This window comes from Strix aluco, chromosome 13, assembly GCF_031877795.1.
Source record: "Strix aluco isolate bStrAlu1 chromosome 13, bStrAlu1.hap1, whole genome shotgun sequence".
NCBI lineage: Eukaryota > Metazoa > Chordata > Aves > Strigiformes > Strigidae > Strix > Strix aluco.
This window is the reverse complement of record NC_133943.1, coordinates 15,392,060-15,464,148: the sequence shown is the minus strand read 5'-3', so window position 1 is coordinate 15,464,148 and position 72,089 is coordinate 15,392,060.

The window sequence follows — 72,089 nt, the reverse complement described above, 5'->3', positions numbered from 1 at the left end:
TAAAAAATTGTGCACAAGGTACTCCTGTGTGTTGAAGTGAATATTTCCTACACAGCAAGTCCCAATGGTCAGAAAACAAAGTGATTGCATGATTTATTAGCATTCAAACAAACTGTATGGATTCTCACATTCCTCATATTGTTCTTAACATTCTATACAGAATACCGCATGGTTTTCTGTCTGCATACAGATAGATTCATGCACAAATCTTGCAAACTGTACAGTTTTTTGAAATCTATATCTGGGCTTTACATGCCCAACTCTTAAATTTATTAACTACAAAGCATAAAAGAGTAGCCAAATAAATGCAGAAATATGAGAGAAAGCAAAGTCTTACAGAAATCTAGTTCTAGAAATGACTTTTTACATGTCACTTGAGCATATACCTCTGAAAAGGAAAAATCTTTCACATGGAAGAGTAAAACATGGATTAATTTAATTATTAATATTTTTCTAATTTAATATTTGTATAGCAGCAATATTTGAAAGCTTGAATTGGGCTAAGGTGTCAGATTCTATGAACACATAAAACTGACAGATTTTTTTCTGAACAATCATTAACAATTAATCCATCGCATTCCTGCTTTCAGATGGAGAAATTGGTCCCGAGTTTTAGTCAGGACTTCTAGCTTACTTTCCAGTGCCATGTTCTGCTTTTAAACGTAACACGCATAAGTTTTAGAACTTAGCTCTCTGACTACATTTTCAGCAAGCTCTCTCAACTCCAGATTAAATCAAAACTCTCAATTATTCTGACAGTGAAATTCCTACAATGAATTTGCTTCTGAATAGTCCCTTTCAAGCAATGAAACCACATAATTATTAGAGCTTTGTCTACTAATCTTCACAATTTTTCACTCTTTTTCTCTTAATGTCTGCACGGAAAAGAATCCCAGTACGGAGTGGCCTTCTAAGTCATCTGTGGGTTTCCAGTGATTAACTGGCTAATCACAGTTTGAACAATCCAAGTGTTTTAATTTGTGACTAATTAATATCTACTGTTATAAAGAATGTGGATAAAAAAGCAGTAAGGCAGGCTAGATGACTTTCTGAAAGCACACTGAATTGTCTTGAGAAATACTTTTCATTGCTGTATCTTACCTGTTTGACTAACAGTATCTGGCAGTGATGCATAAAGTTCACTCATTTTTGGAAGTTTGTGTGTTTTGGTGAGGAATACTTTGGATAACTGTATTGCAAAAACAATGCCAGGGCAGTGGGGAGGTAAGTAAAATCATGTTTAAAAAATTATCTGAGACAACAAAACAGAATTCTGATAATTTCTTCTACCACTACTATGGGAAACTGGTCACAGAGTACATTGTACCATGTCTTTCATCCACCTAGGCCTTTGTGTATGGACAGAGTAAAGGGAACTTGTTTTTGCTTTCTCAGAGATACCAGGACTTCCTGAAATTTAAAACAATTTGAAGTGAGAATTACTTAATTTAGATTTTGACAAAATGGAAAGTACCTATTTAAGACCTTCTTGGGCTAGTAATGGAAGTTTGTGTGCTGGAGACCTCCTTTGAAATAAACCTGAAGCAAGATAGCTGGCAGGTAGGTTTGTGCTGCAAGGGATTCTGACAGCCTGTCAAAGTTCCACTTTTCTCACATTCAATCAACCTCTCTCTTCTAAAGAAAGCATAAAATATGTCAAAATGACAGCTGCCGAAGCATAGCGGGAGCAGCAGCCAGCTAGCTGCTAGGCCTATTACCTTAGGAAAGAAATCATGGAAAACTTGTGTAAATGGCACACACTGAATAGGGATATAATTTGCCTGGTCAAGTAGTGACTCAATTAAAGTCTTATTAACCCTTCAGGTACTGTTACTAATGTCTCCACAATTTATTTTTTTATTTTGAGGTTTTGGCTAGTATAGCAGGAACAAACTGATTTAAAATGGAAGTATCTTGATGCTTCTAATGACTTTCCAAAATTAATTCGCCACAACACTGAGTAGAGTTAATTTGAAAGCAAATCCAGCAGAGGCAATACTATAATTATATGGGATTTTAAACTTCTTAGTTGGGTCGATATTATCTTGATGATCTTAAAAACTGGAAGAAGAAATAACTATGCTCATTTGTCTGAGGTCTCAGTTACTGTTACTGCTTCTGTTCTGCAGAATTTTGTATATGTGGAGGGCATCACGCTCTCACCTAACTTGCTAAGATTGTAGTGGGAGATCCAGTTCAGATCTCTGTCCCATTTCCTTCAGTTTAGTCCTGGTTATGCCAGTAGTATGTTCCTTTGGCAATGACAGGAACCTGGTCTTAGACTGGAAGGAAGGCTTAAATGCATTTTCTGCAAACCTTTGATAACGCTGTCTTTATATCTCAGCTAAACCTGGATGGAATCTCAGGACAAAGAAAGGCAATGCTCTGACTCCATGGCTCAATTTCAGAAGTCTTCTGCAAACAACAGAGCTCCTAGTGCTTCTCACAAAAAGGTCATAAAATCCTTTGTCTAGGAAAGTCTTAAGCAACATAAATATACAAGTGGCTACTGACTGTGAAGGTGTGTGTGCACACAAAAGTGTAAGACAGAGACCTAACGTATGAACTGATAGTTCCCAAAGATATAGTTGCAGGGTAGATTTGTCCTAATGTCTTTTAACTACGGGCTTTACCCTTTGTATCTTGTACCTATAAGTTTAAAAATTAAATGGTATTAGGCTCTTGCTATGGGTGCCGGAAGCTTCAGATGGACTAGATATAAATGTTGTATAATAACACATCTGAAAAGCAGCAAAATGGTAATGAGAATTATTTTTCAAGCTGGACACAATAGTGCCATCTTTCTATGGTGCGAAAATATGAATATTTCATCCAAAGAGCTGGTGCTATATGCAGGGAGGCCTACCTTAGCTGCTTTGAAAAACTTCTGTAAAAACTGAGTCTCAGACCAGTGTCATTTTCAGCTCTCTCTTTACTAGCTTTTAGTGCTTCTAATTGCATATCTTGTAATGCAAAGTAAAGTGGGCTAAGTCAAACCATGGGAATCATCTCACACAAAATCCAACCACTTCAATTTACATGGATTAATCTTTACTCAGCAGATCCTGGCTTAAGTTTCCAAGTTTAAAGTGAAGCAAATCTCCTTTTAAAGGCTGTAATCATTCACTTGCTCACTATGGTTGGGAAATAGTAAGAGCCTTCAACGTGGGATGGGGAATCTCTCCTCTGTTGCACTGAACTATTCAATAAGGCTCTGGAAAGCAAATTCCCTCCAAGTAATTTCTAAAGGAGAGTCTTCAAGCTGTGAGGCAAGTTTGCTTGTGTTATACAAGCACCCTAATTACTCCGCAAAGAACATTATGTTCTCATATCCAATCTTTGAGAAAAATTACAACAATGCTGTGGTGATAAAAATGGGAGTGAGTAACAAAACCAAGAAAATCAACTACAACAAGCTACTCTTGCTGTAGCTAACTATGCAGTCTTAGTCATATTATTCATTTTCACATAGAGAACAAAAGCTGGTCTCCCTGTATATTCTTGTAAACAGTCCCCACACAACCCTTAAACCTGCTTTCTTTACAACTTCCATCTGTCTTCTGATTTGCCTTCGCTTGGGGAAGCAGCAAAAACTTTGAACTGGTATGACACCTCCTTCATTCTGCCTCATTTGTTTCATTAAGGATGACTGATAAGCTTAAATTCCAACATCAAAATAATAACAAAGGAATGTCAAACTAAAGCACAACACTTTGGGTTTAGGAAGCTTCTTTTTCAAAGAACTTGAAGTTGTTTGGTGGCATTATGAAAAAAAAACAACCCAAAACAAAACTCCAAACCAAAAAAACCTCGTACTTGTGGCCTCTGCAGAGTAGTCATAGCAGACCTGGAAGATTTATCTGCAAGGGTTCGGCACTGCTCATTAATTCCACTTCTCAGGCTATTAAATACAGCTAAGCTCAGTGCAGGATTGCAAATTTAGGCAGGAAGAGAAAACCAAGTCCCTGTTCTTTACAAGTACTCATACTTTTATTTATTTTTAACACACTTCACTGTATAGACAGTAACTCCTGAGCTATTTCAATCTCTATGACTCAATCACTGTGTCAATCACTAGCCAAGCATTTCACACACAAAAGTCTTCACCTGACACTAATTCCTGATGTGGTGAAAACACACTGAGGGGATTTTGCAAATACATATTTACCAGACTCTGCAATTAATACATCTCTTATTAAAACATGATAATTCTCATTCTTTTCAAAATTAAAGTTCTAATCAGAGCTTCACTGACCTGCCTGGAGACTGAAGACATCTTTACACAGAGAAGATATAGGAGGACAGTGACCAAACAGTGTTTACGCCTTCATGAAGCCCCTATCCAGAACGATATACTTCAATAACCTGCCCTAAAGCCATATACTTGGGGAGAGGAGGATGGGGAAAAAAGGAGAGAATTTTTAAGTAATTGAAAAGTATCAAAATATATGAAAGTACTTGTTTGGAATGTATGAGCTAGGTGAATGCACCAGAAATACAATCTGAACTTGCATGTGACAAGATCAGCCTCTAATTACATTATATGAAATTATTTCCTCATAGTCTACAAGGAACTTGGAAAAAATGCTTCTGATGTAGGTTCTTGAAGAGAGTTGGTACCCTCAGGTGACAAAAGCAAAATCAGAGATATAATTCTGTCATTTATATTAAGAAAATTTCAATATATGGTTCTTAAAGTCCCTAAACATGTCATCTACCTGGACTTATGAAAAGCTTTTGACACTCCCACAAGACATCCCTGTCTTTAAATTGGAGAGACATGGATTTGATGGATGGACCACTCAGTGGATAAGGAATTGGCTGGATGGTCACACTCAAGGAGTTGCAGTCAACAGCTCAATGTCCAAGCGGAGAGCAGTGATGAGTGGCGTTCTCAGGGGTCAGGGTTGAGACCGGTGCTGTTTAACATCTTTGTTGGTGACATGGACAGTGGGATCGAATGCACCCTCAGCAAGTTTGCTAACAACAGCAAACTGTGTCGTGCAGTCAACACCCTGGAAGGAAGGGATGTGCCATCCAGAGGGACCTGGACAGGCTGGAGAGGTGGGACCGTGTGAACCTCATGAAGTTCAACAAGGCCAAGTGCAAGGTCCTGCCCATGGGTCGGGGCAATCCCAAGAACAAATCCAGGCTGGGCGAGGAGTGGATTGAGAGCAGCCCTGAGGAGAAGGATTTGGGGGCATTAGAGGATGGAAAACTGACTATGAGCCAGCGATGTGCGCTCACAGCCCAGAAAGCCAACCGTGTCCTGGGCTGCATCAAGAGAAGTGTGGCCAGCAGGTCGAGGGAGGGGATTCTTCCCCTCTGCTCTGCTCTTGTGAGACCCCCCCTGCAGTGCTGTGTCCAGCTCTGGGGGCACCAACATCAGAAGAACACAGACCTGCTCGAGCATGTCTGGAGGAGGCCATGAGGATGATCAGGGGCTGGAGCACCTCCTTATGGGGACAGGCTGAGAGAGTTGGGGTTGTTCAGCCTGGAGAAGCGAAGGCTGCGGGGAGACCTTATAGCAGGCTCCCAGTACTTAAAGGGGCTACAGGAAAGCTGGGGAGGGACCTTTATCAGGGGGTGTAGGGACAGGATGAGGGGTAACAGCTTTAAACTGATAGAGGGTAGATTCAGATTAGATAGAAGGAAGAAATTCTTTCCCGTGAGGGTGGTGAGGCCCTGGCACAGGTTGCCCAGAGAAGCTGCAGCTGCTCCCTCCCTGGAAGGGTTCAAGGCCAGGTTGGACAGGTCTGTGAGCAACCTGGTCTAGTGGAAGGTGTCCCTGCCCATGGCAGGGGGCTGGAATTAGATGATCTTTAAGGTCCCTTCCAATCAAAACTATTCTATGATTCTAAAACATACCCATGCTCTGTCACCCTCATTTTAATTCAGAGTCTAAGGCTGTAGAGCTCTAGCTTAACGGGCATAGGCTTGATTTTAAAGCAGTCTGTCTAACTAGATGCTAGAAGTGACATGCTTTCCACCTAAAGAATTAACCAAAAGGGATAGGATAGCTGATCTGAATATTCTGGGGTAGTGGAGTTCTATTGACTCCACGAATCTCAGAATTGCTCATGCAGTAGAACAGTAATTTTATCCAGCAGGAAAATGAGAACAGGATCTGTCAAGAGAACATGGAAACTCCTGCCCCTCATTTGGGCAGAAATAACATGATAATCACCATATCTTCCTATAATTGCCTGTACCATGACTGAAATCCAAAAAAGTAAAAAATACGTAAGTATACCTATATAGATCTACAGCTACAATAGATGGGCATTAATCAGATCCATAATTCTAATACTTTCAAATGAGATGTTCTGATCCAGAACCAATTAAAATTAAAAAAAGCCTATTTTGGTTGCCAGTCTTAAAAATAGTGGCTGAAACTTACACATTTTTTCTTCCATGGTTCTGTTTTAGAACTTACCAGCAAAAAATTACATCAATCTTAAGCAAGAAAGAGAGACATAATTTTAAAATTTCATTGGGAAATTCTGAATAGAAATGTTGTCAATAAATACACTATATATAATATATACACTTAAAGACATTCTTTCTCTCTGACAAAATCTGATTCTAAGTAATCCATACATTTCTCAATATCTAAAACATTTAATCAGTTCAATCTAAACATGCAAAATATTTACAATATTTATATTTAAGGACTTCCATATAATATACTTGAATATTTCAACATCTTTGAATTGAATTGGGATTTAATTTAGTGGTTTTCTAAAAATGCCAATATATTTTTCAGAAAGGATGATGCAAAGATAACACAGGGAATTGTTATTTTAATTGTTCCACTTTTTCTTCTGTGTTTCACATATACTTCTGTGTTTCCTGATGGAAAGGAAGTTTTCCATAACTAAAATAAAATAAATTTAATTAACTTATTTCCATTATGTGTTTTCAACAATGATTACAAGTTTTATATATTGTGCACTGTAATTACAGACCTGCTGTCAGTGTGAAACTCAGAAACCTCACACCAAGAAACTGTCAGTCTTCACCCACCATAGAATTTACTTTATACCTCAATTAAGGGACAAAAATCTATTCATATAAATATTTGTTTATATATATAAAAACTACTATGTACTGTAAGGAGGAGCAGATTAAATGACCCTTATGTTTTTTTTAAGGAAAAATAAAGTCTGGTCTTGCCTCTCTCTCTGATACACATCTGAGATTTGATGGGGTGGTGCCAAGATTTCCTCCTGTGTGTGACTGTCAGTTTACTAGCTACTGTGTTTTGGTACATAAGATGATTGGATCTGGGCTTTAATTTGAAAACCCCTCATTTTCATACACTGCTTTATTTCCTTTCCTTTCTGTGAATTAGTTCAACTTTAATTTTATCAGTATGATAGCTGGTGATCCACGAGGAAAGTCTTCCTATACCAACAGAAAAAAAATCCCATTTGAGAAAGAAAAAAAAAAAAAAATCTATTAACAGATGTCTAGTGCTTTCACAGGATTTATTCTTTTATGGAGAGCTGGCACTTTTGGATGACCTGGCAGCAGCAAAATCAAGGTGGTCAGTGGTATTTGACAGTTAGACAATTAATTATTCACACCACCCTGGTAAACACTTTTTGAGGTCCTGCAGAAAGGGGAACTTCAATTAAGTGTGAAGTTCAGTTGTCCCTGATGATATTAAAGTCAGAATAAAAGCAGCCTGCCCATCTCTCCTGTGATCTCCTCATGTTTTAAAAATATGACTCACAGCCCTCTTTCTACTGTTCTACCAAGAGCCACCCATCATGCATTCCCCCCAGACTCTGTTGCCTTTTTCCACCCTTCTGAACAACTGGATTCAAACCCTTCCAGTTGAGTGCTTAAGCCACCCCTGCAAGCACGTGTCACTGCAATAAAAAGAAGGGGAAAAAAAAGTGCCTTTGTTTTTCATAATGAAATGTGTTCAATGAAAGGGAGAAAAAACCTTCAGACTACTTTCCTTAAAGAGTTATGGACTGTAGGAGTCATACATCTTATGTCCCTTCTCTCCACCCCTTCCTTCCGTCTCTGTGCAATGAAACAGTCACCCTGATGAAGAGGACATAAATTGTGAATCCTCACCAGTGCAGATGGGTGACATTTGAAAACCTTGTTCTTGGTACCTTATTTCATTTTTTTTAATCATTATAATTATTGCAAAGAGTTTATTTAGAATGAATGCTCTGCAATGACTTCAGCTATATGCTAAACACTTGCTATTCAAGTAGGTCATGTGACACTATTACTGCTGCAATATTAGCACGTGAAAATGGCTTTTTGGCAAACAAGTAAATCAGAGACAAAGCACGCTATGCACAGACTGTAATTATGGCTGTATACTTTTTCATCATGGAGTGAAAAAATTTAGAACAGTATTTACTGTCGTAATTAAACTGATTCCCTCAAGAACTACAATGAACTTTGGAGGTGATAAATAAAAGCAGCAGCAAGCTGTTCCTTTGAGATTTACACTCTGATGATAAGATCTCCTGAGTTCTTGGAGAGAGAAGATGATGGTAAATTCATAATTTATCTTTTTCAGGCCTGATCCAAAACCTATTAGAGTCATTAGAAGTCTTTAAATTGATTTTGTCCAAAGTTCATTCTAAATTCATTTTATTCTTGAAGTACAAGTTTTAATTTTCTAACGCTAAAATTAAAACAGAAATTGCTTATCATTTGCCTCTGAAGGAAAGGGGTTTAATAGTTATTTTAGATAAAAATGATTTTTATATTTTTCAACCACATTTTCAACAGAGAAGCAAAAAGATTTTCTGACTAATAGCAAAGATATTTTTTACAGATCTGCACAACTATCTTCAAAGAATATTTAAGAGAATTTGAAGTGTATGTAACTAGACACAAATAACACTTGCCTTTTGTTAAACTTCACATTTCAGCAAGAGGGCAACAGATCTTTCTGCATACTTATTTAAAGGTCTATCTCTTTCTTTATGCACGTAGATGTTATGGTTTCATCTAAGTAATAGAGTAATAAAACATGCATCAGTGCCTTATCAGCCTGCCAGTACTGCATAAGGCCCTTGGGTTCTTGAAAAGGAGAGGACAGGAGTGCTGGGCTGGCACATGGGTGTCAGCTCACCCTTTGACTCCTGTGCCTGTAATGACAATGTTTACTCCACTTTCTGCCCATTTGGGAAACATTCTAGAAGAGGAAAAATGTCAGCTATATAACTGAAGTGGATCCAAATACACTGTAAGCATCAGCCTGGCTGCCTACAAGAGGATGGGAAATAATTTATATCATATTATTAATTTAATTTGATTGCTGGGGTTGGGTTTCCTCCTCCTTTATGCAACTTCTGTACTCAGTGTGGTGTGTTGGCTTTTTTTTAATGAATTTTCTTTATAGCTTTCTTCAGCATACATAATCAAACAGGGTCATATTTCCAATTAACTGGAGTAGGAAGTAGCTATCTCCTCCTTGAGAAGACTGAGAATGTGATAGGAGACTCCAGTTTTGGGAACTGCTTCTTCTCATTTGCCCAGCATCTCTGCTAAAACCATGTTTATAGCATGGCAGTGGGATGGATAGTCACAACACAGATCTTAATCGAATGAAATAGGTGAAGGGGTTGCACAGTATGGCTTATGGCATGATATTTCCTCGGTGTGTTACATACAGCTGTAGTCTATTTAAACTACTTTCCCAATGACTTGTCATTTTTCTGGTAGTACTTGTGGTTACTTGCATCTGTTTATAGAGAGACAGCAAAAAATTCGTTATAGATAAGCAATGATATTTGTACAACTCTCTACAGAACACTGTCATTATGGGAAAAAGGTGACTTGTGGGTGGGGGAAACAGTAGATGAGAGTGATTGCATGAAAGCTGGCATTTCATCCATTCTTGCTTAAGTTTCTTCCATAGCATTGTATATTGAAAGAAAGCACTCTCAGAAATAGGCTTTGCTGCTATATATTCCCTAAATGGACATACCAAAAAGGAAGTTGTTCTTTACTTCAGGTAACTTCTGAATTCAGATGCTTATGTTTTAGTCTCTACCTTTTTTGTCAGCAAAGGTATGTCAGTTATCTGATTGATATTATAGGTGAATCAGTGATATAATTTCTTAAGCTGTGTCATTCTTACACTGTATTATAAAGCTAAAGCCCTTAAGAAACTAAATATTTGATGGAGTACAACACTTAAAAAACTAGCTAATTAGTCTTTTAATACTAGACAATTACCTTTACTACAGTGGCAAGCAGTTTGAATCTGTAACAAACAGACTTGCAGTTTTGACAATAACAATAATAATAGAGAGGGTTAATAAATCAGCTTTTTCAGTCCTACCTGAATCATTATTTTCTTTCTAATCACAATGCAGCAATTTTAATAGAGTAGAAATAAGAATTTACATGATTTGGTCTTAAGTATATTAGTTTTGTTCATTCTGAAACAACTCACACTTCCCCTAGGGACATATCCCTACCATTTTATTTAGTTATCCTACCTATTTTTACTTTAAAAGAAAAAGAGTGTCTTTGACAAAGACCTCTGGTAACAAACCCAAGGCATCTCACTGCATTCTGATCACAAAGTACCCTTCTATCTTGGTGGTGAATAAAATAAATAAGATATCCCCCTTGTTGTGTAAATTAAAGCTACTGGAACAAAACCAGAAAACAGAGATGACAAAAAACATGTTGAAAACTGCTTTCTGCTGTATATGACATAAAATCTTAAAATGAGGAAAAATACCCAAAATCAGTGTGGACATTGCTTGCTGTGTCTTGCAAAGATTCTTGCTATTGATTTGAGTTGCTTTTACGTAGAAAGGATTTATTGTAGAAACTCAAAAATCTGAGGAGCAGCGTAATGAAAAATGTTCAATAATTTTCACTTCCCTTCTTCTGACTAGCCCTTCATCTTTTGATCAGAGTATGTGGTTCTAATTCTGAGAACATGAGATAAATAACTTAGGATCTCTTCTAAACAGTAGAGGCATTCTAAAGATAATCTTATGGTTACCTCCAGAACAGAGTTTGGACTCCATCTGACATTAAACCATGGAAAAAATTTAGAATCCTCTCTCAGATTGTTTTATGCTGTTTTGTAAGCTATGATAGTCAAATGGATGGATCACATCAGAGTGGCTGATTATGTGGAGGTGTGAGGCCACAGTAAAGAAAAATTTTTCCTCCTTGAATCCATTCATCTGTTGTTAATACCAAGAAATAGAGAGAATAAAATTTAAGGAAGGATTAGTATGCAAGTGGGAAGTATGGTAGCTTACCATAGTTATCATTTAAGCACATGCCAGAAGAAGAAAATATTGATCAACACAGGTCAAAAGAACCTGAAGAGTTTGCAAATCACCTGCAAGTCAGTTCCATGGACAACTTGACAGCTTGATATAGTCTTCTATTAAAACTGCAGGAAAGAGTGAGACCTGGGAGAAACAAAACCTGAGGGTTGGAATAATCTACAGAAGTGTCTGAGGGGACCAACCCTGGAAGCAATCACTAAACAAATGTATTATATTCAACAAGTGTTCAGAGTATAGCTTTGTTCACAGAAGTTTGTGTCTAACACCAACAGAATAATTTATCCTTCCATTTAGAATGGTATAACGTATTCTAGTAGTTATTTTATATTCAATGACCACTGAAGATGAAACCCCTCTAAAATAAATAAGCAATGTTTAAAAAAACACAGCATGCTTTGGGGCTTTAGGAAGGTAGATGAATGGTTTTGACTGGTTTTAAAATGGAGCATGGAGAGATAATTAATAGAGACACTGAACTTGTAATAGTTAAGAATAGAAAATAGGTCTCCTGACCACATAAGAACTATTACTACTTTCCAGCAAAGCTAAACCGTTACAGTCCTCCTCCTATTTTCTGTTTACTCTCTTTCTCAAAACAGAGCCTTATTCTCAAGACACATTTCTGCAATTGCTTTCAGCATACTTATTTTCTGTACACAGGAGGCAACACCTCTGTCTCTTTTTGTCCTGTACAATGAATAAAGGATCTTCAGCCTTTCTCACCACAGTCCCTTTGGCTCAAGGTGGTTATGTGTTGTGTAACGGAAAAGAGAGAAAGTTTGTAAAAGGGTATGTCTGATGGATGAGGTTTATTTTCTTTTTGTTTTTATCCTGTCAGTCTTACATTCTTTTCACAGCTCTTTACAGATAATGCAGTTCATGTTACATTCATCAATATGCCATATACACTATTACAAAGTACTTATGCTGTCATTAATAATGTACATACCTATAATGCTTTCCATTCCAAAGTGTCCTAAAACACTTACTCTAAGTACAGTTCCAATCTGTAAGTGAACCTAGCTCCCATATGCAGCCCTCTTCATGCAAATGGTGACAACACTGAGAGATTTGCAAGGTCAGTTAACATACATATAAAGTATATAAAAAATGCAAATACCTGTGGGATGCATCACAATACCTAAGCAGCATGTAGCACTTCTAATTTCAGAGGCTAAAGGCTGCAAGCTGCCATGATAGTCTGACTTGAGTGCACTGCAGGGAGAAAGATCTGGCCCATCACAGAAGGCCAGATGCATTCTGCCTCAGGGGAGCACTGCTTTTAAAAAGAAACTGGAACAGAGGTTGAAGAACTAACCATTTGTAAAGAGATAAAGTAAGCAGTTATACACATATCACTGAATTGTTAAAATTCCCATTTTTTTGGCTGATCGCTTTGTAACCTACTGAATTGGTCTGCTTACCAATCATGCTTGTACTGAGCAGAAAACCCATCAAGAATAAATATTATCAGGTGGACTTTCAAACAAGGCACCATGGTTGTTAAGACTGGTGACTACATCACAGTACTACAGCTATATATGTGCATGAGTTCTCAGTCATGTACATATTCATACATCATGCAGCTGTGAAACAAGAGCTTGACCTTAATGTATGAAATCCTAGTATATTCAAATGACAATATGCACACTGCAGTACATCAGAGCATCTGTTACTTCTATGGGATGCTCTTATTTTCTAATTAAGGCTTGGAATTTTATGGCTATAACGTCTATGAAAATCTTTGCAGGTATACATTGATTTTCTTTTTTATCTGCACTTGTACATATGCCATGGTAGGAGTAAGGTTAAGTCAATCAGGCCAAAGTAAGAATGATTGAAAACTGCAGAAAGTTGGCATTTTTTATTTTTTCATTTCAATACACATTTTTTCATTTCAATACATATTTTTTTCATTTCTATAAACTTTTTACTTTTATATGCTCTGGCCAGAAATACTATCACCACAAAAAGAGCTAGAGCTTGTATCTAAAACGACCAATGTCTCATGGATCTTACAAAGTCACTTCTCTTGTGAGTTTTCCCTCTTAATATCTAAAATGTAATTGCACAAAGATTTCACATAAAACTGAACTGTAAGTATATGTAGCATTCTATAAAGAATGGCTGTCCTTACAGTAAGACCCAATAAAATACATAGTTTTAAAATAGTATTGTCAATTGTTATTTAGTCATTTAATTGACTTAATTTAAAAGTATGAAGAGATGACTGAGATAAATCCCCACTGTGAGAGTGGGAAAATGAGTCAATGGAAGTGGCAAAACTGACAGGCTGTATACAAAGGTTAATGACAATGGAGAAGTTTCTGTCACATTAAAATATGGGACACAAACTTTGCAGACTAGAATAATGAGGGAAGTCTGATTCAGACTTTTCTCTATTCCAAAGCAAGAAGTGCGTTACGGAAGTAACTTCATATTTCCATAGACTGGTCATTCAAGTGGACAGAATAGGCACAAATCAATTATTTATGGTAGAAGCTTTATGCTCCAAAGGGAGGATTGTGTCATTGTATCTTTGTTTTGTTTAAACAGGACAGTGGAAAAGATTCACCATATTTTTTGAGAGTTTGTTGTAAGACAGAAAAATGACAGACTATGAAAAGGGCATATTTTTTCATTAATAATGAAGCCGGAGTCCATAATCCAGAGTTTTGAGCCTTTAATTTACAATTTAACTGGCAGCTCAAACATCCGGATAAGACAGCAACTGAAATAACATTTTATCTAAAGGCTTATCTCTTCCATCAGAAAGGGTATGAGGAATTAATTCTAAGTTTATCCTGTGAGATCACAGAGGGCAAAGCTAGAGAGATACGCTGGATTAATCCTCCAAAATCTTAAAAGCAAAACTCATTGGAGAGGCCAGTAGAAAAGGGGAAAAAAACCCAGCAAATACTAAATCTGACAAAGGTTGCTTGCATTTTGAATATGTTTTGAACTTATTTTTATTCTACCGAACTTTTAGCTCTTGATTGCAAGTAGATGCATAAAGTAATAAATGGCTCAAATAAAATATTTTTTTTTTCTGATTTACAGTTAAAAATTTAACATGTGTTCTTAACCTCTGTCAACTCTCATGCAAGAATGAAAGGTGTAAACCAACTCCCCTGTCCCATCAACACCCAAGCAAAGCCCTGTGCAACCTCACCTAGGTCAGCTAGGCCTCCTTTGAGTGAGGGTTGGACAAGATGAACTCCTGAGGCCATTTCCAACCCAAATTATTCTGTGATTCTAATTGCTTACCCTATTTCTCAGCCTAAGCAATAATGTATTTATTGCTGTTTCATTTCTTATTAAAATTAAATGAAGTCTACATTTCCTTCACTCTGAAATGGGCTAAAGCTCACACAAAATGGGTAAAGACTTCCTGTTTACTGCTATATCCACTCTGTAGACAAGAGAACAAATCAAAACTGAGGTGACATTTAACACTCAGTTAGAACAAATTCCAAAATCATCTAAGATGGAATTCATTATGGAGTCAAGACTAATACGCTTGTTTGAGTTTAGACAACTCCTTCCATATACATGCCTTATTTGAAAGACATTCATGCACTACCCATATTTATGTCAACAATAATTAGTTATTATTGTGAAATTTACTCTTCGGTCCCTCCTAAAAAAACTCCTAAAACCTATTAATATCTACTCCCCTTCAGACCTTTAATGGTGCAAAAAAGATAGTCAAGGTCTAAGTACCACCAGTCCTCCTCTACTAAATCCCAGTAATTCTCACAGCTATGAGACCCAGACCAGTGGTCCCACATGTTATTTTGACGGGCTTTATTTAAAAGTTGATAAAAGCAAACAAAGCCTATTTTGTAAACAGACCAGCTAATGTTTACTGGGAAAAGAAATACTGTAAAACTCTCAACATTCCTGGTTGTAGAAATTATTTGATCACTGACATAAAGATAGCTTTGAATGAGCCATTTCAGACTCTAGAAGCAGCTGAGCCATGCTAACTCTGAATGCATGAAAAATCCACAAAGATTAATTCAGTTTATTTCTTAGTCAAGTAAATTAGCCTGAACTTAAGTCATTGGTAATCCAGCGAAGCAAGTTTTTGCACACAGCTACAATACTTATTTTGCAGTTAGCAGAATAGACAGTCCTATAAACGTATCTGTTTAAGATGCAGCATCTTGAGATTTTTTGAGAGATCAGGTAAAGTTGGTCACACACTTTCAAGTCATTTGATTAGTTTTCTTGGCTCATGTATTAAAGGCTTAGCATCACAAAGTCTTACACTATCTTTCATAAGTAGAAAAAAGATACTGTTGAAAACCTCGTGTTCTTACTCAAATAGGCAACACTGCTTTTTGAAAAGTTAGTACATTTTACTTTTCAAAATCTGTCAATACTTTGACATTTTGTCATTAACAAAAATTTAATTAACAGACTAGACCTTCAAAAGATGTTTTGGCTTTTTTTCCCCCCATAAACAGTTTTTCTGTATTAAATCATATGAAATTGAACAACTGAGCAGTTCAGCCATTTTCACACTAGATCCATTCAACACTGATTAATGCAGGTGTCTTGGAAACTGATACACTGAGAAGATTCACAGCATTCACTGACTCTCACACTTCTCCTTTTACCCCTGGCAGTGTGTGTGAGCACATACCTAGTCTGTGAAATACAAGATATAAGAAAACTGGCTACTGAAAACAACCCAAAGGTTAATTCTGACAATTTATGGGAATATTGCTCTACTTATTAAAAATCATTTTACAAGAAATACTTACATACCTATTCACAACTTCTGGGCAGATTATTATGGACCACACATGTATGTTTATAACACCTCAGAGTTACTCAGACTCAAAATGAGCATTCAGGCAGCCTAGAATATGTTAATTTATCTGTACTACAATTTGCCCCAGCCTGTTGTCCCTGTTGCTTTGACGCAAATAACAAGGAACATCTTTTTTGGGTGGACTAAATATGGGGATTTTGGGTACATCTGTTGCCCTGGAATGCAGGCAATTACAAGAACTTATTTTAGATTTATGACAACTTTTTGCTTATGTAATGCCTTGATTTTCTGATAAAGCAGTGTGATCTGTTAAGTGCTCAGTGTGTCTGTAAAGCAGTCCAGAAGTACGTACAGTGCATTTACTTAGTCCAGACTATGTAACAATTTAGAATGTAGAAGGATTATAGGATGTAGAAAAATATCAGAAGATTGGCAAGGAGGATTGTAAACATGCTCAATTAACTTGCAGCTGGGGTGCTGAAAAATACATATATCATATTAGTTGTTGTTTGGCCTTGTATGTTGGACAAGTAGAGCATCTGTGTTTAGGTAACATAGGCCTCTGATAGACTTAGAGGCACCCTATCAAACATGCTAGAGATTCCTGGCCTGCTGTGGGATAGATCAAAGCTCAGTAGTAAATTATGCCTGTGCGAATCCCTGAAATACAAGCAAAACCAGCAGGTTTGGTGATCCTCCAGCATGGACTGAGCTCTGTGGTGCCTGCGTCCCCGCCTGTGTGCCTCTGCCCAGGTGCTGCTTTGGGGATCCCTTGGTTGGCAAGGTAAGGAAAATAAATTTACTATTTGCATTTCATCTGTGGTTTTGTGGTTGTTCCTGTGTCCTGCCTGTGCCAGCTCACACGCAGGATTATTTCAAATACCCACAAAGATTGAAACACTGCACTGTGGCAGAATTAATGCTTACATACAAATAGGAGAGCTTAAAGGCACCCCAGAAGAGAGGCACAACCAAAACATTGCAAGGGACTGAAAACTCCAGCTAAGCCTGACAACAGATGCACCCCCACAACAGACTGCAACATCCACCCTGTTACCAGTCCTACCTCAGCAGCTAGGATGGAAAGAAAAAAATATGTCATAGCATTGACCTTATGTGATTTAGGAAGCCTGTTGACAACATACACATATCTGTATAGTCACCAACTACAGTCAGGTGACTATAGCCACTTTATAGTCTATAAAGAGTATGTTGTCAGGTGACTATAGTGGGCATAGTGATCTGAATATAGATGACTATAGAGGCTGTATCTCCACACTAGAAGACCTTCACACCAAGAGACTTGATCCTGACACTATATGTACTTCTTCCCCACAACTACCACTAGCAGAAAAAAAAAATCCTCAAATAACATAAAGGTGTAACCAGTAACAACTTCTACCAACAATGAAAATTTATCCTGTCCCAAGACAAGAGCTTTACACATGACTGCTAACTGACTTCCTCCATCTACCTCATTTTTACATTTCTTGGCTTATTTTCCTTAGTGTGATGATGTAGCTTTTGTTTGGCCCTTTTTAAAAATTAACATAAACTACCATTACTTTTCTTCCTTCAAAAAACAGCAGAGCCCCACTAAGAGAAAGGGTAATGCCTGAGAACAACACACTTCTGCTGGTTGGACAATCTGCACCCACGTAGTTTGCAACCAGCCACAGCCCTTGCTGCTTCCCACCCTCCTGTAGGCTATGGACATGCAAAAGACATTCTGTGTTTCAAGGAGAGAGCAGATAATGTTGGATGATTAAACTGTTATAATGGAAATATTGCAACTCTACATGTGCATAACATAATGCATGTTTAGAAGACAAGCAATATGAAAATGTTGAGGATGAAGATACTGTGTTACTGCAGTACCTATGGTACTAACCTTATGCCTTGCAATCTTCTGTCCTTCCTTGCCTGGTGTAGCACTCTGCTAAGCCTCTGCTCTGTCCCTTCCTACACTTACCAGAGCTCAGCTCTGCTGTCTGAGCAGGATCCCTACCACAGCAGGTGGAAAAGGAGGGGGATTTTGACTGCACTCTTCATTTCCTCCCCTCAGCTGGTGCTCTCTTCCTTTTTCCCCACAAAACATGGCAGAAGAGCAGAGTCACTCTAGATCTGTAGTGAGCAGAAATCTGTGGTTCCTAGGAAGGGAACAGAGGAAAGACTTTTTCCTCCAGTAGCAGAGGAGATGAAAAAGCTTTCTATTGCCACTTGAACTGCAGCTTCTGCTGTTAGGCCCATTACTCTTGTTTTACAGTAAGATGGAAGTGAGAGGACACTTCAGAAGTGTCCCCTGGTCTTCAAACGTACTAACCCCTTGTCTAGGAAGTTCTACAGTTTCACACTACTTGGTGGGTAACAGCATTTTTCACTCAGTATCAGACTGTGGAGTTAAATGATGCAGCTCATTACTGATAATACAGAAGGGCAAATCCTGAGAGATAGGAAAAGGGCTGAATAAGAACACAACCCAAATGCAAAAAAAAAAAAAAAAAAAAAAAAGTAGTTCATTAATTCTGCTGGCCAAGGGACAATTTCTTTTCTTCTTCTTTTTAAAAAGAAGTGTTGGAGTGTTGGCACAAACTCCAAAGATGTCTGTGCTGAGATGTGACTACCATCAACAAATGAGCCTAACCTTGCCTCTGGGGAGGTTGACAGCAAAATTCTTGTTTGTCTTCACTGAACCAAATTCATTACTGATATCAGTCCATTAATATGCTGACTATAGCCAGCTGAACAAAAGAAGGGCCATGTGGATTGAAAGGAGAAAGTAAGATGGATCAGACAGCTGGATCGAAACACAGATGTAAAATACCGTAACTTTAAAGTGTCAGATTAGGTGCATACCTACCCTCATAGGATTACACCCTCATTACTGAAAACAATATTTAAATCCACATAAGAGTAGAAAAGGCAGGATTACTCTGTGTGACATGGAACTAATATTATCTTTTGAGCTTTTCCCTTTAAAAAAATTAAGTTGACAGCTCCAGTGTCCCTTTTGCCAAAATTTATGATACAATTTGCTGAATTATATAAAGCCCTAGCAAGAAATGACACATACGGGATTACTTTTTATTTGAAATTGTGTTTCTTATACCAAGGTTCATCAAGCTGTTTCATATTTATTCCTCTGATTAATGATATGTCAGAATTCTAATTCTAGCACCAATTTATTGCTTGTTGGCAACTGGAGAATGAAATAGCTATGTAGGCAACATGCAATATTGATTTTTATCCATCTTCTTTGAGCTCCAGTAAATGATTCCCAAATGTGCTTTGTTGTTGCAACCTAACTAAATATCACAGTCTTATTCCTATCATCTAATAATGATGTTACTGATGTAGCATATTTCTTTAAGAGCAACAGTCCAGTATGATTTGATGTCAGTCAGGCTGAATTATAGGTTTCATATTTAAAAAATCTTACTATTCAGTTATCTCACTCACAGAGACAGATCACGTCTTCTAAAGGCTATTGGATGTTAGTACATTTTTGTAAGTGTGCAGACTAAAATAATAATACTTAAGAAGAATAAGGGTGCTTTCAACTGTTATAATAGGAAATTCAGTGTATTTAAAGGTACTCCACACAGAAGAGGTTAGAGATAATGCAAAATTTGCAAACTCACTTCATGTATTTTGGAGCTGTATCCATCATAACACACATCTGACAAGTGATATCTAATCAGGGCAGCGCTATAGAAATAAAACAGTCTTCAAAGGCAGCCTCAGCACCAGATTTAGGCTCTTGTGTTGTCAGCGTTCTTTTATATAAATTCAGAGCATGAACTTTTTTGTGAGACAAAAAGATAGGGTTATCTGCATTTGAGATAAACTGATTGGAAAGAAGGCTTTAACATCCCTTTTAATATGACGAAAGGAAGTTGATCATAATCTTAATGGGGGAAGTGATGAAAATTTTAATTGGGAAAGGTACAGACATACTTGCAGAAGGGAAAGCAAGACCAGCTCTTGGTGCACGCATGCTGAACAATGGGAAGGTGTTGCTTCAGCAGGACTTGCTAGACAATGTGTGCATGTACAAAAAAGGAGAATATTGCTTTAAATGAGAAGAAATTTAACTCTATTCCCTGTCAGCATTAAAATTCGACAGATAAACTAATGTGTTCAGCATTATGTTTAAGATTGTGGTAGCCACACACTTTTTGTAATTCTAGAGCTACTCAGATATGGAAAAGTAATTGGAAATAAAAAGAGAAAGAATATATCCAGGCCCATATGTTCTAAAGCTTGACTTTCAGTGCTCTTTAAGAAGGTAAATAATACCTAGGGGGATTTTTTTTTAAAGCCTCTGTTACTGAATTTATGTGCCTGTAAGATGTTCAAAATCCTGCTGCCTACCTATCTTTGAAAATATAGTTCTTAGTTTCAAGATAATGCCAGATGTACCAACCTTCAAAATCTTCCTCATCTGGATGCTCTGATGCTTATGTGATGCAACTTCTGTACATTTTTTCTTTCAAAAAACCATTTCAGTTTTAATTAAAATACAGAGAATGTAGAGACATATTTCTGACTACAGGAGGCTAGGTACACACTGTGGAATTGTACATATAACACAGACTCAACTTTTGAGGAAAATAAACTTGCCTACTTCCTGGCTGAGAGCATAATGATTAAGTTTGAATTTCAACATGAAGGAAAATTCAGAAAATCGATAATCAAAAGTGATTACATTTCAAGTCTGTGATGGTCAAAGACAAATTTTAGATACAGAGGATATGATAATCTCTTTGGTCTCCAGGCACCTCTCAGCCCTATTCTCTATGAAAATTAAATGTTAGGAAAGGAGATTAGAAAAGCTAATGTGTTAGAAAAGATGTCCACGTTATAAAAAGTACTATTACATACTGGTCTTTAAAGCAGGCTTGTTAGACATTCCAGTGTCTCAGGGTTGCATCCAAGGTCCACTGAACTGAATGAGAAATCTCACATTGATTTCAAAAGTCTGTGTTTGACTGTGATTCATTTCAATAAGAAATGATCTGTTTTAATTAAAGGAAAGATGTCTCATCTGTGTAGGAATTTTGAAATATTCCTGTGACAGTATGTTCATGTAGGGAATGTGTATTTCTGCTGTGTTCATTCTATGGACAAACTATGCTGATATATCTTCCTTAGCTGACACCTTATTTGTGTTTTACATATCAAAATTACATGTAAATGTGCCTGGGACCAAAGAGATTACATGTAAAAGCCTAGGTAATCAGTTGGAGGAACTTAAAACTTAAATGTTTTACACATCCCACTCCTTACTACAAGGAAAAAAGCTTGATGAAGTACGTTTGAGAATTAGAAAATATTGTTTAATGTTTAAACAGCTTGTTCCTCTGTTTTTTGCCTAACATGGTTCTGTTTGCTCCTCTACCTCCCTCTGGTCACCTTTCCACTCCCTCATTCCTTTTCCCTGGTCCTCCAGTTGAACCTCTCTTTGGTCCTATGACTTCTGGAACAACAGTAACGTGCCATGTAAAAAGCAAAGCAAAGAAAACCAGCAGTTTTCCTGTCTTATTGCTATGTTGCACATATGTCATGCCACAAAAGAATGAAAATGAGACAGACAAGAAAATGACAATACAGGTGGCAGAATTATTTTTCTCTTTACTTTTGAGAAGAAAACACAGGAGAAAGTCTTATTATTATAGGAAGGATGAGTGATTTATTAAAAAGCTTGTTATCAACAGAAGACAGCCTGTTTCTGGTACTGGTGCTACATATTCTGCACAGTTGAAGTGTGAACAAAATTGGTAAGGCCAATTATAGCAAAAGTCTGATACATACAGACAGTAGAAACATCTCTTGATCAAAGCTGAGTTGGCGGCAAGTTTTCATGCCTGAGACCTTCGCTTATCAGAAGTGGCATCAGAGATCATAAATGAAAGGTTGTAACACTGTATTAAGATTTTTCATGTTGCTAATGCAACATATTGGGTAGTGCCCTGTTCTTCTACCAAGACAGGCAATTACCCTGGCTTCAGTCTAACTAAATGCCCTTCCTGACTGTATTACAACAGTGCCTCTTTTGAGTTAGTAGTGATTGTACTTCTTTTGCTGGCTGAGATATGTACTGAGATAAAATCTAACTCATATTGCTGACATTTTTGTGTGTGTGTGAATTTTTTAGTTCTGTATGTTGTTTATTTCAGGGTTGTTTTTTCCTAGCATAAGAAGTAAAAACTTGTTTGGCTTATCAGTCTATCAACAAACACAGATGTTCTCTACAGCTTACTGAAAGCTCAACAGACCTTGAATTTAGCATCCACCCTCCAAGTGTAAGAGGCTGGCCTAATGCCCTTCCTCAGTTCCTTGTAGGAAGGCCATTCTCTTTATCATCCCACTCTATTAATGCAGTTGGTCCTCACAGACTGCTCAAGTATTATGCTTGCTAGGCAGAGCACCTTATCATATTTTCTTCATACTAAGGTCTCTTCTATTCCACAGGACTTCTCAAATACTTTTTTCCTTAGATAATGTAAGTGATAAACATTAAACTTAACAGTATTTGTTCTTATCTGTGGCTAGCTTCAAACTTGCATTGCCTGTTTTACAATGGAAGAAAAATTTGCATACTTCAACAATTTGTCTATTTCTTCCTTTCTACTACTTGGTCTAATAGAAGATTATCTCTAAGCACTAATTCAAAGTCACAATCTCCATTTGTTCCACAAACACAGACTCTGAATCTTTTCCAGTCTTTGTTACATTTTCCACACCCTCTTTAAAAGAAGCTTTTAATGAAAGTGCCAAATCTTCCAGACGTATTTACTGATGTACAGAAAATCCAAACCAGTGGTTTGATCTGTATTACTACACAAGCAAAATAAATGCTAGTAGTTCAAAATGCTCAAACTCATACAATTTTGCTTCTGATTGCATTCAACTTTTAAAAGTAAGCATATTCAGAAAGTAATTATATACACTTTCGGAAAAGAAGAGATGTTTACTCTTATATGAAGTACTGAGAACTATGGATTTATGAAAGAAACAACTGCAAACACTTTATTATTTTTTAAAATACTCTTTAATATTTAACTGATACAAAGAAATTTCATATATTTTGGTTTCCTTTGACAATGGCATGATTGGCCATATATATAGACAAGCTATGCATTACTGTTAAGGTTTGTCTGAGCAACTGAACCTCCTGTTCCTGTGTCTTGTTCTCTGGCTCTGCCTTCAAGCCCTCTAATCTTGATTTTGCCTCCTGTCCACTCAATCCTGGCCCAAATATTCATTTCCTGACTGAGATCCCCTGGGGTCCATAAAAGCAAGTATTCACAGAACATTAGCCTCTAAAGGAACATAGCCTCTAAAAATTCACAGGTCTAAATGCATCCAAACTGAATTCAAACCTATTGAGCAATTAGAGACAATAGAAAGAGCCATGAAGATAATCTGGCTCGAAATGAACTAAATCTGATGAATAATGCATTTTAAAAAATCCAAAACAACAGTGTTCTCCAACATCTAGCACCTGAAATTTTGAAATTTCATAGAATCATAGAATGGTTTGGGTTGGAAGGGACCTTAAAGATCATCTAGTTCCAACCTGGCCTTGAACACTTCCAGGGAAGGGGCAGCGACAACTTCTCTGGGCAACCTGTTCCAGTGCCTCACCACCCTCATAGGAAAGAATTTCTTCCTCATATCTAAACTAAATCTACCCTCTTTCAGTTTACCCCTCATGCTATCCCTACACTCCCTGATAAAGAGTCCCTCCCCCCTTTCCTGTATCCCCTTGAAGTACTGTCAGGCCGCTCTAAGGTCTCTCCAGAGCTTTCTCTTCTCCAGGCTGAACAACCCCAACTCTCCCAGTCTGTCCTCACAGGGGAGGTGCTCCAGTCCCTGATCATCTTCGTGACTTCCTCTGGACACACTCGAGCAGGTCTGTGTCCTTCTGATATTGGTGCCCCCAGAGCTGGACACAGCACAGCAGAGGGGGTCTCATGAGAGCGGAGTAGAGGGGGAGAATCCCCGCCCTCGACCTGCTGGCTATGCTTCTCTGGATGCAGCCCAGGACACAGTTGGCTTTCTGGGCTGTGAACGCACATCGCTGGCTCATAATCAGTTTTGCATCCGCTAATGCCCCCAAGTCCTTCTCCTTGGGGCTGCTCTCAATCCACTCCTTGCCCAGCCTGGATTTGTTCTTGGGATTGCCCCGACCCATGTGCAGGACCTTGCACTTGGCCTTGTTGAACTTCATGAGGTTCACATGGTCCCACCTCTCCAGCCTGTCCAGGTCCCTCTGGATGGCACATCCCTTCCTTCCAGTGTGTCGACCACACCACGCAGCTTGGTGTCATCGGTGAACTTGCTGAGGGTGCATTCGATCCCACTGTCCATGTCACCAACAAAGATCTTAAACAACACTGGTCCCAATATTAACCCCTGAGGAATGCCACTCATCACTGTCATTTCCCAAATGACAGTGTATATAAAAGTTGGAATGGTGCAATTTCCCAAGAGCATTGCCTCAGTGAATTTTCAGGTAGACAAAAGTTTTGCTTATGCTTAAGTAATAAATCCCAGTTATTCTCAGTGAGTCCAGAGTGTGTTCACCTGGTGGTTGACCTATTCTTTATTTCACTTATCTCATAATATGGAGAAGGGAAACCAAAACCACAAAAAACCTTTATTAAATGAAGTATGTGGAAAAGAAACAAAGAGCAGAGGCCTTTGGGGGATAAAAGCAATCCAGTCTTCAAGAGAGAAAACTATTTCCAATACTCCCCAAAATGAAGTAGGAACAAGGAATAACAGCCATAACCTCATCTTTATTCATCTCCCCCTATGCTACTTCATGGTTCTCCAGAAAAATCACCTAGGAACTACAGCTTATTGCAAAGCATGATTCTTCTGATACATATAGTACTATCAGATAATGCACCCAAAGTAATCTTGACAATGCACTGGGAGATAGAATTTGAAATGAAAAAAATACACAATTTTTTTTAAGGTCTGTCAAGACTATGGTCTAATGTCCTTATTTGATCACTAGGGATCCAGTTAATTTAAAAACTGGCATTCAAATCTAGTTTAAAATTAGTTTTGCAAGTCACCTTTAAAGACGTGGCCAAAAGTGGGTATAATTGCAATGCTGGAAGACCTCAGAAACTACAAAAAATATGGTTACCATAAAGCATTAAAAAACCAACTGAACCTGTCACTTTAAAATATTCCTCTCTTCTTCACTGAGGTACGTAAAGAAAAAAAAAAAAAGCCAACAGAATGAGGATGGACATAATTTAAAGCTAGAGTAAGTATCTGTAATTAAGCTCTCTTTAGAATGTCTTTAGAATTAAAGCTTAAAGGGTTTAATTCTTTATTGAAAAACAGTAAGAGTGCTTACTCACCATGCAGGATTTTTTCAAGTTCTTGCAGCTTTAAAAGAAATCTATTGTAGATAAAAAGAAGCTTAAATAGCATATATTACATCTTGCTTTTGTTTATATATGGTGAAGAGTATTCAGAGTGGACCACATCTTAGACTTGCACTAATCCTTAAATAATTACTATTCATCTACTCAGTGCTGGAAAAACTTCATGGAATGTGACTTCATTCTGCTGGCTTGTCTAATCCGATTCATTTAATTCAGTTCCTTCTCCCAGAGGTCTCACATTTAGAAACTGAGCTCTACGTGTCCCCTTATCCCCCTACCACCACCACCCCCCACCCCCCTCACCAAATGGAAAAGAAAAATTGGAAGGGAAAAAGGAAAAGGAAATGGGGAAAAGGGGAAAAGGGGAAAAAGGGAAAAGGGGAAAAGGGGAAAAGGAAAAGATTCCAATGGAAATGAACTGTACTTTTTACTATTATTTTGGTTCTTTCCTAAATATCAGTCTATCAATAAACATGAGAAACAGCTTGTAATTCACAATGCCTTTGGCAACTCTGTTGTGATAAGGGCAAATTGGTCTGGCTCTACAAATGCTGGAGATGGGAATAGTTCAGTGGTTTGGACCAATTTGAATGGATGGAAATACTAAAGTCCCTGAAGCTGCAGCAAACGATGCTGTACAGCTGGCAGCAGCTTGTCATCTGCATGCAGAAAGTGACAGGAATATTACAAATTTCCTGCACAAAGTGAACTATTTCAATCACCTGTAAAGACTTCCCTTGTCAAATAGAACAGTGGCAGAAAATCTCTAACTACTGAAGATTTTTTTTCTGTCCCTTCTCTCCTCCTCTTTTCAAATAACAGCCACCTGCCCAGAATTAAAACTTTGATTTCAAAAGAGAATAAAATATCATAGTGAAGTGATTGTTGAACAGAAAATTCATAATAGGAACAGTAATGCAATGGAGCAGTAAGAGGTATGCCACATATAATCTAGCAGATACCACAGCGGATGAGATCGTGTGATCTTCTTAAAATAAAAAAAATACATTCTTAATTAAGATATCAGATTTTCCCTGTAAGTAAATGGTATTCGAAACAATTTACATTGTCATTTTGCACTAATTACTATTCCTGACCTTGTGTTATGTCCTTTGCAGCAAATTGGAACTTTCATTGAGAAACAGTCTTGATCATTCCTGTAAACTGCATGAATTTTGCCCACAAGGAATGAAATAATGAAATTAAGGAGGAAAGGCAGTTGTGTCCTTTTCCTATTTTATGAGGAAGTGTAATTATCACATACCTTAGAAAGTATTTATGTTAAAATGTTTCCTGTCATTTTTACACCCATTTTATTTGTACTTACTAAAAACAATTGATTCTTTCAATTACTTTGAGGGAAATGTAAATATGTTCTGGATAGATTTTGTTCCTTTCTACCACAAGAGGAACCACTTTACCACTTGAAAATTGTACTTATGCACACACTTATTAATTCTATAAAGTAAACTAACATTTCCTAAAATAAAGCTCACAGTCCTACCAGAGGTGCAATCATTTTCATCAAAGTTCAGATTGCCACTGAATTTGAACACTTCCAGAGCAACATACACAACACATCTCTGCTGTCCTTTTCCCCTTTGATAACAACCCTGTGAAGCTTTTCTGATAGCTTTTCTTTCAAAATAAGTAACAGCAAATCACCAGATCAGTTAAAATTAGAAACATTCTGACAGATACCTATGGCATGATTCGAAGTAGGGGGAGAATACTGCGGGGGGCAAGGAAGGCAGGGGACACACAATTTACTACTCATTTCTTAATTTAATCATTAAAGTCAGGTCAAAATACTCATCTGCACAAAAAATTGATTTTTGATAAATAACTTTTCTTCTCAGAAACTATATTCTTTATTTAAAACCTTCCAATTCAGGTAACAAATTATTACTGATTTGAAGCAGAAAAGTGGGGTTTTTCGGCCTTTTGTGGTAGAATTTTTTTTTCCTCCAACAAAACGCTGAAATGATTGATGGATTTTTTGGTAACCATAAATAAATATAAATATATATGTATGTATTTATATAACATATTTGCTCTTAAGTATCATCTTGATCCTTCACATCTTGGCACCCTCAAAAATATTGCACTTTCACCCACAGATGTGGGGAGTTACAGATATGTAGTGGGGGATGCTACCCTTTAACTAATAGTGGGACAGTCAACTTCTGAGTTATTGTGAATGAAGAGCATAAGAATGCAGTGCACCTTACAGTCTGACTCCTGAAGAATATAAAATACCTTTTTTCAAGGCATAACACTATACTTTTTGAGAAAGTCAGGAATGACATTTTCCCTACATTATTTTGGTATATAATAGAAATATTTCATTTTCTTCAGAAACAAGCTTTGACCACTTAGGACAAAAACAAGATCCCTGGTGACTGATTAGTGAATTTATTATCCAGCAGACTAACAGCAGAGATTGCAGATTGTTTCTGTGTGCTCACACTTGGCCTCCTCACACACAAGCTCTAGTCCTAAGAAATGAAGTACAGGTAATGAGTAAGATGTTCCCTACATAAGTTTTTCACCTGCTGCACTAGATGATAATGTTGTATCCCAGAACAAATCCTATTTAGTTCTGTCCTATCTAAGGAGACATTTCCTGTCATAACTGTGTGCCATAGGACAATTAATCATTATAGTCCAAACGTGACTGTTCCTGCAAGTCCATTTGCTTTTGGTGTTCATATTTAGATAGGAACAATCTTTAAATTTTTCATTCAAGGGTGGTTTTGTTTTGGTTTTTGGGCTGGGTTTTTTTGTGTGTGTAAGTCTGCTTGTCTTTTACTCTTTCTTCTTGATTCTCAGAACTGTGTATGATCTTTGGTAAAACATCATACTGACAGAGGCTTTACAAAAAATCCGTCTTTTGCTTAGGTCACTTAGAGTATAACTGAATGGGGAAGTTCTGCCAAGGGTATCTTTGCCTCTCTACAAGTATTTGAATACTCAGGATGGAAAATGACTCTGAGACAAGATGCAATTTTTATGCACAGTAGGAACTGATGGCAAACCTTTGACTTTAACTATTACTTCCACCCTAAATCTTCTTTTCTATTACCTCTTTTTCATATGCTTTTGTACTCTCTGCTCCTCTGTTTTTATCCCGTTTTCTCCTTTCCCTCTCTTTTCTATTCCTCTTTCCTTTTTCATCTTCTGTTTTCTCTTATACCTACATCCTCCTTAATTCTCCTTTTAAATGTTGGCATTGGACTTCCCCAGAGATAAATCAACACTTTCCACTCATTCCAGGCTTTTTTTGACTGCTGAGTGTAACACTAGGAAAGGGGAGGATTACAGTAAGTGCCAATTTGGCACTCTGAGGTAGGGAAGTCTGGCACTAGCATTATTATATGTTCAAAGACTGTGCAGCAGTGTGGTCTCCTGTCTCTGGATTTTCTTTTCCTCTTCTTTGTACGATTCTATACAGTTGAAAGCCTTTTTTGGCAACTTAACTGAAGATTTTTTCATTTATAAGGTTTTGGAAGGGTATTCTTCCTAACAAAGCATTTATAATTCTCAATTAGAAAAGACTGATGGCATAAAACCCCCAAACTTTCTACCGTACCTTCATCTGATTTAAACTTTTGTAGACTGTATGATGCTCACAGACACTTGTCAAAAAGAATATGCTCACAGCTTTGCACTCTCTTGGCAACCCAGTTGAGGCTCTGTTATTATTATCTGCACTTGAGTCATGCCTAGATAATAATATAATGGCCTTTCCATGCTAGGCATTATACAAACATATAGAGACAGGCAGTTCTCGCACAGAACAGCTCACAACAAAAATTGATGGTGGAAGATGGAAAAATAGTTCAAAGCAATTAGATAAATAGCATTAGGTCAATAAGATATCAGAAAATATATGAATAACACTCTCATCTCAAAAGCAGTGTAGTTCAGTTGATCAAACCATCCAATAAATTTTGCTGCTATCTAATGGTGCTGAAAAAACATTGCAAGAAAAAAGTGTTCCTTGTGGTATTTCAAAATTGTCCATAGATAGGAAGAAATTAAATACAAAAATGAAACCCTTGAGACATTCATAGCACTCAAAGTCGTGGGTTTTTTTGTCATTATTCAAACAAATCTGAACTTTTTTAATATTTTGCCACTACTAGCATTTGTTGGGAGATTTGCTAGAGGTATAAATGGAAAGTGAGACCAAACTAAACTGTGTTTGACCAGCTTTAACTGGTCAACACTGTTATTAAGTTCCTGTGCTCTGTTGACAAATAACTTACATATACTATCACACGTGACAGCTAAACCTCTAAGAAAAGAAAGGAAATCATGGTTGTCCTAGATCACGAATGCCAAGAGAGAGGATGTACTTGGAGGCTGAGGTAAACACAACAAAAATGCACAACCTTGAAATTCTGAAAACATCTATGACTACTAATAATTCAGCTAGAAAACAACACTCTACAGTGTTCTAATATTGCTTGCTCTGGAAGGAAAAAAACCCACAATAGGCAAGCCATTTATAATACTGCAGAGCACACAGCTGAATCGAACAGGTATTTCTGATGGAAGATAGTCAAGATAAGTAAAAACATCTGCTCTCATATAATAACCTGTATTCACCTGTTCTAGCTAAGATGCTAATAATTTGCTTTGACTCATCAACATTACTGGTTACAGTAGGCATTTGCTATAAATACATTTAATTCATTTTCCTGGCTATCTGTCCAAAAGCTTCAATTTCTAAACCTGTATTTTCCTGCACAGATAAGAGGCAAAGACCTGAAGATGAGTGTGCAATGAAAGCAGAAGAATCATTCATTTGTATTTCTACAACTTCTCAGCGTTTGCGGAGGAAAACAAATGCCATTTGCAGATATTGGTGACTTTTCTGTCTACCTCTGAGCCTATAAAACTTTAGCAGAACTTCATAATCTTCAGAATATATAGCCACACTCCATCTGCTCCAAGAATTGTTGGTCTTCTTTATAAGCAAACAGTTCAGTTTTATCACAAATTGAACATGTCAAGATCTTACTGCCTCCAACAATTCTGTAGTTTGTTTTTTGCTTATTACAAGCATAATGTTGAGTTTGGGTGAAAACTTCAGTCAGTGACTGTCTGCTAGGCTCAACTTCTGACAGCTGGTTCTAGTGATTGTAAGTCTGCAGAAAAAGATGGTATCTGTGGTTTAAAGCACCAGGGGAGACGGGATAACAAAGAAAGAGGTCATGAATTCTATGTCCGGGTGTACTTAAGCAGCAGCTAGTAAAATCCTCAAAATGTAGGAATAAGTTGGCACATTTTTAAACAGAACTTTGTATACTTACACAGGCAAGAGTCTGAGAGTACTGTCAGAGCCAAAGACTGGCGCAGGGAGTGTTTCAAGCAATCTCACTTGTGTCCCTCTCTAATGAGTGCACTGCATTAACATACTCCCAACTGAATGGAATCCTTTACAAGAGGAGCAATATAACATAAAAGCAAACAATCCAACTTGGCTTTTTGGCAATAAATTCTGGTGTTTGAAACTGTACCCATTAGCTTCCTAGAGCTGATGATATAGAATACAAATATGAAAAGACAGTGGCTTATGTCCTAGATTTGATCAGCCATGTCAAATTCAGATAACAGTGGGAAAAGTGGTCTAGTTTTACGCACATATATAAGAAACATCTACGATGTTGAAAATGTGCTTTACTCAAAGAAGTTTCACAATTAATAATACATTAGCATCTTTAAATAATCTTTTCCTTCAGGACAATAGCTACTTTTACATAACAGAAGTGGGCTCCTTCCAAAGAAAATTAAGGAATTGTTACTTTGACTGAGAGGAATCTTCTTTGAAAACAAAACAATGCAAGAGAATGCTTCTGAGACAGAAAGCAAGATGTAACAAAGCAGATTAACATAGCTATAACCAGCAAATGATGCTTCACAAACCATCACTGCCAATCCTTATAATTCATTAATTTTCAGCTTGCACCTGCATTTTGCAGCACTCTCAACCAGTCTTTCAGAGTGACATGCAAAGAAAACAGCTCTAATGATCACCCCATTAGTTCACAACACTCAAACTCTTACACATAGACTAGAAGAAAAGCAAACCTAACCACCTGGTGTTTTTTGACCTGCTGTTTGATGCTTTCTGCAGCAGAACTATTATCATTTATCTTAAAGGGAAGGATAAAGCAAGATTAAAAAAAAAATGGTTCCTCAATTTTTAAGGGTTTCTTTTTTTCCTAACAAGGTATTATAAAATCAGTCTAACTGCTAATTTATAGCCAGTTGTTGACTTTAGGCTGTATCACACTTTGCTTATGGACTTATCTTTGATTTTCATAACAGTTTGCTTGTTTACATTCAACATGTTACTTCTCAAAGGAGAAATATAGAAGGCTAAGCCCAAAGGGAAGCAAGCTGAAGGTAAAAAATGTTCTCATATCCTATATGGGTTTTCAATAAGGGTGTTCTGATTGCTGACTTTTCTCCCAACATGAGTAAGAGAGGATTTAACAGTTTTATTACTTTAGAAGTAATCTTGTTTGGGCTTCTTACAGATTTTGTAGTTCAGTATCTCCATTGCACTCTATGTCATAACTACTTCTCCATCCTGATGTTACAGACCTGTACAGGCAGATAGCTACCAGTCCATTTTAACCCTACTCCAGTTTTAAATATTGGAGGAATTTCCATTAGTCCACTCAAATTCTTGATCTAGAAGTCAAAGGAGAAGACAGGAAAGATCTGATCTTCTTCCCAACTGCTCTACATTGTCAGGAAATAGCTCTTCAGTAATATCAGACATCCTTGATAGAAATCAGCGATATTCTAGACTTCTGACAATATTTTGGGAACAGGTCACAAAACCTGTTCCTGTGAGGGACAAATACTTCAATATCACTGCATGAGAACAGAGACTGCAAACGTTTTTTTAGAAAAGACTAAATTGTAGTCAGAAGTGCAGGCTGTTTATCCTGTTATCACAAAAACAGATCTTACGGCTCAAGGCAGTTATCTGCTACCCTATAAAGATCATCTTTCCATCACCAAAAGCAAACACAGCCAGTAACAGGTGACCACTTTATTCTGACTTTCAAATTGTATCTTGTTCAGCTTCTTGTCTTTAACTTTTCAAAACTACCTAGTAAATAATTTGGGCCTGAAACAAAAATTTGTACTGAAGTAACTATCACGTATTTTTCTTGTATCTTTTTCCTAAACCTATACATGGCAAGAACTTTTCTTCTTCTTAAGCCACTTATTTACAGTAAATTTTGTCAGGGGTACTTCCATAAAGATGAATCATGTATAAAAATAAAATTATATCAACAACTGTTTGGAACCTGAAAACTGCTGCACCTGAAAATTGATGCATCCTCATATGCCTCTACCTTTAGAAAGTAAATATGAAGTCTGTTAATTTTATGGAAGAGATAGAATTGTATTAACTATGATGTAGTTCACAGGCAGTGTCATCTGAGAGCATCTAAAGATGTGGAACAGGATTTATATATTCCAATTTATGAATCTTCATGCAGCAGTGAAAAATAGAGAGCTTCTACCTTTTGTTTCATATCATACCATGATAGGTACCTACAGCAGGTCTTTTTTTTTTCAGCTGCTGCTGCAGCTATGTGCTAAACTCTCAAGTTGATCCACAGTAAGCATAGATTGCTGTAAAAGTATAATTACTTTTATGATAAAATGATGGTTTTTACCACTTGAATTTTTTTTTCTAGAAAGAAAGCAAAAAGTTCAACTTAATTTTTGCCACGTAAAATAATATCACTAGTGTAGTTTACAAAGAAAATTCTTAGTTCTCAGATCTATAAAGACAATAGCTACCATTAGAAGCAGAGTTTATCAGTCTCTTAAGGAAATATGCTCTATTTCATTGCAAGAAATTAATAAAGGGCAGATATTCCTGCTCTCGAAAGTGAATGAACTTGTTCTACACAGTCCTATTTTGCTAAATGATTAGGGAAAAATGAGTGTGTTGGGTATTCTAGGTATAGTTTGAGCCTTTCAAATGCAACAAAGGAATAAAATTAGTACATTCACAGAAGCTTAGGCAAAGGTCAGGCAAATATTGTCCCTCAAGGCCAATGCAGAGGTCTTCTAGCCGTACAAGTGTTCCATTGAACTACTACAGCAACCAGCCTACACACTATCTTTGACATAGCAGGAATACTCTGTTCATTATCTTTGTGTTTTCCTTGGAAATCTATTAGCTTGAAAAAGAAGTACAATTATGGATAAAGAACTTCATATTGGTTACAACCTAGTAGTCAGAATCGTAAAGCATCTTCAAAGGAAAGTCTGTAAAATAATGCTACTAGGTGGTGACAAATTCTTCCTATTTGTATGTCTATCTGACATTTTAAAGGTACTTTTTGCCTAAGTGAATAATCTTATTTTTTTAGTGGAACTACTTGTAAGAAAAGACATTCATCAATGTGAGCACAGCCATAATGATCTGGCCTGTCATATCACAAGAAATCCAAGAAAGCAAATTTAGCAATTTCTGAAAATGTTTTATTTTCCCCTCTCCAGGGTTCCAGTGAGAATGACTGTTCCTTCCTAATCCACTGCTGAGAAGATACACTATTTGCATGGCATAGTGTTTCTTCTAGGTATTTGAAAAAGATCTAATTCACTCAGTATATAATTTTGTAACGTTTTCTCTTGATAGAAACACTTTTTTCTTTATATCCCAACATATGTCTCTACTGGGACTATTCCACATCTATTACTGTTGTGAATGCTGCTGGAGTGAAGAGGATGGCATATAGCATAAGATGAAGCCATCTTATTTAATATGTCTCAGATATGGATTGCAAAGACGACCTTTATTCTATCAGCCATTTGGCCCTTAGTAGACAAAATACTTTTCAAAGAATAGCCTTGATTCCAAAGTCAGAGAAGACTGGCTGATCATGAACAGTCCATTTTGTTTTTCTAAGTAAGCCATACTTTAAACAAAACATAAAGTAATACCAGATTTGCTGTGATCAAAGTATGCCCTTTAGACTGCACATGCAAGTTCAAATGCTGTCACAATCCTATTTTATTAAAATTCTATTGTTTCTCTAATGTTTTAATAAGATATGTTTATCAGAATCAAACAATAATTGAAAAAAGAAATAATTTGATAGAGATATTAACATAATATGCAGAGACAAAGCATCCTACCCAAGTCCTCATTCTACCAAATTATTAACACTACCACTAATATTACTCAGCATACAGTCGGAACGTAGTTCCAATTTTTCCACAGTAGCAATTTAGGAACCAGTTTGACAGTGAGTTCTTGTACTGTCTAGCAAATGTTCTTTCTTCATCAAAATAGGTTTTTATCATAAATAGTGAAGTGAAAGGGCTTCATCAGTTAATTCTGCTAGGTTATGCATACAGTACATGAGACAGAAATGAGAAGAGGTAGGTCTCTGGATATATACATAAAGAAAAAGGAAAGTCATGGGTTAGCCTGACTTCTATTTTTTCCTTCACAGAGTTGCATTCTGCTATGTCTAAGGCTGGACCATCTCTCTTGGTCTCATATGTCTGGGCAAATCTGTAAGAAATAGTGATTTGGGTAACATACTTCACATATTCTCTTTCTTCGTTACTGCTTCAAGTAATCAGAAAATCCACTAATACAAAGATATGGTCACCTGATTGCTGCTGATAGGATACTATATACGATTTGATACAAGACAACAAAGAATGCATATATGAATGATGCTTCAAACAAGAAACAAGGCATCTCAGAGGTAGAATTTGACTAGGAAAAACATTTAAAAATATACAAAAATTAGTTTTAGCAGCACTTATATATAACAAAGATATATGCAGTCAGCTGCATAATAAGACTATAATTTGAAAGCCAAAAGCACAGCAAAAAGTTGATCACAAGCAAGGTGGACACTGAGGACTCAATAACCATGGTCATAGGATTCCCTATGCCTTTTAACTGGAACCTGACCAAGGCTGGAAACAGGAAGCTATTCATCCCATGCATAATGCATATTGCTTTGCTACCTGTTTTATTTAATGAGGAAACAAATCAATGTAACCCATATGACTGGAATGGTCTGAGGTCTTACTTATTACTACTGCCTGTACACCTGCAAAATGTTGTGTCACAAGGGGTTTTGACCCAAACCATTTCTTTTCTAACACCCTTTCCTAGCCACTATATGCCCAGATGTTTAATTTTCAGCTATATAATACATCAGTCTATGTGACAAATACATATGATGTGAACACATTGTATTGTCAAATATATGTCTGCAGAAATAATATAGTAGAAATGTTTTGAAAATGTAACATTTCTTGTATTTTCTATAATAAACCACCCACCAAAAGAGAGTAGCACATCTTAAAGAAAGCAGTCTCTAGAATGCTGAATAACTCAGCACTCAGGAGAACGGCGTTTTGTTTCTTCTGTGCATCTTAACCTTTGCTCTGCAGGGAATATTCTCTAGGACGGCATCTAAAGAAGGCATATTAGGCTCTATGCTAATCAGTTCTGAGCCTTTCAAGTAACTGCTGCTGATTGTATCAAAAATGTGCCAAGAGAAACAAACCGAGAATGCAAAATCTATTTGAATTTTCTTTTGAAGCTACAAGTAAAAACTCCTGGCAGCACCAGTGCTTTGAGCAGTGCAAGATTTTCATACTTTATGCACTTCAAAGTGTAAATGAGGATTATGACCTTATATATTGTATATGCACCTATATTTTATTTATACTGCATCTGTGCAACCAGGAGAAAAGATATTTCCATGACCTTCTACCAGCAAGAAGCCTAACAAGACTATTCAGACCTATTGAAAATTCACAGTTAATTAAAGGTTAAAAGGAACTTGCCAATTAGAATGAAAGATAATTGTCCTCCTTTGGCTACCTGATTATGCTTTCCTTTGAATACACTGAAGTGTATGTTGTCATGCTGTTGGTAAATGTAATCATAAATCGCTCACAGTACCTTTTGGTTCTCAAAATACTTGGCCTTAGAAACCAAAATTCTATGTGAATTTTACAGTTATCCTTTCATTATGCTTTTGAACATCTTTGTATAGTTGTGGGGAAAAAAATACAAGTAACAGTAAAGGTAAGCAAGGCTTAGAACCCACAGAAGTGGGAGTTGTTAGTATCACTGCAGTTTATTCTTAAAATTACAAAGAAAAAAAATCACCAAGGCTGCAGCTGTGAAATCCAGAAAAGATGAGAAATATAAAATATCCAGTAGACCCTTTCTAACAATAATTGTGATCTTTTTTCCTGAACTGCTTTTTATGTTACCAAAAACAATGCATAGTGCTTTATTCAGATTCAGAATTCAAATAGCATGGAGCTGTTTTGTGTCTCGCTCATTTGATTTACCAGGTCACAGACAACAAAGCCAAGATGTGCTTGCACTCTCTGTCTCTCTCTCAAAAACAAAATAAACCAGAAAAACCCAAAACACACACCCAAATTCCAAATAGAGAATAAATTAATGTGCTTTGCTGAGACAAGAGCTCAGCCGATAATCCAGTAAATAGAAAAATAATTATATTTTACCTCTAGTTGCGATCATAAGCTATCTATAAATGACCTGAATTTTCAGGACTGTGTCATGCTTCAAAATTAATTGATTAATTACTTAAGAAAACTAATTTTAATTTAATGATAAGAAAAAGGTTAATGATTACATGCTGTTAACATGCTGTAGCCAGTTATTTCTGGTATTAGAAAAAAAACCCAAATGTATTATTGTCCTATTCAATGATTATCTGTCTACAATTTACAAATTTGTGGCTGTAAAGAGAATTTCCTCTGGTTCTGAATGAACCTTCTCCTGCAAAGACAATGTGATTGCTTTTTCCTTCTCTTGCAATCAACTATCTTAACTTCATTGTATATATTCCCTCTTTTCCCAGTATTGTTCCCTTCATATTTTTTTTCTTCAAAGTTCCTCTCCCTTAAGTTGTCTTCTTGCACTGTAGTCCCTCTCATCACTACACACAGAAACACATAAACAGAAGACCCCTCTGGAACTAGAATTATATTTATCCTAGTTATAGCATTTATGCTACCTTTGCCTCCTACTCTTGTCTTCTTTCTTTTCCATTGTAAGTTATTTGGGACGGGGACTGTTTGTTATCATAATACTGGCAATGCACTGTCAAGCCGATTACTCAATCATGATTAATCTTCTGACATAGACAAATTCTATGCAACCTCTTTATAATGACTGTTAAAGTTTAAATTCAAGCTTGTAATGCTTAAACATAAAAATAAATTTACTTTTTGCAAAGTTTCTCTTTTTTTCAGAGTATCATCTTAGAAGTGTTTCAAGCTCCTGTGATAAATTCTGAAAATGACAAGGACACCCTTTGATCTCTAGGCATGATGGCAAATTTGCAGTGGGTTTTCTCAAGTCTGAAACACTGGAGACAATTGAATTTTTTTCTTGACATTTATGAGTCTCTTGATACTTAAGACAATTCTTCAATTTTTGCAACTACACTTCCTGCTTTAATACATATGCATGTATTCCAATAACCTGACAAAGGCATTATGAATTATTTCTCATCTTATTCAAGAAGAACTGGCACTTAGTTTACATTATAAAAATTGTGAATACTGGAACAAATAACTTCTCAGTTATGTTCATCAGGAGAATTGGCTTGGCATGGAATGAGAATGTGAACAGGACATAAGCTAGAGCAAACAACTTTCACATGCTGTTTTAACCTCTACTATGCTCTACTCTACTATACCTCATTTAAATTACCCTCAGAGCTCATGCAGTTCTGCACAATGCACTTTCATTCAGTATACTAGATAGTTCTTTTTTGTATTCCCAGAACTTTGAAGTTGGTAAGAATTATGCAAAAAGTTTTGGAGATAGATTTCTTTTTTTTCTTTAGTTGATTTGCTTTATTACCACAGAGAAAGGGACATTTGGCTTCTTGCTCCTTCACATGATGTTGCAAGGAAAAAAAAAAGAGTATTTCTCGAAGCAGGGAAAATAAATTAACACAAGCATTTTTGAAAGGTATATATACAATCCACAGGATGATTTGCAGTTACAGGTAATTAAAATTTCTGGTAAATGTATTTCTCACATTTTAAATGTTTCACAATGCTCATTCCTTCCAAAAACTAAATGCTACACTATATTACATAAATACTACCTGTTGTCATGATAACTTTAAGTGGAGCAATAAATTCTAGGACAGATTATTCTTGTCACTAATGAGTGACTCTTCTAAAAAATAGTCTCCTGCTTACTAATAACACAAAGTTGAAACACTAAAGATTCAAACTAATCGTTTATTCTTTTAAACAAATCAGGTATTGATTCATTGGTCAATGCTGGAGTGGGCTGTCATGACCTTTGAAATAACTACTTTCAAATGGCTGGAACAAATATTCAGTAGCATAGAAATTCCAGGCTTTTTTTTTTTTTTTTTTTTGTTCCTGTTGTTTGCTGAACTTATTTTTTTTTCAAATTATCCTATTTTCTAAAAGGATAAATGTCTTCTGCCATTATCCTGCCGGCCAATATGTAGCCATTGCAGTAAGCAGCATTTCATTGAGTAATCACCAAGTTGATCCATACATCATCTTTTCAGTTTTACTACTTAAGCATTATAATGATGTTCATCATTCTGGATGTAACAGAGGCTGGAAAAAAATGTCAATAAACTCATTAACTCATTTCCTTTTTATTCCCAATATAAGCTAAAACTTTATAAATATCAAAGAACCCTCCAAAATTTCATAAGAAAGGATAGAAACAAAATGAAAAACTCATGACAGGGAGACCTCTTGCCAAACCCTTTTTCTTTTCCTTCACTCAGCTTTTATGTCTCTCCATGTTAAATTCCTGTCCAGAAAAACAGGTTGGGGTAAAGAAATCAACTGTTTTCTTTAAAGAGCTTAGGATATATTGCAAAGTAAAACCAAGCCTGCACTTCCAATTTATACTTTGTTGATGGTTGAGCATTCAGAATACATGGAAGGAAACTGAAAGAGACCTATGCAAACTTAGCAGTATCAGGGAAATATGTTCTATTTCTAAATGATGAAGAATAAAGAAAGGCTCACCTTTATATCATTATCACACTGAAAAAGAGCAAGTGATATTTTTAAACAACATTCCGTTCCTAAGCACCAACTGAAAAATCCTACAGTGATCTGACCAACGCAGGGCTCCTGAATCATTTAGACTTAGAGCAAGATTTGGAGACAACAGATCACATATACATCCATACTTTCTTCTACTACCATAACATATATAACCTTGTAACAAATATTCTGCCATTTGCAGATCATGCATAACACATCTGGCTATGATTATATCTGGCATATTTAAATCTAAACTATGTCTGGAGATGCTATCATTTTTTTTCCATAATTTATTAATTAAATAGACTTAAAATATGAAAAAATCTAATAGTAGTGGTAAGGTGCTATAAATATGCTAAACCGATAATGGGTATTTTCTTTAATTCAACAAGAAAAATTCTGAGAATTAGGAAAGAGTTCACATAGAGAAGTTCTTGTTTCAGTTTAGATTGGGTTTAGATTATCATTCAAAATTTTAATTCAATACTGGGACAGGATCTGGACATTGCTTTGACTGCACCAATTTCCTGTGGGTATTTTCTAAATCCACACAGTGTGGATTCTGTTTAGGATTTTCTTTATTCTGATTATTATATCATATTATTCAAGTTTGATGAGAAGACAGTTAACTGCTTTCTAAATAGACATCAAGAACTCATTTATCAGGAGGATACAGAAAATAAAATTAGTAAAGAGAACATACTTTTATCAGATTGTGGCTGACAAAATTTTTAGCATTCTGTCCCATCAATTGGGTAGTTCCATATGCAAATTACCAGAATTGTGGTTTTGGGTAACTTCTGATGAGCAGCAAAAAGTTATTGTGACAGCAAGGGTTCACCCTGCAAGTTGTCTGCTCAGCTGCGCACTCTAATTTTCATCTGGCCTTGGTGATGTTGCCAATTGGTTTCATTTTTTCCCATATGCCAAAGCACACATCTTCCCCAAACATCCTCCCTCAACTCTGCCTGAAGTTGTCAGAAGCATTCTAGCCCCTAAGGACAGAGTCTATGGCCCTATCACACTGACAGAGGGATCAACATTCCCACACTTTAAAAGCTGCAAGTAAGGGCATATTTCTAGTTAGGCTAGTGATAAGAAAACTGAAGACTTTACTAGAGATGTTCCAAGAGGAAGAGCTCTCATATCTTACTTTACTGCTGTTGAAAAAGATGTGTGTATAAGCTATATAAGCTGTCTACTCCTATGCTGCTTCCTTTTCAAAACATACAATTATGAACCTATCTGAAACAAAAACTTTGAAATTTGTTTATACTTCCCCATGTTTCTGATGTATATATGATTTTTTTTCTCTCATGAGAAGAGAAATAAAACCACATTCCTTTTTAAGTAGTTGACACTGGCAAGGAGAAATATTTATCATCAAAATTATGTTAAATATTTAGGTTAGCCAAAAGTAGACTAAATATAAATTTCATAGTGTAAAGTAAATCTGATATCTGTAAAAAGCTACACAAAATTTCTACAGAACGTGGCAATGGATATAATTAAATCAAGCTGTGAAATTTTATTTTGCTATTTTCATTCTTAACATTTATGTAAGTGAAATAGAAGCCTGAATAGAATTTGCAGATGACCAACAATCACATCTATCACAATACCCAATGTGAGTTAGAAACAAAGAAACTAGATTTATTGGGCCTAAATTTATTTTTAGAGGAAAAAAACATTCCACCACCTTTTAGTTGGAAAGATTTCAAACCACACTCTAAATTTTAGTTCAGTGAAGCAAATGTCTATGAAAACCACTGTGAGTAACTTAGAAATGTCTCACTAGCAGTTTCACTGTAACTTATGTTCTAACATGGAGGCTTTATTAATAGTGTCCAGAAAGACAAACGAGCCCCAGTGTTGTTTAAATCAGTGTTTTATTTAGTGACTGACTTTAACAATGCCATCCCTTTTGTATATTTTTAAAAGTTTCTAAGTTTGTGTGCATCATGTGTCTGACCATCATGTGTTTATAACTCATTAAAATAGTGACAATATTTAATTATCACATAGGTTGCCAGCTAACAAATTTAGTGAGAAATTATAGCTGAAATTAACAGCTGAAATTGAAATTAGCTCAAATTGTCACTAGAAAGTAATGCTAACTGGGCATGTTACCACTCTTGCTTATATTATGTTGAAAAAGGATTCCAGAAATAAACTGCTTACGAATTAATCTTCTCAGTCGTCAAATGGAAAATGAATTCATCACTGTATTAATCCCAAATGCAACAAAGTGGAAAATAGATAGCATTTCTGTTAGTAATAATTCTTATAATCTGTAGTCTCATCTGTCTAGGCACAATCCAGCTATAGTCTAAGGATGTATTCTTCTGTCTGAAGTGCTTATGGTTGTGAGACTGGCATCAAAAATTATAAAAGATGGTAAAGGATATCAAGCCAGATGACTTACTGCTTTCGATTTAAAAAACCTGTGAGGATAAGCTTACCAGAAAATAAAAGAAAATATGGTGTCACCAAATGACACACACAGTAAAAGAGTACAATATTGAGCCCACATTTCTATTCTAATTTACACAACACATTTGTCTGTCAGCATCAGTGGAGTAGTTTCAAGATGGCAGCAAGTAGCTCTAATATTGTCACAAGAAAATCTGGAGTCAGGCTTATAGTACTAACCAATGCAAAACCGAACTATGTATTAAGAGAACACAAACATTTCCTAAAAGGAATTAATTTGGCAATATCGCAGCCACTATTCAACTGCTATACACTCTGTCTTGAGTCTACAGAGGCTTAAGCAGCTTGGACTACTTACATTTGACTTACATAGAACATTTTCACAGAAGGTACGCAAAGGTACACATTCAATTTTATGTCTCCAGACAGATGGGATTTTGTCATCTGTGCCCTTCTAAAAGTGCTCACAGCTTCTTCATGGTTGTTTCAGTATAGAGAGGGTTGTTAGCTCAGAAACACCACTTGGGGAGAAAAAAATGTAACTTCATCAGCAGAGAAGAAAGAAAGAACCTGCTTAAGTAAATTGTGAGAGGTAATTACCCTCCATGATAAAACTGCCTGCATAGGAGACACATAGTAAATATCATATATCCTGCTTTATTAAGTCTTGAAACACTATCTCACATGCCATTCTCAGAAGTAAGCTGCAGTTACGGGAGACTGTGAAAAGTTGAGCATAGAACTTGTTGAAAAATCATACTTAAAGCATAGTTGTTAAAAGAGATGTGCATGGAGTACAATTCAGCAGATTAGAACAAATATTTTTTGTCAGCTGACTGATGGAACAGAAGGAATGTTTCTTTAAAGCTTTCAGCAGAGAGGAACCAGAAACGTATTGCAAAACCATCTTGTCATACAGAAGACTCTGACAAACTGCATAAATCATATGAAATATAGTATCTTGTTAAGAAAGTCTAACACCTCATAGTTTAGGACAAACAATTAACTGAACAAATATACATTAAGGACCTAGACAGATGCAACAGTTTAAAAAAGAACAACACAGCGGTTTACAGCAGATCACAAGATGAACGTCTGTGATATATCCACAGCATTATGCTCTTGCAATACATCCCATGGGAGTGCAATATTCAAATGTAATACTTTCACTACACCAGGCATTTTTAAAGCCTTACCTACTGCATCATGTGTGCTGTTTTGAAAGACAAGTTGAAGGGGGTCCAGAGAAGTGCAAGGATCATGGCTCTAGAAAACATGTTCTATAAATAGGACTGAAATAACCTGGGTTGTTTAGACTAGAGATGAGATGAGTAAGGAGAGACAAGATTCCCACCTTCAAATGTGAAACTTTGCACAGGGAATGCGACTAACCCATCTTCAATGACTGTAGTAGATATGGCAAGTCGTAATGAGCTTAAAATGCAATGAGGGATGTTCAGGTTTATGTTAAGAGAAAGTGTTCCTATGGTACAGATAGTTAAGAAATGGAACAGACTGATTTTGGAGGCTGTGGAATATCTACTACTGGAGATTTTAAAGGCCAAATTAGACAAAGATTTGTCAAGATTATCACAGACCTAGTTAATCTTGTTTTAACACAGGTAGATGGAGTAGACAACTTCTTGACTTCCCCTGCCGTTCTGTTTTCTACTTTTCTATGATATGTAAAATGGGACTATTGTGATTTCATTAACTGTGAAGGTGGTTGTAAGGATAAGTGTATTAAAGATTTTATGGAAGTGAGGACCAGATAACAAATTGCTTTTGAAATGCAGGTGAAGAAATGAAAGGCACAATATATGGAGAACTATATTTTCAATATTGTGGAAGATCTTACATGACATGCAATTAAGTGAAAACAGTTGATATGATCCAGAAAGCTGGTGGTGCTGTAAAATGTCTATCCTAGAATTCATTATAAGAACTTAACATGAGTTTCTTGCTAAATTAAACATCCTGCTTTTATCTCAAATAGTGTCAGATCAAATTTGTGCAGAACTGTCTTTGAGTTTGGTACTGTGAAAAAAAGCCAAAAAGTCAGTGTGAATTACCAGAAAAAAGCAAAATGCAACACTCATTCACAACAAAAACAAACTAACCCCCCCAAACAAAAAGGGACAGAAAATTCCTTAATTTTGTGTTTCAGAACATAAAGACTGAATGTACTGTGATGGGAATGATTAGAAGGAAAAAAAATTTATTGTTCAACTTGATAGGCTGTGGCAAATGAACTGTACATATACAGTCCCCATTGAGAAGATAACAATTTCTTCTTATGAGAAAAGAATGTAAGAACTGCCATCTCTGACCACTAATAAAAGCTATTAAGGAGACAGCGGGGACAAGTATTTGTTTGCTACAATTGAATGTTGAGTTTATCTGTATTCAGTATAGTGTGTACATAAAGCACAACAAACACATGTATTTCTAGGAGTGTGGCCTTTCTCTCTGCATTGTTCAGAATTAAAAATTTATGTGTGGATTTGTATGTGTGGCTCAACTGGCCTATAAGTAGTTCCATGATCACCAGAACTAATGAAGCATGGTTTCCAAAATCAGTACTTCACATGAATTCACTCTTGACAAGCAAGGGATGATATGACACAGCAGTCTTTTCCACCATGGGGGCACTAACAGGGCGTTTCTAGCAAAAAACTTAGTTTTCACAAATCTTGCTTAAACTTACTGCCTTTGATTTCTGTCTTCAAATGAGATAGAATTGTTCAGCAATTCAAAAGTCACCAGAGGCACACAGTGTAATCCAGAATATAGATCAACCACATGTACCTCTTTTTTTTAAATATGAGATTAGAAACACTTCTTAGGCAAAACTTATATTTTTGCAGTAATAAAAATAGACATTTCTGATTTTTTAACCCTTTTTTTTTTTTACTTTGAATATCATGGAAATAAATGTATACCTTGAGAGCACATTTAAAACTAAACAAAACTGTAGAAATTAAAAAAAGAAGATGAAAAAAAATTCCAAATCAGGAACAGGACTGATGGTATGGAGTATCTCAAATAGAATGACAAAATTAGGATAAAAATAGAAGAAAACAGCATTAACAGTAAATACAAAAATTTATCAAACAAAAATTTAAATGGAGAAAAGAAGAAAATAATAAAGAGGTGAAGAACAGTCCATCGCTGAGGACTGAAACAGTGGAAGTGGAAGAGAAGATTGAAGGTTAAAACAGCATTTAATTAAAACGATTAACTGAAATTGTATATGATTTCACAGGGAACTGTTTTGTCAACAGTGATTATTAGATTAAATGTACAAATATTTTGGCTTTCATTTTATTTATTAATTCTTTAATTTAAAATAAGTTTCTATCTAAACAAGAATCTGGAAAACACCATTCCTTGTGGCTTCATTATCAGAAGGCAAAAAAAATAAATCACAGTCTCCTGATTTTGAAGCCAATCTTAAGTTTTGGCAATGTGATATTTCTTAACACTTGTGACTGGCAATACTAGAATTTCTAACTGAGGAAATCTGATAGTACCTTAATTAAAACACTCATTTTACATCTCCACAGTTGCAAATACACTTGTTTAGTGTCTCCAAAAAAGTTAAAAACAGGAATTCACATGTTAGAACACCTCAAGAACTGATCAGTGAATAAGGTCACGTCTTATTCTGGCAGGCCTCTGAAAGAAGATCACTGAATCGTTAAGAAAGAAAATGCCTAAAGCTGCTTTAATTTTTTACATGTAAATTAATGTGATACAGATGTGTAACAAAAAAAATGAGAGGTAAAACTCATGTTGAAGACACAAAAAAATGTCCTCCATTATGTGAACTAATTCCTTGTGTACTGAAGGAGATCTTGCTTGTGAACAGGGGTTGTATGGAAGGGGTTTAAGAATGAGATTGAGGGTCCAGTTCATTTTCTACCAATCACTCTCTATATGACATTCGACAAGAAGCCTACCTCCTCTCAGGGCAAATTAGCGTAATACATCTAATCTTCCTAGACAGCCTCTATAGTAGATGAGAAAGATATAATACTCCAGGGAAACTCAGAAGTGGCTAAATTAAGTACCTGTTTGAAAGGAACTCCTCTAGTGGGGAACCTTAGTTTTTGTTTGACTACCAATGACTAAGATGAACACATTAGGCTAAAGGTAGCTTTTATGAATATCCTCTTCTGTGCTTCCCTCCCACCCTTGTAAAATAGGAATAATGTCACCTACTTTCCTCTACAAACTCATAGAGAATCAGATTGGACTGCTAACATTATAAGCAAGTTGTTGTTTTACTGTGATACTATTTAGAAAAACCTTAAATTTTCAAGCTTTAACAATGTCTCTGAAAAGTGCTTCTCTTACTGCTCTCAGGGTCAGTATTTTTGTTAGGAGAAAAAAAGCTTTCATTTCAGAAGATAAGAGACTCAATTTTCTAGTATTCATGTGATGTGCTTCGACTCAATCAAATTTGAGCCCAGTATATCAAGTTTTCACTAATAGAAAGGGTTATCTGCACACACACTAGAATAGTGTGTGATATAAAAGGTGACTGCTAAGAACTATTTGTCACACAGCATGAAATGGAAGGAACTGAATACAATGGATTAAACAGGAGAGTGAAGTAAATTGGGCCAAATAGTTCAGGGAAAAAGACTGAAGGGAAGATGATGCACAAAAAATACTACAGGATCAACTGAGAGAAGCAACAGAATGATTTAGAAAGGGTAAATCAGAAACAGAAGATGGATGAGAAAATTAATGGATCAAAGATTAGGAGATCAAAAGCTACAAAGTCAACTGCTTAAACAAAAAATTAGTAAATTAGGAATTGGCAAGAAAGTTCTAAGGGTAAGGTGATAAGAACATACATAGACAGACTACTGCATCAAAACAAGGTTAAGAGTCTAGCTAAAGCTGTAAGAACCAGGAGACTGAGTGAAGGTTGCAAGTCTGTTCCAAACCACTCCACCTCATGTAATCTGTGTACAGATAAACCAGTGAAATTGCCATTTTCCATTTAAGCCAGTAGACTAGTGGTAGATTGGTGGTTTCCTATCACTGTCAGGAACTCACAGTAAAATTGGGCAAATTATGCTTTGCATCTCAATTTCATCATCTATATGACGGTGCTTATAAATCTTTATAAATGGTTGCAAAGCAGAAAATTATTTTTGTGAATGTTTTTCTTTTCTGTCAATGGAAGGTAGGAATTGCCATTGACTAAGTTTATATAGCATGCTCTACACTGAGGAATCACCAACCTGGTTTCCAAGTTGCACAATATAAACATTAGTATTATAAAAATGTGAATATTATCATTCATAGAATCAGAAAATGGTCAAGGTTGGCAGAGACCTCTGGAGCTCATCTCGTCCACCTGCCTCTGCTCAAACAGGGTCACCTAGAGCAGGCTGCCCAGGACCATGTCCAAAAGGCTTTTGACTATCTCCAAGGACGAGGACTCCACAACCTCTCCAGGCAACCTGTGCTCAGTCACCCTCACAGTAAAGAAGATTTTCCTCTGTTCAGAGGGAACCTCCTATGTTTCAGTCTGTGCCTGTTGCCTTTTGTCTTCTCACTGTGCACCACCAACAAGAGACTGGCTTCATCTTCTTTGCACCTTCCCTCCAGGTATTTTTACAAAGTGATAAGATCCACCCACTCCATTCTCCCCGAGCCTTCTCTTCTCCAGGCTGAACAGTCCCAGGTGTCTCAGCCTTTCCTCATAGGAGAAATGCTCCAGTCCCTTAATCATCTTAGTGGTCCCTCACCGGACTCTCTCCAGTACCTCCAGATCTCTTTTGTACTGGGGAGCCCAGAGTCAGACACAGTACTCCAGGTAGGTCTTCACCAGTGCTGAGTACAGGGGAAGGAACACCTCCCTCACTGTGAAGGCAACACTCCTCACAGTGCAATCTCTAAGGTGACAGTACTGATAATTTTGTTAAAGTGAGATGCAGTAATGAAGTATTGCTAGGCTTTGGAAGCCGATTTCTGAAGTGAACAAATCAGCAGCGTTAGCAGACAGTGGATGGCTGTGCAGATCTTTTCTCACCTAGTAACTGAAGGGAGAAATATCTGCTCATCATCCCCTCTTTTATCTGAGCCCGAGCTAATGCCTGTTGGAGTCAATGGAATTCTTTTCATTGACTTCTAAGACGAAATGAAATCTTTTGAAACAAGGGAATAAACTAGCTCCTAGTATTTTCACTATCTGGAATGTTAAAGGAGGGTAATATTAAACAAAATAAAAATGATTTGACACTTCTTTCCTGTAGAGAGCAATTTTTGTTCCCTTTAGGACATCCCTATTGTCAGTAAGCTTTTAACTCATTTGTCCAAATTGCTTGAGTAGTTTAATTCTACTGCAATTCCATTAAAATCACTAGGGTTTTTGCCAGTTCAACTTCACTGAATTTAGTGGAGTTGCACTGGTAAGAAAGTGTTTCAATAAAGTGGTGAATCATGTCGCTTGAAAGTCTCAATTTCTACATCCTTGTTTTCCCTGTTTATATCTTTTATTTTCTTTGTAGGTCGTCCTTTTTCCCTTCTAAACAATTCTGTTCCATGCTCCCACACTTGATTCTTCCTGATAATATTTTCTCAAATCTGAGTTCCAAATGGTAGTGGAATTTGTTTATTCACTTTCTTGGTTTGCAGCCCAATCCTTCTGCATCAGTTCTGTTCCCACCAAGGAGGCAGGAAGAGGAGTCATATGGTATTTTTACAGCCATTTGTTACTGCTATGATGATGACTTCACAGCTCTTTGCACAAATTGTCACCTGATGGATGGGGTTTTGTTCTGTTTTTTTTTTTTTCCACTCTCCTCATCTTTAATGGCAATAGAGATGTGTATGTGCATATGCACAGGAGGATGCATTATGTCAAAGCCATGTTACTGTGTACATTACAGTATAATATTCTGTCAAAACATTTTATAAATTCTTGATCAGAAACTAAGAGAGAACTCCCCAGATCATTTGTGAGGACAAAAATTCAGCATGACTATAAGCAGATTAAATTCACCAAAGCATCTTCATTCCAACGTCCTTCCGCACCGGAAAATTGTTCCAATGACACTCTGTATCTGTTCAATGGTAAGGTATATTAGCAAGATTATATGAACATGAATCTGCTTGGAGCACAGCTTGTGTTCACTGAGTGCCAGGACATCCACCAACCACTATACTGTTAGTCTGCTTATTCTACAGCCTCCACAGAAAGCCTATTCTCATAAACTTTTACAAATATTTATGAGCATGAGAAGATAAATACTCTTCTGTAAAACCATCCCCCATTTACCAAGAGCACAACACAAGTAACATTGGGAAAGAACAGTACATGATATTTTATAGTTCCTAACACTGATTTCTAGTAAATCAAGATGCCACAACTATAAATGTATCGCTTTCTTGGATAACTCAAACATGTTTCTTCACTTTATTTAATGTGGAAACAGGAATTCCCAATTCCCTAGAAATACAAGGACAAGTCTGAAATTTAGAGGTATTTATCTTCAGTAATAACTATGAATAGTTAATTATTTGAAGATATTATTATCAGGGTTTCTGAATAAAGGAAGTAATTTAATTGCCTGGAGAAGAGCTAGAATTTTGGACATAAGATTTTATTTGTCCTTCACCAGTTCTAGGAAAAAAAAAAAAAAGTTATTACACATTTTTAAAAAGTTGCTCAGAGTTTTAGAATACTTCAATCTAAGATGGAATAGTGAGTTGTACAGGGAAAAAATGTAATTCCTGTATATTAATGATAAAATCATAAAATGCTGCAAGTATAGTTGTCATTTTTGTTTGTTGGTTTGTTTTTTTATGAATAGACCAGAACTTTCACAAATAGAACCAAATATACCTCATTGCAACCAATGAGCTGACACTGATGTTCATCTGAAAGAAATGCCCTCCTTACTGCATCCTGCTCTAAGTAAAAATACTTTTATTAAGGAGAGAGGAAAAAGTCTGAATTAACTCCATCTCTTGAGCATTACCTTAATACAGAAATTTATTTTAAAAAATATAATTAGGTGTTGCATACCAAGCTTCATAGACATGGTTACTTAAAAAGAGAAGAATACAGGCTGTGAATTCAAGTATAACTAACAGCTTTAGAAATTGTCATTGGGGCAATTTATACCACAAATTGAGTGTCCTGGTTTCAGCTGGGACAGAGTTAATTTTCTTTGTAGTAGCTGGTACAGTGCTGTGGTTGGATTTAGTATGAGAATGATGTTGGTAACACACTGACGTTCTAGTTATTGCTAAGTAGTGCTTATCCTAAGTCGAGGACTTTTCATTTTCCCATGCTCTGCCATTGAAGAGGTGCACAAGAAGCTGGGCAAAAGCATGGCCAGTAGAGGTGACCTAAACTAGCTGAAGGGATATTCCATACCATAGGATGTCATGCTCAGTACAGAAACTGGGGGCAGTTGGCTGGGAGGGGCCAATCACTGCTCAGGGACTCGCTGGGCATCGGTCAGTGGGTGGTGAGCAATTGCACTGTGCATCACTTGTCTGTCTGGGGTTTTATTTCTCTCTCTTTTTGTTATCTTCCATTTCATGATTATTATCATCATTATTGTTGTTGTTTTGTCATTTTGTTTATTTGTTATTATCATCATTATCATAATAATATTTTATTTCATTTATTAAACTGTTCTTATCTCAATCCATGAGTTCTACTTTGGGTTTTTTCCAATTCTCCCCCTCACCCCATCCCACCGGGGCAGCCAGGGAGAGTGAGTGAGTGGCTGTGTGGTGCTTGTTGCTGGCTGGGGTTAAACCATAACATTGAGATAAAATGCTAGCTAGGAAGGATCCACTGAATATGCAGAGGAACAGAAAAACAACCACCTCATCAACTATTATCTTAAAGGATGACTGGAGAACAGGCCTTCCTAGCTGGCCTCTCTTTTAAACACTCCAGAGAGACCCTCTGCCAGAACATGATGGCAAGAACTGTGTAACAAGCCACTGAAACACTGTTATGAAGCCAAAGACAAGGAGGAAATCTTGGAGCATATTTCTGAAAACAGGAGCAAAAAGAGGATTTCACCATTTTGTACTTTAGATTCAAGTGGCTCAGATTACAAAATGCGTGTGGTTGACCTCAATTTTGTGCAGTACAGATTTGCTGCTAAGGTTTTCACAAAACTCTCATACTCTATCTGCCTCTGAATCAGACTTCCTGGCTTGCTGTTTTTTTCACTAACATATTGAAAGCTTCCCTCTTGTCATTGTACAAATGCATCAATTTATTTAGGGCCTGTCTTTTAACAGATCAGTGTCTTCTGATCTCCTCTTTTAGCCTTGGCAAAATAACCTCAGTACCATCACTGGGGCTGAAGATTCCTCTTTTTATACACTGTTTTGCTATTGTGTTTGAGAGACTATAGACTGGTTGAAGTTTTAGGAATGGTAGCTTTATCCAGCCTGAGCCCTCTAACTCCTTTTTTTTTTTTTTTGGGGGGGGGGGAGGGCATGTCTGGATGTGTGCAAGTTTAGTAATTTGTTTTTTTATCAACGATACAAATTAAACATGTACAGTGACTCATAGTGGAGGTTCATTAAATATTTCTCTTTTTGTCATACGCTTACATATTTGAGAGAAAATCTGAAAACTCAGATCTGAAAAATTGAAAATATACAGCCACGTCATCATAAAGAGATAAGCAGTCTTTTCTAACAGCACATTTACTGGAAAATTAAGTTTGAAATCCAAAACTGAAAATTAAGTCAAATTTTGTAAACCATTTCTACAGGGTAAAGATAAAAGGAATTTTTTTTAATTGAGAAAAATGTTGTGGTTTTGAGAAAAGTGTTAGGTTTTTTTAGAAAGTACTCTCTTATTATGAAAATGGCCAAAGTTTGATTTTTCAAAATTAAACTTGAATCATTTTCAGTGAGAAATAAATGTAAGCATATTTTATAAAGATATTGCAAGAAGGTTATACACACCTACATTAGAAACATATTGATTTTAAGTAACAAAATATTTTGGAAAGACCTAAATTTATTTTATTAAAAATGGTTCTGTCACTTAAAATCATAATAATGCAAAACAAAACTTCCAAGTCAATTGAATCATCTCCACAATTTTCTAAAAAAAAAAAATAAAATCTTTGCACTTGACAAATTACTCAGTGGCTTCCAATTTCAACAGAATTAAACAATTTTTAACACCCTGATTCCCTGCATGTTTTCCAGAACAAACTATAGCCGTGCAGGACATAAGGGTAACCTGAAAAGGAAGAGTGCATGGCTCTGGGACAAATGTTGAGAGAAGACAAAGCCCATAAAGACTACGAAGTGGCATGAAACTGAACAAGTCCTGAAACAATTGTCTCAGGACGAGGAAGAGCAGCTCTTCAGGGAACTCATGGGACAAGGACTCATGAGAAATCACCCATTTGACTAAGTTACATAGAAAAAAATCTTAACTGAATAGTACCTGCTGGCAATTGTTCTTATATCTAAAATGACAAAAAGTTTCTCTCAGGTATTTTTTTCTTAAAAAATTGTAAGAGTGTAATTAATGTAGTTTTGATTTTTAATCATATCAAATATTTTATGTATTAAAGAAGGATCAAGAAATAAGCATCCTATTTTATTGTCAGAGAAAAATTAGAAAAAATAGCTTAATGGGTAGCAACAGTCCAAACTAATTTCTTTGGACCTTGTCTCTTTTAAAAGAGTATTTATAAAAATATATTCAAAGAATAACCTGTTAGCAGAAAATTCATAACTGAGTGAGCACAGTAATCTGTTCAGTACAACAAGCTACTAAGTTAGGCATCTATGAACCTAGCTAGTATTAACATTGTGAGGGCTATTCAAAGGTCATTTTCCAATCTCTCACTTTTACACCATAGTTAAAAACTGAAGCTGTGCTGTGTAGAGAAAAGTTTTAATAATGAAAAATTAGAAAATTCTGAAATACTGAAATCTGATAGACATGGACAAGCTCCTCTTCCATGAAATCCTATTAATTGGAGAGAGGGCTTAAAACACATATACCAACAAGCAAATTAAAATATTATTATTAATATACTGAACATACTTGGTACTATATTAGGTTTCTACGTTGGCTAACTTATCTATGTGTGGAAATGGTTCTGTCTTGGAAATAAAGATTTAAGCACATTCAGGAAATTAACTGTGCTTACTTGTCTTGCTGAATAAGAGATGGCCCTAACATTTTTTTTATGGTAAGTACCTATTTAAATGTTCTTCTGAAGTCTGAGAGCTTAGGAATTCAGAAGTCATATAAAGAACAGTGATATAGACCATGAATAAAATAAAATGGAACAGAGTAGAATATATGAAAAGACATAGAAGGCTTTCAAAAAGCTCTAACAAATCTCAACACCAAGTGTGGTTACCCCCACCTTAGGAAAGGTATTTATTTTGAATTTTTCTTATCTCAAAATGTGTTCAGTGAAATGAAGTGAAAGGTGAGAAAATGTCAGCCTTGTCAACCATCAATGTAGTATGTAAGCACCTAGCAATTAAAAGACCTGCAATATCTTTCATAAAGATCAAGTAGATCACGCTTTTCCTTAAACAGAAATAATTACACTGCTCATTCATTAACTTTTTCATAAATCCTATTAATTTTGAACTACTATATATCCTGGAAATGCAGTTGAGGCTAAATGAACCTCATTACACAGTGTCCATGAAAATGATAATAGGAGTAAGGATAGGAAGTACAGATGTTAATAATTATTTGCTCATCTTCCGACATCACAAACTTTAAATAAACAGTTCTATTTAAAAATAAAATTATTTTGTTTGCTAGAGCTATTTTACTACAGTCCACATGCACTGGTGGTAGGTTCTTTTTAATGCAATTTTTAAATGGTGAAGAGATAAATACGCAGTGATTTTTATCTATGTTTTTGATAAATGAATGTCTCAGCAAAATTTTACAGCTAAAAAGGTTATTTACTTAAGAGAGATTTTCTGTATGTGGAAAGGTCAGATTTTTTTTCAGATTGCTGTGAAATTGCTTCTGCCTTTTAGCAAATCTTCTAAGACAGCTCCTCTCCTTGTAGTGTTGACAAGGACACAGGAAGGATACGGCCTGAAGAAATCAAATGAATGGCATAAAATCCTAGCTGGAATCTTCTGCTGCCACAGTTTGTGGTTTTTGAAATTCTGTCAAAATGTTGAACAATACGAGAAGAGAGAGAGGACTTCTGAGCAAAAATCAATAGCCAAGTCTTTTGAACTGTCCATGTACAAAGTTCTAATGAAAATGTCCTTGAGGGAAGTTTTAATAGTGGACTTTGAGATCAGCTCCTCCATTGCCCTGATAGCATTGTACAGCATTTGAAGTTTTCAAAGGTACCAATCCACAAAAGTTTGGCTCATACAACTGAGGATGGAGATGCCTCTGAGGGATCTCAAAAACAGCAGTCTGCCACTGAAGACTGTACAGAATATGGTATGTATTATTTGCACTGTGTCAGGTTTTAGCTGGAGGGTACAATTTACTTCAAGGGAGTTTGTAAGTCTTTAAATAGCATCTCTCCATGTACAAACTAATAACTGATCAGATGCTCAACGCAATACAAAAAGTGTTCTGGTCTGACTAAAGGGATTTTACTTAATATACTGTAAATAGATGGAAGTTTTCTATAAATACAATTTAGAAAATGTTAAATAAGGTTTGGCTATAATATCACATTAACTGGGATTACATTTCTTTGTATGTGTTTGAGCCTGTTAAAAAATACAAAACATTCAGTACTGCATCAAGGTCATTCTGGGAGAACTGCCACACACATTAAATTGAGGTTAAAATGGTTGGTAAGTGAGGGTTATACAGTAATTGCACTGCTGTTCCCCTAAAACACAAAATGCATACATTTACTGTGCCTTTGGAGCATTTTTCCCCCCCAGTGCCATTGAGAATTCATATGCATTCACTCTCAATTATAGTTAGTGTTATTAGAACAAAATCTTTTGGTATTAACATATAAGGTATCTGGCACAAGCACAGGAAATGTTTCAATTATCTGAAAATGTTAATTAAAAACACCCCAAAATGATAATGCTTTTTTCATTATATAATGTTTTTATATACAGCCCATATATCATAATAAAGACATATCACAAAGTCAGCATAAAGATTTCCACAGAGACAGAAAAACAGCATTTAAAATTTTCTTTTGCTTAATAAAAGGGAACATTTCTTTGCTTTAAATTTACAGCAGTCTATTGTGTTCTGAAAAAGACCTGGTTCTTACAACTTTCTTATCTTGCTAACATCCAGTTTAATTCAAGAGTATTCACCCTGCAGTTCAGCTAACATTAATACATTTACAGTTCCACCAGTATTTAGTATTCAGTGGTTTATTTTCAAAGCATTTTTTGAATATTACCATAAACATTACAGAAAATAAGAAAAACTGATTCTATATTATGCATGTAGTTTCAACAAATCTGGAATGGTCTTACTATGAAAAAAATGACTGTATTTAATAACCACAAGTTTTAATCTATGAAAATAGTGGTAGAATCAGATCCAAATCAGAACCTAGCTACTCTTTGGGATCCTGGTCCTACTGCATGTGAAGCCAGTTGTCATTGTTATGAATGCACTATTATTAATGGGGAAAAAAAATCAAGTGGTCCAATATTAAGTATTCCTATCTAGTGGAAGGTATCCTTGCCCACGGCAGGGGGATTGGAACTAGATGATCAAAGTCCCTTCCAACCCAAAGAGCTCTATGACTCTGTGATTCTAATGTTTTAATTGTTTGGTTTGATTTACAGTTTTCCTCAAACTATGAACACTTAAAAAAATAATAAATTATATAAACTCTTTAACAGTGAAGCAACTGAACCTTGTAGAGACAAACTGACTGAAACTTGAGGGACGTTTCTTGGGTTTTTTTTGACAAGCAAAAACGTGGCATTGTGCCCATCGCCTGGGAAAAGTGGCACAGCAGCAATGGAAGCCTAAATTTGCCAGAATTCTTAGGTGGATCTACTGTCTCCCTAATGTGCTCACCAAGAAAGGCTAAAAGACTTTTCAACTTAAGAAGAGAGAGCAGGAATTGGACATTTCTTAAGTAGAGAAATAAAATTGTTATGTCAGATCCAACAGAAATTAATAAGATTACACACAGCTCTTTCCATTGCCCACAGTGTCCTCACAGGAAGATCCTTATTCGATAGAGTCAATTAACACAGTGACTTTACCTGGCAAATCCTCCTCAGTCCCTCAGGCCCCTCACAATTTCTCTCCTTCCTCTCTGTCCCAGGTAGACTTTCCTCATTCGTCCCTGTAACCTCCCAGACTCCCTGCAGGAGCTCCTGGCTCCCTCAATCACTCAGAAATTTCTCTATGCTGGAAATGCTTTGCCTCGAGCATGTCATTCACCCTGCTGTTCTTCCTGCTCTCCTGCAGACGGTACCTACGGCTGAAAACTCCATCATGCCCAGTCACAGCAAACAGAGATACTGGGTTGGGCACAACCTGCAGTTCTCTGGACAAGCTCCTGGGCAAAGTCCCAGTTGCTGCAGGCATCTTCTGCTAACACGCAGCCTGTGCTGCTGCCCAAGAAACCAGAGCTACAAGCCAAGGAGCCTCTGCTGGTCAAGGTGAGGAGTACATCTCTCCTTCCCTGGTCAGCTGGAAACTCAGAGAAAGCAGCTTCCCCTTTGTTCCATTAGGCTTCAGATCATCTGGGCATCTTGAATAGTCACAACACCATCATGAACTACCTACAAACCCCTCAAGTCTGTTTATAGTATTGCAGTTCACCACTTTAAACCACAAAGATTCAGGTTTGCAGTCCAAAGTACTTTGTTTTCCCTTCTCATGTGCAGCCAGTGATTTGACATCTACCAAACAACTGTGATTTTGCAGTCACTGCTCTACAAAGACTTTCTCACCTACAGATTGTTCCACACTTTCAGGTATTAATTATGGCAATACAAAGACTGATAAAGACACCATACACATTCTCAACATTCAAAACACAGAGACTACTGCAGTAGTAAGGCCCCACTATTTCTTTATTAAATTTATATGCAGTCTAATTGTGATGGTATTAGTACAAAACAGGGACTCCTAAGGACAATCCAGTAGTTAGAACCAGGACCAAGGAACTATTTTAATAAGTACAAAGAAGTGTATCAAGAGTTAAAAAAATAAATTGTTGTATGCAATTGTGAATCGTTTAATTTATGGCAAGCATGTCTATAAATACTGCAAAGGTGAAGAAATATGAGAGTTCACATCTCTTCTATTATATGTAATTGAAAAATATCATCATGAAATCACACACTGCTTAAAAGTTTCAAGACCACAATTTAATGGACATGTTCATCTCTAGCCTGTGAATAATTCCTGAATTATCATGAACTGAGTGCTTAGAGAATTCTCAAATACCGTGACTTTCACTCTGGAGTTTCGTTAATGCCGGTTTTTTCACTCCATAATGGAGAGGAAGTATAATTCACTGAGCTATTTCGTCTCCTATAATGCACTTGAGTTGATTCTATATCTGGATGAACAGAAATATGCCAAAGAATTAATCATCACCTGCCTTCCAGTCAAAACTATAAAGGCCAGTCTCCCTTGTTGTGAGTATTCACTTAGTCCTAATTGAAGCAGCACTTAAATATCACAATAGAACAATTCACTCTGAGAATTCTCCCCCATTCGCATCCTCCTTCTGCCACCCTCCCTCCCCATTAAACTGTTTTCTGCTTCAAATTCAAAGAACAGCATGAAGGTTGTCATGGATTTTTGTTGCTGTAGGAATACATATGGGTGGAATGAAAGTGGTGGAGGAGAGTTGGAACCAAAATGAGATGTTTCCTGTTTTTTTCAATCTGCTAATCTGCTTTTGTAACAAAATCCATACACATTAATTATTAATATGAAACAATGTCAAAATAAATTTTTTTTCATAATAATTCTGAAACTAGAATTATACAGGGAACAACTGGCTTTATGAAAATACAGCTTGGGACCACAAAAAAATTGCAGTATCACATAGAACAAGTGTAGGTTTAGAAAATTTTAAAATAGAAAACATAGTATCTTATGGTATAGAGAATGAATGAGATTTCATCTGAAATGTATTCATTTGAGCTAAACAGATAGCTGATTTACCAAGGAAGAAAGATAGGTTACGGTTCAGTTTCATAGTCATTTGTATGAATGTGTGTCTAATAACAATAAAATATCGAAACAGATGAACGGATGCATAACATTCATCACTTTTACATACATATGTGTACATATTTAAACTTATTAAAGAAAAAAACTCCAGAATTAAAATTTGAAGTACAATAGACAAACTATTGAGATTAAACTGAACCCTGTAGCTCAAAATATTACATATCATCATAATTTCAGTATTCTTTGAAATTTTCTGAAAAAACTGCCATAAATTGTTCTGACATCACTCGATGAGCAAGGAAATGATAGTCCCTACTGTATTTGCAATAAAAGCTCGGCAAGGGGTGAGAAAATAAGGAAGGAAGAGAAAGTAAATGCTGTTCTATGCAACTGTATTCTAGTCCCAACTAAAATGATGCTAGCTGTGTTAGTGACATTACAATATAATTGTTAATTATGTGCATCATATGTTTGTACAGAACTAGAAAATCTCCAATCTAATTTAACAAAATCCTACAATTGAAGGCAATAAAATATTCTTTTGACCTATATGCTATACTAGGCAAAATGAAAAATCAGGTGTCATATGGAACTTCAACCCTCATCTAACCTCTTCATTAATAAAATGGGGGTCTTACTCCTTCATAAAGATGTCATAAAGAGTGATTAACATTTATGAATTCTTCAGATACAAAATGATGAGTGAAATAGAGAAGTATGCAAAGAAAGGAAATTCCCTTCTCAAGACAGAGTTAGAGCAGTGTGATCATGGATCACACATTAAACAATGATTTTTGTACATGAATTTTGTGCATTTAGGGAGACAGCAGTCTTCTAGAAAAGTTAGTACAGGTAACTGAATACATTATTGTAATACAATGCAAAAGTTAAAATGACTTAAGATTTCAAATCAAACTTAAATCCGTGGTTTTCCAGTTTCTTTTAGAATTTAGGGGTTTTTTTGAGATTTGTTTTTTCCCCAAATACCAAAACACCTAATATTTGTCAACTACTGTTTGTAAAAAATGCTTCATAATTAAAGCTCTTTCACAACCAGTACATAACCAGTCTTAAGACAAAAAGATATACTGACATATAATTGTAAGTCTCATCATACAAGAGTAGCTAAATTTTCACAACTGGCCCTTCCTAGTAGTTGAACGGCTCTACACCTTTGGAAACCTTTTCTCTTAAAGAACACTGTGACACACAGATTCCAACTATGCACAACAAAATTATGGTAATTTAACCAGATTCAGATATGCAGGAAGTGACCTAGTTTTGAGAAGTGATAAGCATCCAGAATGCCCCAGATGTAAAAACTGATATCAGTGAACACATACTCATGTTCATCTGACAGAACTGATTCAATTCTGTGGTGGGCTATTTTCAAAGGAAGTTATAACAAACTTTTCCTACTAATAAATCCATTAATTGGCACATATTAAAAGGGCATGAAGTGCCCGAATCAGATAGACAAGAGTTCATACCGATGGCATCTTTCAACTGCGGAGCTTTGAAACATTAAAAAACATCTAAAGAAGAAAATATCCTGATTTTGTTTCCATTTGTCTAGATTCTTAGTTTCTCCATAAACTAGACAGATATCCAGAAAACAGAAGATGAGTTTTTGGTAGCCATTAGTGAAATCTGTGCCTAATGACAACTGCTGGTTGCATGATCCCTGTTACAAATTAATTTTAAAGTTTGGACTTATATTCATATTAACTTTCACTGCACTTAAAAGATTGCTTCAACATCCAACTGAGGTAAAATGATTCCTTTTTCAGTGCATACTAGACTGACTTCACTGATCATAGCAGACTGAATTGTATTTTTGTAAGGCTCTTCAACAGGCAGCCAAATAAATAGCTTTTTCCATACTGCATGGTTTGCTGTTTGCTTAGAGCAAAAATCCAATTTCTGGAGAAGACTCCACAAGGGCTAAATTCCCTGCCATTTACAAGCGTCCCATTAGAGTAGCTTTCTATATGGAAATAACATTCCAAGACAAGGAGAGAAAGAGTAGGTCTGAGGTCCACTGTTCCTGATGTGTTTTATTATTTCTTTTTCATTTGAAGAGTGGAGCTGTGCTCCCATGAGAAAAAAAAAAAAAAAGAGTAATATCTGAATACAAATGTCTCAAGAAACTGGAGCTTCTTTAAAAATAAAATCCCCTCTCTTGCTTTTTTTATTTTTTTTTCCCCCTGTATGCATCAAGGACAAGGGGAGTCCTGACAGCTTCAGACTCAAGCTGTCTTTCGTTAAAAGGTTTTTAATTAGAAATTCAAAGAATAAACTCCTACTGGGGCAGCATATAATAGAAATGTTGGTATTTGGGCTTGATTACCGTTTTCTTTAGTAGAAGTTCTTATTTTTAAAAAAACTGCAATTAGAAGAATGGGATGAATGAGACCCTACGCATACAGTGGCAGTATTAAGAATTACCAGTGACTAGTGTTATCGCATCTCAAAGGGGGGAAAAACCAAAATGAAAGCTTTTAATGAAAGTTCATAGAGGTGCATTTAATTTAGATTCTAAAACTGCAGGGCTAGGATTGATTATTGAAAGAATGTTTACTGAAATTTAACAGCCATATAGTGAACTCTGACATTCATCTACTTTATAAGTAACAGTCAAGAAGCATCCTCTAATAGTTAGCAGTTATGTATTTAACATTGTTTTAACTACAAAAGGTGTATTTACATTTATTTCTTTTCATTCACGAATGTAATTATTATAATAATAAAAGTTAAGGCATTCTCTACTTCACTGGAACACTTCCAGGCAATCTTACACAGATGAAGAGATGCCATCAATCCCACACTATCCACTCGCACTTCTAACTATGCGCATAGTAAGAAGGACTTCTAGGGTTCACCAGACCAAACATGTATGCAGAGGCCCTGTGACAATGGCTGCCACACAGTTGCTCTTTCCAAGAAGGATACAGCAGCCATCTCAGGCTGGAGTTCACATCTGTTTCTCTTGTACAGTCAGGAAATTTCTTGGTCACCAGATTGTTCTTGTTAATGGTAAGCAATGTTTAGAGAGATATTCCAGGAAGTAAGATGGCAACCTAGTACACAGTGCTAGTACACAGACTCAGTAACATCTCTGGGTGACCCAAACTGTACACAGCAGGCCAGGCCACATATCCCCTATCTGGTTTGAACAGCAACATTAATACTTTCTTGTTTGAGGGCAGTATCATGACACTTTCTGTTCCCCACCGAAACTTGACCAGAATTGTGATGCATAGGAGAATATTCACATTCCGTACTGGGCAGAGGACACTTAGGAACCTGGCAGGTTTGAATGCATATATTGCATATTTGATTTCATTTACTGAGTGATGCTTTTTTCTAGGGATATTTTGCACTAGAATACTGATCATAAACTCACTGATGAGCTCCAAATTCAAACTTTTATTGGTAGTGATTAAAGTTGTTGAGTTTTGGCCCCTGATTTACTAGTAACATTTACAAAGCAGTGGTTTGAATTTAATAATTCATCACCTTACCTGTCTTCTGAAAACGGGTTATATGCATATAGTATATGAATATTTGTATTACAGAGGTTAAACATGCATTTATACTGTATTCATAATTGCCTTCTTTAATAAAGAGGAAATGAGAGGCCTTTGAGGAAAAAGTAGGAAACTGGCGTACATAACACCCCATCAAAAAAGGCATGGAAATAATTAAACAGTTAAACTTATGTAAACCATGAAATTACATAAGATGACCAGGGTTTATAGTTCAGACAAAAACAAAACTTTTTTTTTTCTTTTTCACACAGGGTCAAAATAGCAACATCCCATGAGAAGCAACCAGGAACTTTATTTTGTACAAGACAAAGCTGCTAGGAACTCATACAGTCGTACTTGCTTAGAACAAATGACCTGAAAAATACTACTTGAAGAAAATTTATTTTTTCTCCTAAAGCTGCTTCAGAATAGGCCCTCTGCAGATTGCTGTTTCTATTTTGACTGAAGCCATAATGTGTGGAGGTCTGTGTATCTCATTCCATACATTTGTGCACATGTTCAGTGTGGGTATTACCAGTGAGAACACCATTTTGTACACAACAGTATCTAGACTTTTCTAAATCTAATCTACACCTGAGGTTTAACAGTTCAGTTCAAATTACCTTCTGAAAGTTCAGTTTGAGATACCCTCTCTCGTTAAGCTATTTCCTACATGCAGTCACTTACCTTATCTTATTAATGTGTTATTTCTCCTTCATAAGGTAATTTGTTGCATTCTTCAGCAGTTCAAAGGTGTCTGCATTTAGATATTTACGTGCCATTTACAAAATACGTTTATAAACATGAAAAAACACTTTTGGACCTTTGTTTCAGAAAAATAAGTAAAATATTGTGAGATATGATAATTTTTAATCTTAATATTAGAAATTATTTCCCTGGCAGTGCAGAGACTAGTTTACTTGCTTTTAATTAATACCAATAAACAAGAGTTCTTCCCAGGAAGATTTGTGAGTCTTGCTTCAAAAGAATAGGGTCCCAGTTCTGTAGAAGTCATATGCATGCATGTATTTCACCTTTGGAAAATTTCTTTAATATTTAGAAGAATTCAGAGCATAGGTAATTTTTACTAAGAAAAGATAATAACTTTTTACTTTTAATTCTTCTATTTCCTAATCAAATTCAGGCTTTAAAGATTTTAATTTAAAAATTTTGTAATAACCTTTAAAGTGAATATATTAAAAAAATCTACCAGTGCTTAGAGATAGTATAAATCACTATAAAATTCTTAAAGCTGAGCTCAAGGCAGTAATTATAAACAAGGAATTGCATTGAGCTTATTAAAATAACCTACTACGGTGTCTCCTTCAATGTAATTATGTATTTTTATATTCTATAGTTTTTATACAGTTTCTGGGCTTTGTTTGGGAGATTATTTTTTTGGTTTTGTATTTTTACAAGCTTTACTATTTTGGAATCTCTTTAAAATTTGCCTGTTATTAGGTTTAGGAAATACAACCCAACCCAATTTAAAAGCATTATAAAACCTAAAAATGAATAAATCTTGACATGAATTATCATTAGTAAAAATTATCTAAATGACCTCTAAAGAAAGATTTCCAGCCATGACGTACTTGGTGCTTGAATTTTTTGACATACCTAATGAGTTGCTGCATATTTTATACACCTCAGTGCTACTGCTGTTCAGTAAGAGTTCAGGTTACCTTTGGGTATCACTAGGTGCTATATCATATTATATATGTATATATGTAGTATATATGTAGTTTAAATAAAAAGTAAGCTGTGTTTGGAAAAATACCAATAACTCCTGGCAACACTGACTTGCTAGGATTAGATACCTGCTGGTTTGTCTTCATTCTTAGCTATTCCCAGTACCTGAAACAATCCTGTTACATTTCAAAGTTTTTTAGGATAAGAGGAGGGAATTCTGACTATATAAAGTAGTCTTGTGATCAATTGTTAAAAAGACAGTTGATTCCAATGTGCATTGCATATTTAATATGTGTGTATGTCTTCATGTTAATTCTAAATATCAGCATGATCAATGGAAAGAATAAATTCAAAACACTGTGCACCTAAACAATCATGATTGGCAAAATTACCCACGTTTGCAAATTTTTTATTTCTGCCTGTAGGGTTTTTTAATTTCACGATTCAAAATAGTTGTACTGAACTGGGAATAACTATATTACATGAAAATAATTACGTGTCTAAGGTCACTTCCTACTACAGTCCCTGAAGAATTCTCAGTGCCTAGTAAGTATGAGACAGATTAAACCATTCACTGCAATTCTTGAAACTTAAGAACCTATTGGGTTTTCCGGTATGGCAATATCAAGTGAAAGTTACTATTACTCAATTTCAGATTGGTAATTGTTAACTTGTAAGAGCCCTCTGAAAATTAATGCCACTTTTATTCAATTAAAACTTTCTATTCTGGATGGCAACAGTGGATCACACCATAGTGAAGAAATTTAGTCAGATTAGAACATTTTAAAATTGCTTCATTTGGACACTCTTATCACCAACAGTTTGCGTGAATGATGTCCAGAAGCTGGTACAGCTGAATCCACTTGAGATGACACTCACGCTTACACAGAAAACATATATATCCCAAGATACTCGGGGGCAGTCACTCTATAGCATAGTTACTGACCCTCGTAAGTATTATAAAAGGATTCTCATGCAATTTTCAAGAGACCAGGTACAGATGAGTGACTAGAAGGGGACTACAGAAAAAAGAAAAAAAAAAAAAAAGGGAAAAAAAAATAAAGATTGCGTAACTGCCACTTATTTCAATGGAGCCACTATTTTGCAACATAAGACTGTTGTGATCCAGTGACCAGGATGAAGGTTCAGCTAGCCCAGTATCTTGTTTATCAGGCGACCAATCAGTAAGGGAGAGCATAAGAATTGGAGGATGTATGCAATAATGAGCAGTGCAACAACATAAACTATTAGCAGATAATTGACACAAGCACAAGTATTTACAAACTATCCAATGATATGGTTAGATATTAAAAAAAATGTGCCCTCTCCTGCAGTTTTCATAAAAGAAGATAAAGCTAAGTAGTTATTTGATAGTGGAAAGCTATCAACATATATCCATAACTTTCAAAAATAACCTAATTTTTCAATAATAAAAGTATTATAAGTAAAAAAATAATCTTAATAAAGCTCACTTTGGATATTTTAAGATACTTTAGGATTCCAAATCTCTTACGTCAAGAAAAATGCTCAGCTGCTTATCAAAACCAATTCATATCCTAAGTACAAGTCCTTTCATCAGTGATTTTGCTGTGGAAAATCCCCTGCCATTTTCTACCTACAAACAGACTAAGAACATATTAAAATCAAATAATGATATCATCAAGTTGGACCATTTGACTTATTTCTGAATAGCAAAACCAGAATCTATTACATCTTTTGGTATTACGTTCACTGCTGGAGAGGTTTTCAAGGATCTGCCCCTTCTTGATCCTGATGTCCTCAGCTAGTCCCACTTACTCTAGTTAAAACTCTGAGACCCAGCACTCTCTGGGACATTTTCTTAAAACTATATGAAGGATAATCTCAGTGTCTAGTGCAGCTAATACAACTATCTTTCTGCAGGAACAAGAAAATGAAAAAAAACCCCACACAATCATGGGTATTATTTATTTCTGAATAGATTCATTCATAGGCTCTTTTTCAACTTGTCATGAATTAAAAAGACCTTTTACGCCGATAACATTTAAAAATAGGCTTCTTAACTACATATGTATAAGAAGAATGACACTACGTGGTAAAATTGGTTAATACTATCAGCAGGTGAATTCAGCATATCTGCAAAGAACGTGCTGTTATTTCTTTAAACACATTTTCCTTGGCTGATTAATGAAGAACTTTTGAAACAATTTAATCTATCCAGGGATGCGAATGTTAGTTTATATTTTTCAAGGCTGATTACTGAAGAAGTTCTAAAGCAGTTTAATCTGTTCAGGGATGTTAAACAAATATGTCAACATTCATTTTACATTTGTGTCTACCACAGCTAAACTAGAAGAATGCTGAAAATAGATTGCAGTACTCTGTTTGTTCAAGGGAAGAAAAAAAAAGTCAATATGCTTCATATTTTATAGAAGATGCAAACTCCTTACTAAGGTGAATGCTGTTCAGATTGAAGTTTTCAGTAGCTTTACTGTGCAGATTATGGTCTGGCATTCTGCCATGTAATGATATATAACCTTATAGCTCACTATTATGCAAATAACAATTTGGCTAGGGGATCTGAGTGCTTAGATTTTCTCTGAGGACTATCATATATTTCAAACTTCTTACACCAAATTATATTTGACATTTAATTTGAACTCAATTTATGTAGAAAAATAATTTTTAAAACCCTCTTGTGTACATTTCTAATAAGAGGAGTCTAATGTTTTAATTTTTTCTTCTTTGCATATGTAGATATATATGCGCACAGTAGGTTTAATTTCGGTAGACAGGGAATACACCGTTATATATTCCACCATATATGGAAGGCTATTCTAAGCAGGGGTTGCTTAGTACAAGGTAAAATAAATATGGGAAACAATAGCAAAAATGTTAAAATTCATACATGCACCTCAATTAATTAATTCTTACAAAATAAGACTGACAAGTACATATGCATTCAACCATGCTGTACAGGGAATTAATACTGGTGAATGGCATATGAAACATAATCGGGTTCAGAAGTTGGTAATTTATCTGCTAAAGGTCAGTTCTAAACTGCACTCTTCCTTTCAGACCTCTTAAATTTAGCTAGCGGGGTCAGTACTATGCGTATGGTAGAGATCATTCAATCTTCATCCTAGCCCTACTAAGGACACCAAGACTTAATTTGGCAGAGTTTTTCTTATACCAATAGCTCAAGCGCTCATTTCAGAAGCTAGTCTAACTACATGTGTATATTTATTACCTGCAAACTCATGAACACTAAATCACTCTGTCACATTCTCTTTCTATATGTATGTGTTCAGATAATGTGAAAGATTAGATTATTTACTCAGAAGCATTTATTATATTATCTTTGACTTAATTATTTGTTAAGAGGTTTTGTTACCTTAAATGAGCACAGTCAAAGGTCCATCATATCATGTTACAATTATATCTCTCTGGGGTTCTAGGATGTTTGATGCTGATTTTATTTGGTTAAGTTTACATTAATAAATTTATAGAAAGAAACAATACAGGGAATAGAATGTCAATATCCCTTAAAAGTGCATGGTTTCTCAAACAGAGGTGGAATGTTTCTTAAGTCTCATGAATTTCATATAAAACTGTAAAAAAAATTGGAGAAGATCCTTGTAGCTTCATGTCTCTGACATGTCAAAATTAGTCACATATTGATTATTTTCATACCTTTGGGGCCAATGGGTACATCTTTAACAAGTATTAGAGAAATATTTATAAACTGTTTGTGAACATAGTTGGAACATGGACCAGATGTTTCCTATACTTCAATGGATAATGATTTAGGTATGGGTTTTTCAAAAGTTTTATTTCTACGGATATCCCTGAGATACAGTGTGTACAGTTCTTTAAAAAGTCAAAGCAAGGCAGTTCTCTGTCAGTCCAATACCATGTCAACAAATGCTGTTTGAGATGGAGGATAATGTAACAACTGGAAGAAGGTGGTAGAAGCTAACAATAAGTAAGTTTAGGCAGAGAACTGGGTTTCTAACTGCTACAGCAGAAATGTTTACATTAATACCACCATGACAGCAACAATAATTAGTTAAGAATAAACATATCCTTGAGAAATTTTAAGTGGTTTTCAAGATTTTCAAAGACCCAGTCATGGACTTTACAGCTATAGGATGTTGCACTGTGTACCTCAGTTTAATTCATGTATAATAAGAGTTAAAGAATGATAAGCAATGAAGACCAAAGAATATAGTCTTGCGCTAATAAGGAAATTGGAAAAATTGCTAGGGGGAAAAAAAAAAAAACTAAGACCAAAGAGGGAAGGAAACAGCTAAGTGTTTTGCGGCTATAAAGTGCTTCACCTTTACTTTTGTCTCAGAAACACTCAGGCTTTTTGCAAACTTGTATGTTATTTTGGAGGTTTACTGTACAAAGTAAGAGAACAGGTACCCAAGGGTCTTGAAACTGCTGCATAACATAAAATCTCAACTAGTTTGATTGTTCAAAAGTCCTAACCATCTTGCTCTGCACAGAACACAACAAAAATCCAGTTTAAGTCGTCCCTGTCATGATTTACACCTCAGTCTTTGATGTTAATATTTTGCTTTTATGCAGTAATGATCCCCAAACTTCAGCAACAACACTGTAACCTGTGGCATGCAGGGGAAAAACTAGTTCTAACCATTCCAGCAATTTTGTATAGGAGTTGGTTCTGCTTGGTCATGATAATCTTTTCAATCTTTCACTGTTCGCTTTCCTTTCAGACATGTCAGTCACAGTAGTTTTCTTCCAAATGTTTCTTAAGTCCCGCTATCATGCATACTTTCTTTCATTCTATATTGAGTGACATTTTTCTGTCAAGCCATGCAAAGGGATCACTACATTTCTAAAGGACCTCCATGTCTGATGAGCACCAGTGAACTTTTGGAAGGATTATCAGAAAAAGGTATTTCAACATTTCCCAGTGGATGATTTAGTTAATAGGAAATGGTCGATGGAAACACTAAATTTAACATAGAATTGATTAAAAAAAATAATTACAATTTCCTTGGATTTTATGAAGACTTCCCTTAAAATTAACACTGAATTTGAAGTAAAGTGAAGGTATAAAAAAACCCCTGAACAACAATACTGTTGTAGTGAGTTGCTGTTTGGGGCAAATATGTTCTTGGACTGCTACAACCATCTCTGTGATGATGCATGTTTTTTAAACACTGTGAATGCTTACTTTATGATGGCATCCCTTGCGAATATGTATGTACCTAAGGATTTGAAAACAACTGTGTTATCAAATTTATTTTTCAAAGGTTTACAGAGCAGCCAGAAGTTCACTCCTGGGAGAAACCTCTGGGAGAAAGTCCAACTCTTCACTTAAAAAAAAAAAAAAAAAATTTTAGAAGATTTCACTAGACAATTGGACATACTTAGATTGAGAAGGTGCAGGAAGCACAAATCCCTATTCCAAAATTTCTGTTTGTATTACTAGGTCCTAAAATAAAATCTTTAAAATGATTATTAACTTAATCTTGCAAACCAAAACTAACCCTCCATGAATCATGACCTAATGACATGCTGGACAGGTAGAACTCAAAATGGCTAAAAGACTTTGAGTTCATCTGCACTGATATCCATTGTTCCAATATAAATAGCAGTGCCCAAATAATTCACATCGAAACTGTAGAAAGATTGTGCTTTTTTTTGAAATTTTGAGTTTCAAATAACTTCAGTATTCAGTCATTTAAAACCGATATGGGCCTGTAGTAAAAGAGGAAACATTTTTCCCTATCAAAAAGCTCAGTAGTATGCCATGAATTTAGGGGAAATTATTGTGATTACAGTCTATAAAATAGATCACGAGACCTCATCTAGCTTTAAAGACTGATTCTGAAAGTGATCTAGTCATGGCAACACATAGCTGAGAGCATTAGTCCATGCTGCATTTTATTTAGCTAGATTTCTTGTCTTGCCCAAGCCAGATAATTAAAGATAGCTAAATATGCATTCATTACATTCATATCTGCTGTGTACACACACTCAAATGCAGTTTTTCTATCAGTTTGGAAAAGGGTAGAAAAATCCACAAGTTTGTGTGTTTATTTGCTGTACTATCACATCATACCATAAAATAAATGGTACAGACAGCTTTAACTTAATTTTTACATCAAAAAATCCCAGGAATTATCATATCTAGAATAGGAAACTTAATTTCCCTAATCTAAGGCAAATGACAGTATGCAAGGACTGACCCACCAGATTCCTTATATAAATGAAAAGCATTTTCTACTCTGGTATATACTGGCAGAAAAAAAGCATAGATTAATCAAATTATGCTGTTCTGCCATTAACTCAAAACACTGTATTGGATAATAATCCCATCATTAAAACTAAGCTAATAATTCACAGCAAATAATTTCCTCAATAATTTTTCCTCTTATTCCACTTGCACAACGTCTGTGAGAAGACTGCAACTCGCTTGAGCTGAATCACCATTCACTTTTATTCAGTTATTTTGAGGAAGTCAGGAATATTTCAACAACTTTTTTTTTTTTTTTTTTTTTAAAGTTTAAACTTTGACTCGTGACACTATTCTGCTGGATACAGTCAGGTACTGGATGAGCATAAGCCAAATAGAAGTTCTTGTGAATGCAGTTCCTTAGAAATTCCTGCTTTGCATAAGAACACTACTTTCCCCCACCCAGCACATTCTCTGTAACGGGGGAAGTAATTGAAATTGGGTAGAGTAAGCTAAAGGAAATATCAAATGCATCTTCCTTATTGTCTATGTTTATGTATGTTATTTATTTTCCCCCTGAATACATGAAAAAAGCACAATACTGTGTTTTCTTATAAAGAAACAGACCTATATACACACACACTCAGAAACACTAAAACAGGAAAATTGTGGTAGTGAAGAAAGTGACATGGACTGAGAGGGAAAGATCTTTATAAAAAAAATTGTTATTTAAGAAGCGAAACGAATCCAAAGCAATTTTTTAGTAAATGTTTTGAAATTGGTTCATACAAAGTGCTGACATTGTATGGGGTGGCTGGCTGCACAGAATCCAGATACTGTGCCTTTAATTACTCAGTATTAACAGTAAACTCAGATTCAAATGATGAATTACATTAAGCATGCAGTCAGCAAAAATACTGCTAAGAAGCATTATTTAAGCAATTAAGGATATTAGTTAAAAAGTCTGCAACCTCATGCACAATGTAGTAATGGAGTATCAAGTTTTCATGCAAAAATCCATTCTAGAGAATGTTTCTTCTGTGCATATCTGTTTGCTGACAGTCCAAAAAAAGCACAAAAATATAAAAATTCTAACATGTCACAAAGCAAATTTAACAGCTACAAACTAAGGATCAAAATTCCAGTTAAAATAAATCATAAATCTGAAGTATTTCTACTTGTATTGTCTTCCTTGATGAAAGCTTGCTTACCAAAAAGCCCAGCAAATTTAACAGATCACTAATTAATAAGAACACATCTTGCAGTGATCTTGTTTTATTAAATATGTGACACTGTTGGGATTATAATATGAAAGTGATCCTGAAGTAACAATACTCTCTGACTCCCATTACAAAAATCCTAAAATACAGACATACCTTATGCCTGAAGAGAACATCTGGGGTAGAATTGTATATTTCACATTCAGGATTGGTCTTTAAAACATACAGAACTAAAAAGAAGACAGGTGATAAAATCTAAATTTAAAAATGTGCAATATTTATGTAAGGAATCACAGTATTGTGATTCAGTAAACATAGGATTTTTTTCATATGTAAATTATTTAGAAAGAATAAAGCCAAAACGAGGCAGTTGACAACTCTGTTATTTGGCAATATGACTTCAATATCTCTGCTAGTTAAACATAGTCTTTAGATCAAAACGTACCAATATTCAATCATCTAGTGACTCACTTGGTATAATAAGATAGTAACGTTTTAATGTGATTACATCAGAACTAATGCTAAGCCTATCTACAGCATATTTTCTAAGCCTAGAACCACAACAGGATTTGACAAATTTAATTTTCACTACAAATGATCTAAAACTATCCATCAAATTTGAAAACCTTGAGACCACAATGTGCCATGTATCCATATTTGTAACGGAACAAACCACAAAGACTGCAAACTGAATGACAGCAAACTAAGTATAAGACATTTATCAGTAAGATAGTCAAAGAATGGAGAAAAGTTACTTCTACTTTTTTCTAAAGTATTTGTTCTTTTTCAGGCAAGGGTTTTGAAAGCTCAGAAATGTTGACCAGTTCTATAACTGGGGGAAAAAGGTGATTATGATTTCATGAAAACACAGACGTTTTCATCTGTTCATATACTATACTAGTTCTCATCATGAAGAAGTATAAGGATTTCTATATTAAGATAAAAATGGCAAAGGACTTGATCTCTGAATACAGTAACTGTCACTTCAACTTTTGCACTGAAGGCCTTTATTCACTCCTAAACAGTAAAAAACATGTCATGCTGCTTTGTGAATCTCACGAACATAAGGGTGCTTTCAAAAAGCATGTTATGCAAATTTTTACCTCTACATAAATAAGAATAACACCACAACAAGTCTTAAATATTGTCCTTTCTGAGGTACATCCACACACTTGAATATTGTTCCATTCATACTGTAGAGGAATCAATCACAAAAAAAGGCAAGTGACTCACCTTCAGATTATGGTACAGGGC